We start from the raw sequence: 72089 nt of genomic DNA, 5'->3' as shown, positions 1-72089 counted from the left end.
TTCCCTTCCATTCCATTCCAGATTCCATTGCTTTCCATTCCACGTTTCATTCCACATTCTAGTCCACATTCCTTTCCTCATTCCATTCCATTCTATTCCTTTCCACATTCCATTCCACATTCCATTCATTTCCATTCCACATCCCATTCCATTCAATTCCATTCCATTCCACATTCCATTCCATATTCCATTCCACATTCCATTCTATTCCTTTCCATTCAATTCCATTCCACATTCTATTCAATTCCATTCCACGTACCATTCCAATTTCCATTCCGCGTTCCATTTCACTTTCCATTCCATATTCCATTCCATTGCATTCCACGTTCTATTCCATTCCATTCCACATTCCATTCCCTTCCATTCCACATTCCACTCCACGTTCCATTCCAACTTGAACTCCACCATCCATTCCACTTTCAATTCCACTTTCCACTCCACGTTCCATTCCACGTTCCACTCCACATTCCATTCCATTCCATTCCACCTTCCTTTCAACCCTCCATTCTATTCCATTCCAAATTCCATTCCATTCCACATTACATTCCACATTCCATTTCACGTTCCATTCCAATTTCCATTCCACGTTCCATTTCACTTTCCATTCCACTTTCCATTTCATTACAATCCACGTTCTATTCCACGTTCCATTTCACTTTCCATTTCATTGCATTCCGCGTTCTATTCCCCGTTCCATTCCATGTTCCATTCATTTCCTTTCGACATTCCCTTCCACATTGCATTCCATTCAATTCCACATTCCTTTCAACATTCCATTCCATTCCATTCCATTCCAATCCACATTGCATTCCATTCCATTCTCCATTACATTTCATTCCATTCCCCATTCCGTTCCATTCCCCATTCCATTCCATTCTATTCCACATTCCCTTCCATTCCTTTTGACATTACATTCCCCATGGAATTCCATTCCATTTCACACTCCATTCCATTCAATTCCTTATTTCATTCCATTCCTTTGCATTGCACATTCCATTCCATTACATTCCCATTCCATTCCATTCCATTCCTTTCTATTCCACATTCCATTCCAGGGCATTGCACATTGCATTCCATTCCATTCCACATCACATTCCACAATCCATTCCACATTGCATTCCACGTTCCATTCCATTCTATTCCACGTTCCTTTCCATTCCATTCCATTCCATGCCACGTTGCATTCCACATTCCATTCCATAGTCTATTCCACATTCCATTCCACATCCATTCCATTCAATTCGTCTTTCCTTTCCACGTTCCTTTCCATTTCATTCCACGTTCAATTCCACAGTCCGTTGCACATTTCATTCCACGTTCCATTCCACATTCCATTCTACTTTCCATTACACGTTCCACTGCATGTTCCATTCCACGTTCCATTGCATTCCATTCCACGTTCCATTCCACATTCTATTCCATTGCATTCAACATTCCATTCCACATTGCATTCCGTTCAATTCCAGATTCCATTCCATTCAATTCCACATTCCATTCCATTCCATTCAATTCCACATTCCATTCCAGTCAATTCCACATTCCATTCCATACCATTGCACGTTCCATTCCACATTACATTCCATTTCATTCTATTTCACATTCCATTCCACATTGCATTCCATTCCATTCCACATTTCATTCCATTCCATTCCACATTGTATTAAAAATCCCATTCCATTCCATTCCACGTTCCATTCCAGATTCCATTCCATTCTATTCCACTTTCCATTCCACATTCCATTCCATTCCACATTCCATTCCATATTCCATTCAATTCTGTTCCACATTCCATTCCTTTCCATTTCAATTTCCATTCCATTCCATTCCATTCCATGACACAATCCATTCCATTGCATTCCACATTCCATTCTCTTCCATTCCATTCCAGATTCCATTGCTTTCCAGTCCATGTTTCATTCCACATTCTATTCCACATTCCTTTCCTCGTTCCATTCCATTCCATTCCATTCCACATTCCATTCCACATTCCATTCAATTATATTCCACATTCCATTCCAGATTTCATTCCATTCAATTCGATTCCATTCCACATTCCATTCCATATTCCATTCCACATTCCATTCTAATCCTTTCCATTCCATTCCATTCCACATTACATTAGATTCCTTTCCACATTCCATTCCAATTTCCATTCCACTTTCCATTTCACATTCCATTCCATTATATTCCACGTGCCATTCAAATTTGCATTCCACTTTCCATTTCACATTCCATACCAAATTCCATTCCATTGCATTCCACGTTCTATTCCACGTCCCATTCACGGTCCATTCCATTCAATTCGACATTACCTTTCACATTACATCCCATTCCATTCCACATTCCTTTCAACATTCCACACCATTCCATTCGATTCCATTCCATTCTATTCCATTCCACATTGCATTCCATTCCATTCCCCATTCCATTCCATTCCTTTCCCCATTCTGTTCATTCCGCCTTCCATTCCATTCCATTCCCCATTCCTTTCCTTTCCTTTCCACATTCCATTGCATTCCATTCCACTCCATTCCATGTTCCATTATATTCCATTCCATTAGATTCCACTTTCCGCGCCGTTCCATTCCACCTTCGTTTCCATTACATTCCACATTCTTTTCCATTCCATTCCATTCCACTTTCCATTCCATTCCATTCCACATTCCATTCCACACCATTCCATTCCATTCTATTTCACTTTCCATTCCACATTCCATTCCATTCCATTCCATTCCGCATTCTATTCCATTCTATTCCAAATTCCATTCCATTCAAATCTATATTCCATTCCATTTCCTTTTAAACTCCATTCCATTGCCTTCCAGTCCATTCCACATTCCATTCCATTCCATTCCACATTCCATTCCTTTCCACATTCCATTCCCTATTCCATTCCACATTCCATTCCACGTTCCATTCAACATTCCATTCAATTCCATTCCACATTCCATTCCATTCCATTCCACATTCCATTCCATTGCATCCCACTTTGCATTACAATACATTCCACATTCTATTCCATTCCATTCCACATTCCGTTCCACATTCCATTGCATTGCATTCCACATTCCATTCAACTCCATTCCACATTGCATTCCATTCCATTCCACATTCCATTCCATTCCACATTCGATTCAACCTTCCATTCCATTCCATTTCTCATTCCATTCCACGTTGCTTACCATTCCTTTCCACATGCCATCCCATTCCATTCCATTCCACCTTCCATTGCATTCCATTTCTCATTACATTCCATGTTGCTTACCATTCCTTTCCACCTTTCATTCCATTACGTTCCACATTTCATTTCACATTCCATTCCATTCCACATTCCATTCCACGTTGCATTCCATTCCTCTCCACATGTCATTACATTGCATTCCACATTCCGTTGCATATCCCATTCCATTCCAGTCCACATTCCATTCCACATTCCATTTCATTCCATTCCACATTCCATTTCATTCCATTCCACATTCCATTTCATTCCATTCCACATTCCATTCCATTCCATTCCATTCCACAATCCATTCAACCTTCCATTCCATTCCATTCTATTCCATTCCACATTCCGTTACACCTTCCATTCCACATTCTATTCCACATTCAATTCCACATTCCATTGCATTACATTCCACATTCCATTGCACTCCATTCCATTCCGCAATCCTTTCTATTCCATTCCACATTCCATTCCATTGGATTCCATTCTGCGTTCCCTTCCACTTCATCAGGAATTCCATTGCATTCCATTCCACATTCTGTTCTACCTTCCATTCCATTGCATTCCATTTCATTCCACATTCCATTAAATTCCATACCACATTCCATTCCGTTCCATTTCAAATTCCATTCCATTCCATGCCACAATTCATTCCATTGCATTCCACATTCCATTCCCTTCCATTCCTTTCCAGATTCCATTGCTTTCCATTACACGTTTCATTCCACATTCTATTCCACATTCCTTTCCTCGTTCCATTCCATTGCTTTCCACATTCCATTCCATATTCCATTCAATTCCATTCCACATTCCTTTCCAGATTCTATTGCATTCAGTTTCATTCCATTTCATATTCCATTCCATATTCAATTCCACATTCCATTCTATTCCTTGACATTCCATTCCATTCCACTTTCCATTCCATTCCATTCAATTCCACATTCCATTCCATTCCTTTCCATGTTCCATTCCACATTCCTCTGCATGTTCCATTCCAAGTTTCACTCAACCTTCCATTCCAAGTTCCATTCCACGTTGCACTCCACGTTCCATTTCACGTTCCACTCCACATTCCATTCCATTCCATTCCACCTTCCATTCCACCCTCCATTCGATTTCATTCCACATTCCATTCAATTCCATTCCACATTATATTCCACATTCCATTCCACATTCCATTCCATTCCATTCCAGCTTCCTTTCCCTTCCTTTCCACATTCCATTCGATTCCATTCTGCATTCCATTCCACTTTCCAGTTCATATTCCATTAAACATTCCACTGCACGTTACATTCCACGTTCCATTCCATATTCCATTCCATTCCATTCCACTTTCCATTCCACATTCCATTCCATTCAATTCCACATTCCATTCCATTCCATTCAATTCCACATTCCATTCCACATTGCATTCCATTCCATTCCACATTTCATTCCATTCCATTCCACATTGCATACCACTTCCCATTCAATTCCGTTCCACGTTCCATTACAGATTCCATTCTATTCCATTCCACTTTCCATTCCACATTCCATTCCATTCCACATTCCATTCCACATTTCATGCCATTCTATTCCACATTCCATTCCATTCCATTTCAAATTCCATTCCATTCCATTACATACCATGCCACAATCAATTCCATTGCATTTCAAATTCCATTCCCTTCCATTCCATTCCTGATTCCATTGTTTTCCATTCCACGTTTGATTCCACATTCTATTCCACATTCCTTTCCTCGTTCTATTCCATTCCATTCCATTCCACATTCCATTCCAGATTCCATTCCATTCAATTCCATTCCATTCCATATTCCATTCCATATTCAATTCCACATTCCATTCTATTCCTCTCCATTCCAATTCATTCCACATTCCATTCCATTCCATTCCAGTTTGCATTCCAATTTCCATTGCACGTTCCATTTCACTTTCCTTTCCACTTTCCCTTCCATTGCATTCCACGTTCTATTCCACTTTCCTTTCCACGTTCCATTGCATTAGATTCGACATTCCCTTCTACATTACATCCCATTCCATTCCACATTCCTTTCACCATTCCATTCCATTCCATTCCATTCCATTCCACACTGCATTCCATTCTATTCCCCATTCCATTCCATTCCATTCCCCATTCCGTTCCATTCCCCATTCCATTCCGTTCCATTCCACATTCTCCTCCTTTCCATTCAACATTACATTCCACATGGAATTCCATTCCATTTCACATTCCATTCCATTCAATTCCTTATTTCATTCCATTCCTTTGCATTGCACTTTCCATTCCATTACATTCCCATTCCATTCCATTGAATTCCTTTCTATTCCACATTCCATTTCACTGCATTGCTCCTTGCATTCCATTCCATTCCACGTCACATTCCACAATCCATTCCAGATTGCGTTCCACGTTCCATTCCATCCTACTCCTCGTTCCTTTCCATTCCATTCCACGTTCTATTCGACGTTCCATTCCATTCCATTCCATGTTACATTCCACATTCCATTCCATATTCTGTTCCACGTTCCATTGCACTTTCCATTCCAGTCAATTTGACTTTCCATTCCATTTTTCTTTCCTTTTCATTCCACGTTCAATTCCACATTCCATTGCACATTTCATTCCACGTTCCATTCCACATTCCATTCTACGTTCCATTACACTTTCCTTTCCACCATCCATTCCAAGTTCCATTGCATTGCATTCCACGTTCCATTCCACATTCCATTCCATTCCATTCCACATTCTGTTCAACATTGCATTCCACATTCTGTTCCATTCCATCCCACCTTCCTTTCCATTCCACATTCCATTCCACATTCCATTCCATTCCATTCTACATACAATTCCATTCCATTCCACATTCCATTCCTCATTCCTTTCCATTCCATTCCACATTCCTTTCCATTCCATTCAACTTTCCATTCCATTCCACTTTCCATTCCATTCCATTCCAGATTCCATTCCACATTCCATTCTACATTCCATTCCATTCCATTCTATTCCATATTTCCATTACCTTACATTCAACATTCCATTCCATTCCATTCCACATTCCATTCCGTTCCATTCCAGTTAACAATCCACGTTCAATTCCACTTTCCATTCCATTCCAATCCACATTCCATTCCACGTTACATTTCATTCCATTCCACATTCCCTTTTATTCCATTTCACATTCCATTCCACATTACATTTCACATTCCATTCCATTCCATTTCATGGCATTCCACATTCCATTCCATTCCAATCCACATTCCATTCCATTACATTCCACATTCCATTCCTTTCCAATACACATTCCATTCCATTCCATTTCACGATCCATTCCATTGCACATTGCATTCCTTTCCATTCCACATTCCATTGCATTCCACAATCCATTCAACATTCCATTCACCCTTCCATTCCTTTCATTTCCACTACACGTACCATTCCGTTACATTCCACAATCCATTCCATTCCATTCCACATTCCATTCCACATTCCATCCCACGTTCCATTCCATTCCAATCCACGTTCCATTCCTCGTTCCTTTAGGCATTTCATTCCACATTCCATGCCATTCATTCCACGTTCCATTCCACATTGCATTCCATTCCATTCCACATTCTGTTCATCATTGCATTCCCCGTTCTGTTACATTCCATCCCAACATCCATTCCATTCCACATTCCTTTCCACATTCCATTCCATTCCATTCTACTTACAATTGCATTCCATTCCACATTCCATTCCACGTTCCATTCTACGTTGCATTCCATTCCATTCTATTCCATATTCCATTACATTACATTCAACATTCCATTCCATTCCATTCCACTTTCAATTCCATTCCATTCCAGTTTACAATCCACGTTCAATTCCACCTTCCATTCCATTCCAATCCACATTGCATTCCATTCCATTCCACGTTACATTTCATTCTATTCCACATGCACTTTTATTCCTATTTCACATTCCATTCCACATTCAATTTCACATTCCATTCCAATCCATTTCATTGCATTCCACATTCCATTCCATTCCGATCCACATTCCGTTCCACTGAGTTCCACATTCCATTCCATTCCAATCCACATTCCATTCCATTCAATTTCATGATTCATTCTATTGCACATTCCATTCCATTCCATTCCACATTCCATTCCATTCCAACCATATTACATTCCATTTTCCATCCCAAGTTCCATTCCATTCGAATCCACGTTCCATTCCACGTTCCATTAGGGGTTCCATTCCACGTTCCGTACCATTCATTCCACGTTGCATTCCATATTCCATTCCATTCCTTTCCACATTCCAATATATTCCATTCCACATTCCATTCCATTTCATTCCACATTCCATTCCGTTACATTATACGTTCCATTCTATTCCATTCCACTTTCCCTTCCACTCCATTTCATGATCCATTTCATTCCATTCCACTTTCCATTCCACATTCCTTTTCACATTCCATTCCTCCTTCCTTTCCATTCTATTCCTTTCCATTCCACTTTGCATTCCATTCCATTCCACTTCCCATTCCATTCAAATCCACAATTAATTCCATTCCATTCCACACTCCATTCCATCCTATTTCATTCCATTCCACATTCCATTATATGCCATTACATTCCATTCCACATTCCATTCCATTCCATTCCATTACATTCCACATTCCTTGCCATACATTTCCACATTCCGTTCCATTCCGTTCCACATTCCACTCCATTCCATTCCACATTCCATTCCATTCCATTCCGCATTCCATTCCATTGCATTCCATTCCATTCCGCATTTCTTAAAATTCCTTCCATTCCTCATTCCATTCCTTTCCATTACACGTTACTTTCCATTTCATTCCAAAGTGGATTCCATTAAATTCCATTCCATTCCATTCCACATTCCATTTCGCATTCCATTCCCTTGCATTTCCCTTTCATTTCCATTCCATTCCAGTTTCAATCCCACGTTGCATTCCACGTTCCATTCCTCATTACATTCCATTCCATTCCACATTCCATACCATTCCATTCCATTCAGCTCCAGATTACATTCCATTCCATTCCACATTCCATTCCATTCCAACTTCGATTCCACTCCATTCCGCTTTCCATTCCACTCCGTTCCACGATCCATTCCATTCAATTCTACATTCCATTCCATTCCATTCCACATTCCATTCCACGTTCCATTCCATGTTCCATACCACTTTCCTTTCAACTTTCCATTCAACATTCAATTCCATTCAATTCCACATTCCATTCCACATTCCATTCCATTCCACATTCCATTCCATTCCGTTCCACATTCCTTTCCATTCCACATTCCATTCCATTCCATTCGACATTGCATTCCATTCCATTTCACATTCCATTCCCTTCTATTCCACTCGACATTCCATTGCATTGCATTCCATTCCATTCCACATTCCATTCCACATCCCATTCCATTCCATTTCTCATTACATTCCACATTCCATTCCACATTTCATTCCACATTCCATTCCATTCCATTCCATTCCACTTTGCATTCCACCTTCCATTCCACATTCCATCCCATTCCATTCCACATTCCATTCTTTCCCTTTAAACATTCCATTCAGTTACATTCCATGTTCCATTCCATTCCGTTCCACATTCTAATCCATTACATTCCTTGTTCAATTCCACATTCCACTCCATTCCATTAAACATTCAATTCTATTCCATTCCACTTTCCATTCTATTTCATTCCACGTTCCATTCCACATTCCATTCCATTCCCCTCCATTCCATTTAACTTTCCATTCCATTCCTTTCCACATTCCGTTCCAAATTTCATTCCACATTCCATTCAATTCCGTTCCACATTACATTCCATTTCAATCGATACTACATTACATTGCATTTAACTTTCCATTCCATTCCATTCCATTCCACATTCTAGTCTATGTTCCATTCCACGTTTCAATCCACGTTCCATTCCACTTTCCATTCCCCTTTCCATTCCACGTTCCATTCTATGTTGAATTCCAGGTTGCGTCCCTCATTCCTTTACTGATTCCATTCCACATTCCATTTCTCATTCCGTTCCCTTGCATTCCACATTCAATTCTTTTCCATTCCATTCCACATACCATTCAACATTCCATTCCATTCCATTAGCCTTTCCATTCCCTTCAATTCAAGACTTCATTAACATTCGATTCCACTTTCCATTCCATTCCACATTCCATTCCCTTCCATTCCACATTCCATTCCATTCGATTTCACATTGCATTCCCTTCCATTCCATATTCCATTCAATTCCATTCCGCCTTCCATTCCATTCCATTTCGCTTTCCATTCCACTCCATTCCACATTGCATTCCACTTTCAATTCCACGTTCCATTCCACATTCCATTCCGTGTTCCATTCCACGTTCCACTGCACCTTCCATTCCATCTTGTATTACACGTTCCATTCCATTCCATTCCACGTTCCATTCCAGTTTCCTTTCCATGTTCCTTTCCAAGTTCCATTCCACATTACATTCCATTCCATTCCACTTTCCATTCCACATTCCAATGCATTCCATTCCACATTCCATTCCATTCCATTCCAATACATTCCATTCCTTTCCACGTTCCGCATTCTTTCCATTCCATGTCGCATTCCACATTCCATTCCACATTCCATTTCATATTCCATTCCATTCCATTCCACATTCCATTCCACATTCGATCCCTTTGCATTCCACATTCCATTCCACATTGTATTCCATTCCATTCCACTTCCCATTCCACATTCCATTCCACATTCCATTCCGCTTTCCATTCCATTCAATTCCGCATTCCATTCCACTTTCCATTCCATTCCATTCCACATTCCATTCCATTCTATTCCATGTTCCATTCCATTCCCATCCACATTCCATTCCATTCCATTCCACATTCCATTCCATAACATTCCATTCCACATTCCATTCCATTCCATTCCACGTTCCATTCGAAGTTCCATTCCACGTAATTTTGCACATTGCATTCCGTATTCCGTTCCATTCCATTTAACATTTCATTCCACATTCCATTCCGTATTGCATTCCATTCCATTCCATTACAAATTAATTCCACATTCCACTCTATTCTGTTCCACATTCCATTCCACATTCAATTCCATTCCTCATTCCTTTCCATTCCATTCCATTCCACATTCCATTCCATTCCGTTACACATTCCATTCCATTCCATTGCACATTACTTTCCATTCCATTCCGTTCCATTCCTCATTCCATTCCATTCCATTCCACATTTCATTCCATAGCATTCCATTCCTCATTCCATTCCATTCCATTCCACGTTACATTCCACTTTCCATTCCATGTACCAATCCACGTTCCATTCCACATTCCATTAAATTCCATTCCACATTCCATTCCACATTCCATTCCATTCCATTCCAGTTTCCATTAAAAATTCCAATCCTTTCCATTCCATTCCACATTCCATTCCATTCCATCTCATTCCACATTCCAATTAATTCCATTCCACATTCCATTCCACATTCCATTCCATTCAATTTCACATTCCACTTCATTCCATTCCATTCCATAATACATTCCATTCCATTACCAATTACATTCCATTCCATTCCACATTGCTTTCCATGCCATTTCAAATTCCATTCCATTCCGTTCCACATTCCAATCCACATTCCATTCCATTCCATTCCTTTCCATAACATTCCATTCCGTGTTCCTTTCCATTGCATTCAACATTTCCTTCCACTTTCCAATCCATTCCATTCCAAATTCAATTCCACATTCCACTCCATTCCTTTCCATTCCACATTCCGCTCCATTCCATTAAACATTCCATTCCACATTCCATTCCATTCCATTCATCCTTCCACTTCATTCCATTCCATTCCACATTCAATTCCATTCCATTCCACTTTCCATTCCATTCAATTCCACATTCCATTCCAATCCATTTCACATTCCATTCCATTCCTTTCCATTAAACATTCCATTCCATTCCATTTCACTTTCAATTCCATTCAATTCCATTCAACATTGCATTCCACATTGCATTGCATTCCATTCCATTCCATTTCTCATTTCTTTCCACTAGATTCCATTCCACTTTCCATTCCATTCCATTACACAGTCCATTCCATTACACTCCATATTTCATTACATTCCATTGTGTTCTATTCCCCACTCCGTCCAATTCGATTCCACATTCCATTCCATGGCATTCCATTCCTCATTCCGTTCCATTAAATTTCCCCTTCAGTTCCTCGTTGCATTGCAAGTACCATTCCACGTTGCATTGCAAGTACCATTCCACGTTGCATTCCACGTTCCATTAAATTCCATTCCACTTTTCATTCCGCATTCCATTCTACATTCTATTCCATTCCATTCCACGTTCCATTACACATTCCATTCCATTCCATTCCATTACAATCCTCATTCCACTCCATTCCATTCCGCATTCCATTCCACATTCCAACCCACATTCCATTCCAGATTCCATACAATTCCATTCAAACTTCCACTTCATTCCATTCCATTCCACCTTCCATTCCATTCCATTCCATACCATTTGTCTCTCCTTTCTATTCCATTCCATTCCACTTTCCATTCGATTCCATTCCACGTTCCATTCCTTTCCATTCCACGTTTCATTGCATGTTTCATTCCACTTTCCATTCCTCTTTCCTTTCCACGTTCCACTGCATTCCAGTCCACAACGCATTCCATTCCATTCCATTCCACATTCCATTGCATTGCATTTCACATTCTATTCCCTTCCAATCAACATTCCATTCCACGTTCCGTTCCATTTTTCCACATACCATTCTATTCCATTCTAGTACACATTCCGTTACATTCCATTAAAGTCCACATTCCATTCCATTCCATTCCAGTCTGCATTCCATTCCTTTCCATTCCATATTCCATTCCATTCCATTCCACATTCAATTCCACGTTCCATTCAACTTTCCATTTCATTCCACGTTCCATTCCACGTACCATTCCATTCTATTCCACGTTCCATTCCATGTTCCATTCCACGTTACATTCCACATTCCATTCCACGTTCCATTACACATTCCATTCCATTCCATTTCACATTCCAGTCCACATTCCATTCCACATTCCATTCCATTACACAATTCATTCCATATTCCAACTCATTCCGCCTTCCATTCCACATTCCATCCCACTTTCTATTCCATATTCCATTCCATTCCATTCTACGTTCCATTCCATGTTCCATTCCATTCCGATACTTTCCACATTCCATTCCATTTCATTCCACATTCCATTCGAGATTACTTACAATTCCATTGCACATTCCTTTCAATTCCATCCCATTCCATTCCATCCCATTCCAGATTCCATTCCTTTAATTCCACATTCTATTCCAACTCATTCCACATCCATTCCATTCCATTCTTTGTTCCTATCCATTCCATTCCACATTCCGTTCCACAATCCAATCCATTCCACTTTGCATTTGTTTCCATTCCATGTTCCATTCCAAATTCCGTTGCATTCCATTCCATTCCACTCAACATTCCATTCATATCCATTCCTCTTTCCATTGCACTGCATTCCACATTTCATTGCACATTCTTTTCCATGCCATTCCATTTTCCATTCCACATTCCATTCCGTTTCATTCCACTCCTCATTCCATTCAATTCCATTCCACATTGCATTCCATTCCATTCCATTCCACATTACATTCTACATTCAATTCCATTCCATTCCGCATTCCATTCTATGTTCCATTACACGTCCCTTCCATGTTCCATTCCACGTTCCATTAAAATCCATTCCAGATTCCTTTCCATTCCATTCCACTTTCTACACAATTTCATTCCACATTCCAATCCTCATTCCATTCCATTACATTCCAAATTCAATTCCACATTCCATTGCATTCCATTGCACATTGAATTCCATTCCATTCCATTCCAAACTCCTTTCCAGTAAATTCCGTTACATTCCACATTCCATTGCACATTCCATTCCATTCCTTTCGCATTCCAGTCCACATTCCATTCCTTTCAACATTCCATTCCATTCTATTCCATATTCCATTCCATTCCATTCAATTCTACATTCCATTCCATTCCATTCCAAATTCCATTCCATCCTATTCCACATTCCCTTCCGCATTCCATTACATTCCATTCCAAATTCAATTCCATTCCATTCCATTCCATTCCACGTTCCATTCCACACTCCATTCCAAGCCATTCCACTTTCCATTCCATTCCATTTCACAGTCTATTCCATTGCATTCCATTCCATTCCATGTTCCATTCCACGTTCCATTCCACTTTCCATTCCATTCCATTCCACGTTCCATTCCACATTCCATTCCACATTTCATTCCATCTCATTCCACATTACTTTCCGCAATCCATTCCACAATCCATTCCACAATCCATTCCATTCCATGTTCCTTTCCACTTTCCATTCCACGTTCCACTCCATTTCACGTTCCATTCCACATTCCATTCCACGTTCCACTAAATTCCACGTTCCATTCCACAATTCATTCCACTTTAAATTCCGCATTCCTTTGCATTCCACTCCACGTGGCATTACGCATTCCATTCCATTCCATTCCGCAATCCATTCCATTTCTTTCCACATTCCATTCCCCATTCGATTCCATTGGATTCCAACTACCATTCCACTTTCCATTCCATTCCATTGCACATACCATTCTATTCTTTTCCATTGAACATTCCATTCCATTCCATACCATGTTCTATTCCACTTTCCATTCCACGTTCCATTCCACATTCCTTTCCACTTTCCATTCCACGTTCCATGTTCTTTTCCATGTTCTGTTCCATTCCTTTCCACGTTTCATTCCACATTCCATTCTATTCCATTTCACATCTCATTCTATTCCACATTCCATTCCACATTCCATTCCATTCCATTCCACATTCCATTCGACGTTCCATTCCACGTTCCATTCCACGTACTATTCCACATTTCATTCCATTGCATTCCACATTTCATTCCATGTTCCATTCCAGTCCATTCCAGTTTCCATTCTGCATCCCATTCCTTTCCATTCCACTTTCCATTCCATTCCATTCCATGTTCCATTATCATTCAATTGCACATTCCATTCCATTCCATTCCTGGTCCCATTCCTTTCCATTCCAGGTTGCATTCCATTCCATTCCACGTTCCATTCCATTTCATTCCACGTTACATTCCACATTCTATTCCACTCCACGTTCCATTCCATTCCATTCCGCATTCCATTTCATTCCATTGAATTCCATTCCACGTTCCATTCCATTCCATTCCACATTCCGTTCCCTGCCATTCCACTTTCCATTCCACATTATTTTCCACATTCCATTCCATGTTCCATACCACTTTCTATTCGACGTTCCATTCCACGTTCTATTCCACGTTCCATTCCAGTCCATTCCACACTCCATTCCATGTTCCGTTCCATTCCATTCCACATTCCATTCCACTATTCATTCCATTCCATTATACATTCCATTCCATTCCATTCCATCGCACATTCCATTCCATTCCATTCCACGTTGCATTCCATTCCATTCCACGTTGCATTCCATTCCATTCCACGTTCCAGTCCGTTCCATTCCACATTCCATTCGTTTCCACTCCTCATTCCATTGCACATTGCATTCCATTCCATTCCATTCCACATTCCACTCACTGGATTTCGCATTCTACTCAACATTCCATCCCACATTCCATTCCATGTTCCGTTCCATTGCATTGCAACTTCCACTTCATTTCATTCCATTCAACATCCCATTGCACTCCATTCGACATTTCATTCCATTCCATTCCACATTCCATTACATGCCATTTCAAATTCCATTCCATTCCACTACACATTCCATTCCATTTCTTTCCTTTCCATAACATTCCATTCCACATTCCATTCCATTCCATTCAACGTTCCATTCCACTTTCCATTCCACGTTATATTACACTTTCCTTTCCACGTTCCATTCAATTCCGTTCCATATTCCATTTCACATTGGATTCCATTCCATTCCACATTCATTCCACCTTCCATTCCATTCCATTCCATTTCACATTCCACTCCATTCCATTCCACATTCCATTTCATATTCCATTCCATTCCATTCCACATTCCACTTCATTCCATACCATTCCACATTCTATTCCATTCCGTTCCACTTTCCATTCCATTCCATTCCACATTCCTTTCCATTCCATTTCACTTTACATTCCATTACTTTCCATTTTATATTCCATTCCATTCCATTCCATTCCATTCCATTCCACATTCCATTCCTTTCAATTGCGTTCCACATTCCATTGCATTCCATGACAGAATCCATTTGATTCTATTACACTTTCCGTTCCATTCTATTCCACTTTCCATTCCATTCCATTTCACATTCCATTCCATTCCATTCCGCATTCCATTCCACATTCCATTCCATTCCTTTCCACATTCCATTCCATAACACTCCATTCCACATCCATTCCATTCCAGTTCACGTACCAATCCACGTTCCATTCCACGTTCCATCCCTTTCCATTCCACATTCCATTCCACATTCCATTGCAATCCACATTCCATTGCATCCCATTTCATTCCACATTACATTCCACATTCCATTGCTTTCCATTCCATTCCATTCCACATTTCATTCCATTCCACATTCCATTCGCCAATCCATTCCATTCCATTCCACATTCATCTCCAATTTCCATTCCATTCCATTACACATTCCATTCCATTCCACCTTATACTTCATTCCATTCCGTTCCATATTCCATTTCATTCCATTCCTCATTCCATTCCATTCCATTCCACATTCCATTCCATTCCATTTCACATTCCATTACATTAAATTCCACATTCCATTCCACATTCAATTCCATTCCATTCCATTCCACATTCCAATCCATTCCATTCTACATTCCATTCCATTCCATTCCACATTCCATTCCATTCCACTCCACATTCAATTCCATTCCATTCCACATTCCGTTCCATATTCCTTTCCATTTCATTCCACCTCCATTCCATTACACATTCCATTACACATTTCATTCCTTATCACATTCCATTCAATATCACAATGCTTTCCGCATTCCATTCCATTCCATTTCACATTCCATTCCATTCCATTGCACATTCCATACCATTACATTCCACATTCCATTCCACTCTATTCCATATTCTTTTCCACATACCATTCAATTCCTTTCCACATTCCGTTCCACATTCCATTCCATTCCATTCCATATCCATTCTATTCCATTCCATTTCACATTCCATTACATTCTATTCCAATTTTCATTCCAGTTTGTTGCACATTCCATTCCATTCCATTCCATGTTCCTTTCCATTGCATTCAAAATTCCATTCTGCATTCCATTCCCTTCCATTCCACATTCCTTTCCATTCCATTCCACATTCAATTCAATTCCAATACACATTCCATTCCATTCCATTCCACATTTTATTCCATTCCATTTCAAATTCCATTCCATTCCATTTGAAATTAAATTCCACATTTCATTCCATTGCATTCGATTCCATTCCATTCCACGTTCCAATCCAAGAGATTGTATTGCATATTCCATTCCATTTCATTCCACATTCCATTCCAATCCATTAAACATTCAATTCCATTCTTATCCACGTTAAATTGCATAGCATTTCAAATTCTATTCCATTCCATTCCGTTCCATTCCACCTTCCATTCCATTTCCAATTCCATTCCATTCCATTCCTTTCCATTCCACATTCCATTCCATTCTGCTCCACATTCCATTCCATAACATTCCATTCCACATTCATTTTCATTCAATTGCAAGTTCCATTGCACGTTCCATTCCACGTACCATTCTACATTCCATTCCATGTTCCATTTCATTCCATTCCACAATCCATTAAACATTCTGCTCCACATTCCCTTCCACATTGCACTGCATTCCATTCCTCATTCCATTCAATTCCATTCCATTTCACATTACCCTGCATTCCATTGCACATTCCATTCCACATTCTGTTCCACATTCCATTCCACATTCCATTCCATTCCGTTGCACATTCCTCTTCACTCCATTCCATAACACATTCCATTCTATTCCATTCCACATTCCGTTCCATAACAATCCATTCCAATCCATTTCATTCCATTCCATTCCATTCCATATTCCATTCCATTCCAATTCATTATATTCCATTCCATTCCATTCTCCATTCCATTTCATATTCCATTCAATTCCAGTACACATTCCATTCAATTCCAATCCATTCCATTCCATTCCACATTCCATTCCGCATTCCATTCCATGCCATTCCATTCCTTTCCAAATTCCATTCCATATTCCATTCCATTCCATTCCACATTCCATTCCATTACATTACATATTCCTTTCCATTATATTCCATTCCATTCTGCATTCCATTCCACATTCCATTCAATTCCATTCCACAATCAGTTCCATTGCATTTCATTCCATTAAATTCCACTTTCCATTCCACATTGCATTCTTTTCCATTCCACATTCCATTTCATTCCATTCCACATTCCATTCCACATTCCATTCCATTCCACTTCACGTTCGATTGCACATTCCATTTTATTCCATTCCACTTTCCATTCCAAATTCCATTCCACTCCATTCCACATTTAATTCCATATTATATTCCACATTCCATTGCATTCCATTCCACATTTCATTGCATTCCATTCCATTCCAGTCCATTAGACAATTCATTCCAAATTCAATTCCATTCCATTCCATATTCCTTTCCACATTCCTTTGCACATTCCATTCCATTCCATCCCACTTTCCTTTCCATTGCATTCCATTCCACTTTCCCGTCCATTCCAATCCACTTTCCATTCCACATTCTATTCCACATTCCATTCCAGGTTTTATTCCACATTCCATTGTCTTCCATTCTACATTCCTTTCCACATAGAATTCCATTCAATTTCACCTTGCATTCCATTCCACATGCAACTCCATAAAATTCCACCTTCCGTTCCATTCCATTCCACGTACCATTCAATTCCATTCCACGTTCCATTCCATTCCATTCCATTCCACATTCCAATCTATAATAATCCATATTCCCTTCTATTCCATTTCGATTTCCATTCAACATACCATTCCTTTCTATTCCACATTTCTTTCTATTCTATTCCTTTCCACATTCCATTACTTTCCATTCCATGTTCCATTTCTTTCCATTCCACATTCCATTCCATTACATTCCACTTTCCATTCCACATTCTATTCCATTCAAAATTCCATCGCATTCCACATTTAATTGCATTCTATTCCACATTCCATTCCACTTTCATTTCCCTTCCATTCCACATTCCTTTCCACATTCCAATCCACATTCCATTCCAATCCATTCCACATTCCATTCCATTCTGTTCCATTCCACATTCCATTAAGTTCCATACCACATTCCATTACATTGCATTCCGAATTCCATTCCTCTTTCCATTCCATTCCGTTTCATATAGAATATAGAATGTAATTTGGAATGGAATGTGCAATGGAATGGAATTGTATCTGGAATGGAAAGTGGAATGGAATGGAATGCAATGTGGATTGGAATGTGGAATGGAATGGAATGGAATGGAATGGAATGGAATGTGGATTGATATGGAATGGAATGTCAAATGGAATGTGGAATGGAATGGAATGGAATAGAATTGAATACAGAATTGAATGGAATGGAATGGGTTTTGCAACGGAATGAGGAATGGAATTGAATGGGATGGAGTTGAATTTGGAATGGAAAGTGGAATGGAATGGATAGTGGAATGGAATGGAATTGAATGTTGAATGGAAAGGAATGGAATGTGGAATTGAATGGAATTAAAGTGGAATTAAATGGAATGGAAAGGAATGTGGAAGGCAACAAAATGGAATGTGGACTGGAAAGTAATGGAATGTGGAATGGAACGTGGATTGGAATGTGGAATGCAACATTGAATGGAACGTGGAAAGGAATATGGAATGGAATGTGGAATGGAATGTGGAATGGAATGGAATGTAACGTGAAATGGAATTAAATGGAATTTGGGATGTTATGGAATGCAATCTGGAATGGAATGGAATGGAGTGTGGATTGGAATGGAGTGTAATGTGCAATGGAATGGAATGGAATGGAATAGAATGGAATGGAATGGAATGGAGTGTGGATTGGAATTGAATGGAATGGAATCTGGACTGGAACGGATATTAACATAATGTGGATTGGAATGGAATAGATTGTGTAATCGTTTGAGGTATAGAATTGAATGGAATGGAATGCAGAATGGATTGGGATGGAAAGGAATGGAATGTGGAATGGGAATGTATGGAATGTGTAATGGAATGTAGAATGGAATGAGATGGAATGTGGAATGGAAAGTGGAATGGAAAGTGGAATGGAATGTGGAATAGAGTGGAATGGAATGTAGGTTGGAAAGCGGAATGGAATCGAATGGAATGTGGAATGGAATGTAGGATTGAAAGCGGAATGGAATCGAATGGAATGTGGAATGGAATGTGCAGTTGAATGGAATGGAATGTGGAATTTCATTGTGGACTGGAATGGAATGGAATGGAATGAGGACTTGAATGGAATGGAATGGAATATGCAATGGAACGAAATGTGGAATGAAATGTGGAATAGAATGGAATGTAATGTGGAATGGAAAGGGATGGTATGTGGACTGGAATGGAATGCGGAATGGAATGGAATAGAAAGTGGAATGGAATGGATGGAGTGTGGAATGGAATGTGGAAAGGAATTGAATGGAATTTGTAATGGAATGTGGAATGGATTGGAAGGGAAGTTGGAGTTGAATGTGGAATTAAATGCAATGGAATGGAATGGAAAGGATTGAGTAATGCAATGGAATTGAAATGAATGGAATGTGGAATTGAATGGAATGCAGTGTTGCCTGGAATTGAATGGAGTGTGGAATGGAAACATATGGAGTGCGGAATACAATGGAATTTAAGGCCAAATGCAATGGAATTGAATGTGAAATGGAATATGGAATCTGGAATGGAATATGAAATGGAATGTGGAATGGAATGGAAATGAATGTGAAATTGAATCTGGAAAGGAATGCAAAGGAATGGTATGGTAATTGGAATGAAATAGAACGGAATGTGGAATGGAATGGAATGGAATGAGGAATGGAATGGAATGGAATGGAATGGAATGTGGAAATCAATGGAATGGAAGGAGGAATGAAATGCTGATTGGAACGTAATGGAATGTGGAAGGGAATGGAAAGGAATGGAATGGAAAGTGGAATGCAATGGAATGGAATGAGGAATGAAATGCGGATTGGATTGTAATGGAATGTGGAATGTAATGGATTGGAATTTGGAGTGGGATGGGATGGAAAGGAATGTGGAATGCAATGTGAAATTTAATGGAAAAGAATGTGCAATTAAATGGAAAGGAATGTTGAATTGAATAGAATGGAACGTGGAATGGAATGGAATGGAATGTGGAATGTAATGGAAATGAAACTGGAATGCAATGGAATGGAATGTGGAATGGAATTTGGAATGCAAAGTGGAATGGAATGTGGAATGGAATGGAATGGAATGTGGAAAGGAATGGAAAGGAATGTGGAATGGAATGGATTGGAGTGGAATGAGGAACTGAATGGAATGGTAATTGGAATGGAATGAAATGGAAAGTGTAATGGAATGGAATGAGGAATGGAATGGATTGGAGAGGAATGAGGAATGGAACAGAATGGAAAGTGGAATGGAATGGAATGGAAAGTGTAATTGAAAGGAATGGAGTGGAATGTGGAATGGAATAGAATGGAATGAGGAATGGATTGTGGAATGGCATGCGGAAAGGAATGGAGTGGACTGTAGAATGGAATGTGGAATGGAATGGAGTGGAGGATGGAAGGAATGGAATGGAATGTGAAATGCAATGGAATGGAATGTGGAATGGAATGGAATGTGAAATGGAATGGAGTGGAATGAGGAATACAGTGGAATGGAATGGAATATGAAATGGAATGGAAAGGAACATGGAATACAGTGGAATGGAATGGAATGTGAAATGAAATGGAATGGAATGTGGAATACAGTGGAATGGAATGTGGAACGGAATTAAAAGGAATGTGTAATGGAATGGATTGGAGTGATATGAGGAACTGAATGGAATGGTAATTGGAATTGAATGGAATGGAAAGTGTAAGGGAATGGAATGGAATGTGGAATGGAATGGATTGGAGAGGAGTGAGGAACAGAACAGAATGGAAAGTGGAATGTAATGGAATGGAATGTGGAATGGAATGTGGAATGGAATGTGGAATGCAATGGAGTGGAGTGTGGAATGGAATAGAATGGAATGTGGGATGGAAAGTGGAATGGAATGGAATGTGTAATGGAATGGAGTGCAACGTGGAATAGAGTGGAATGAAAAGGAATACAAAATGGAATGGAAAGGAACGTGGAATAGAGTGGAATGGAATGGAATGTGAAATGAAATGGAATGGAACGCGGAATACAGTGGAATGGATTGTGTAATGGAATGGAAAGAAATGTGGAATGGAACTTGGAAAGGAATGGAATGGAACGTGGAATGGAATGGTACGGAGTGCGGAATGGAATGGAATGGAATGGAATGGAATGGAATGGAATGTAGAATGGAACGTAGTGGAATGTGAATTGGAATGTTGAATGGAATGGAAACGGATGTGGAATGGAACGTGGAATGGAATGGAATGGAATTTGGAATGGAATGGAATAGAATGTGGAATGGAATCTAATGGAATGTGGAAGGAATGGAATGGAATGTAACTGAGTGTAGAATGGAATCTAATGGAATGTGGAATGGAACGTGGAATGGAATGGAATGGAATGTGGAATGTGGAATGGAATGGAATGGAATGTCGAATGGAATGGAATGGAATATGAAATGGAATGGAATGGAGTGGAATGTAGAATGGAATAGAATGGAATGAGGAATGGAATGTGGAATAGAATGTGGAATAGACTGGAGTGGAATGTGGAATGGAATGTGTTATGGAATGGGGTGGAGTGTCGAATGCAATGGAATGGAATGTGGAATGAAATGGAATGGAATGTGGAATGGATTGTGGAATGGAATGTAATGAGAAATGGATTGGAATGGAACCTGGAAAGCAATGGAATGGAACGTGGAATGGAATGGAATGGAACGTGGAATGGAATGGAATGGAACATGGAATGGAATGGAACGGAATGTGAATTGGAATGCAATGGAAATTGGAATGGAATGGAATGGAATGGAATGTAGAATGGAACTTAATGGAATGTGGGATACAATGGAATTCAAAGTCGAATGGAAAATGGAATGGTACGTAAGGGAAAGTGGAATGGAAAGGAATTGAAAGTGTAACGGAATCTAATGGAAAGTGCAATGCAATGTAATGGAATGCAAAGTATAATGGAATGGAATGGAATGTGGAATGGAACGTGGAATGGAAAGGAATGGAATGTGGAATGGAATGGAATGCGGAATGGAATGCAACTTTGAATGGAATGTGGAATGGAATGGAAATGAATGGAATGTGGAATGTAGTGGAATGGAATGTGAAATGGAATGGAATGGAACGTGAAACGGAATGGAATGTGGAATTGAATGAAATGGGAAGTGGAATGGAATGTGATGGAACGTGGAATGGAATTGAATGGAATGTGGAATTTAATGTGGAATGGAATATGGAATGCAACTGAATCGAATGTGGAATGGAATGGAATGTGGAATGGAATGTGGTATGGAATGGAATGGAATGGAATATGGAATGCAACAGAATGGATTGTAGAATGGAATGAAATAGAATTCAATGTGGAAATGAATGGAATGGAATGGAATGGAATGTGGAATGCAATGGAATGGAATGGAAAGGAATGTGGAATGCAATGGAAAGGAATGGAATGGAATGGAATGGAATGGAAGGCGATGCGGAATGGAAAGTGGAATGTAATGGAAAGGAATGTGGAATGGAATGGAATGGAATGGAACGTGAAATGGAACATGGAATGGAATGGAGTGGAATGTGGAATGGGATGGAATGGAGTGGAATGTGGAATGGAATGGAATGGAATGTCGAATGGAATGGAAAGTAATGTGAAATGGAATGGAATTGAGTGGAATGTGCAATAGAATAGAATGGAATGAAGAATGAAATGTGGAATGGAACGTGCAATGGACTGGAGTGGAATGTGGAATGGAACGTGTAATGGAATTGAGTGGAGTATGGAACGCAAAGGAATGGAATGTGGAATGGAATGGAATGGGACGTGGAATGAAATGTGGAATGGAATGTAGTGTGAAATGGAATGGAATGGAACGTGGAATGCAATGGAATTGAACGTGGAACCAAATGGAACGGAATGTGGATTTGAATGGAATGGAAACTGGAATGGAATGGAATGAAGTGGAAGGTGGAATGGAATGGAATGGAATTTGGAATGGAATGCAATTGATTGTGGAATGGAATGGAGTGGGGTATGCAATGAAACGGAACAGAAAATGGACTGGAATGGAATGGAATGTGTAATAGAATGTGGAATGATATGGAATGGAATGTGGAAAGGAATGTTGAATGGAATGGAATGGAACATGGAATGGAACGTGGAATGGAATGGGGAGTGGAATGTGGAATGGAATGTGGAATGGAATGGAATGGAACATGGAATGGAATGAAATGGAATGTGGAATGAAATGTGAAATGGAATGGAATGGAATGGAATGTGGAATGGAATGAAATGGAGTGTGCACTGGAATGGAACGGAATGTGGAATGGAATGTGAAATGGAATAGAATGTAGAATTGAATGGAATTGAATGTGGAATGGAATGTGAAATGGAATAGAATGTAGAATTTAATGGAATGCAATGTGGAATGGAATGGAAACGAATGGAATGGCATGCGACATGGAATGTGAAACGGAATGTGGAATGTAATTGAGGGGAATGTGGAATGTAATGGAATGAATGTCGAATGAAATGTGAAATGGAATGGAATGGAATGTGGAATGGAATGTGGTGTGGAATGGAATGGAATGTGGAATGGAATGGAATGGAATGAAATCGAATGGAAAATGGAATGGAATGGAATGGAATGTGGAATAGAGTGGAATGCAATGGAGTATGGAATTTAATGGAAATGAAAGAAATGGAAAGGATTGGAAGGGAATGTAAAGTAATACGGAACAGAATGTGGAATGGAATGGAAAGGAATGTGGAATGGAATGGAATGGGATGGAATATGGAAAGGAATGTGGAATGGAATGGAAAGGAATGTGAAGAGGAATGGAATTCAATGTGGAATGGAATGGAATGGAATGTGAAATGAAATTTAAAGGAATATGGAATGTAATGTGGAATGAAATGGAATGGAACGTGGAATGGAATGTGGAATGGAATGGAATAGAATGTGGAATGGAATGGAATGGAATGTGGAATGGAAAGGAATGGAATGGAATGGAATTTGAAACGGAATTGAATGGAATGGAATGGAATGTGGAAAGTAATGGAGTGGATTGCGGAATGGAATGGAAAGAAAGGGAATGTGGAATGGAAAGGAACGGAATGGACAGGAATGGAATTGAACGCTGAATGGAATGTAATGGAATGGAATTGAATGGAATGTGGAATGGAATTGAATTGAATGTGGAATGCAATTCAATGGAATGTGGAATGGAATGTGGAATGGAATGGAATGGAATGCTGAATGGATTGTGGAATATAATGGAATGGAATGTGAAACGGAAAGGAATGGAATATGGAATCCAATGTGAAATGGAAAGGAATGGAATGTGGGATGGAATGGAATGCTATGTGGAACAGAATGTGGAATGGAATGGAAAAGAATGTGAAATGGAATGGAATGAAATGCGGAATGGAATGGAATGGAATGAGGAATGGAACGGAATGGATTTGGAAAGAAATAGATGGAATGGAATGCGGAATGGAATGGATAGGATATTAGTGGAATGGAATGTTGTATGGAATGGAATGGAATGTACAATGGAATGGAATGATATTTGGAATGGAATGGAATGGAATGTGGATTAGAATGTTGTGGAAAGGAACGGAATGTGGAATGGAATGGAAGGGAAAGTGGAATGAAAAGTGGAAGGGAAAGGAATGGTATATGGAATGGAATGGAATGGAATCTGGAATGGAATGGAATGAAGTGGAAGGTGGAATGGAATGGAATGGAATGTGGAATGGAATTCGGAAAGGAATATGGAATGCAATATTTAATGGAATGTGGAATGGAATGCAGTGGAATGTGGAATGGAATAGAATGGAATTGAATGTGTAATGGAATGTGGAATGGATTGGAATGGAAGATGGAATGGAGTGGAATGGCATGTGGAATGGAATGGATTGTAACGTGGAATGGAATGTGGAAAGATATGGAATGGAATGTGGAATGGAACGTGGAATGGAATGGAATAGAATGTGGAATAGAACGTGGAATGGAACACGGAATGGAAAGCGGAAAGCAAATTGGAATGGAAAGGGGAATGGAACGTGGAATGGAATGTGGAATGGAATGTGGAAAGGAATGGAATGTGGAACGGAATGAAATGGAATGTGGAATGGACTGTGGAATGGAATGGAATGGAATGCGGAATGGAATGGAATGGAATTGAATATGGAATGGAACGCGGAATGGAATGGAATGAAATGTTGAATGCAATGAGGTATGGAATGGAATGGAACGTGGAATGGAACATGGAATGGAACTTGGAATGGAATGTGGAATGGAATGGAATGAAATGTGGAATTGAGTGTAATCGAATTGAATGTGGAATGCAATGGAATGGAATGTGGAATGGAATCGGATGGAATTGAACGGAATTTGAAATGGAATGGAAAAGAACGCGGAATGGAAATGAATGGAATATGGAATGGAATGGAATGAAGTGGAAAGTGCAATGGCATGGAACAGAATGTGGAATGGAATGGAATGGAATGTGGAATGTGGAATGGAAAGGAATGGAATGTGGAATGGAATGTGGAAAGGAATATGTTATTGAATGGAGTGGAATGTGGAATGGAATGTGGAATGGAATGGAGTGCAGTGTGCAATGGAACTGAATGGAACGTGGAATGGAATGGAATTGAATGTGTAATGGAATGTGGAATGATATAGAATGGAATGTGGAAAGGAATGTGGAATGGAATGGAATGCAACATGGAATGGAACATAGAATGGAATGTGGAATGGTATGTGGAACGGAATGCAATGGAACATGGAATGGAATGGAGTGGAATGTGAAATGAAATGCGGAATTGAATGAAATGGAATCAAATGTGGAATGGAATGTTTAGTGGAATGGAATGGAATGTGGAATGGAATGGAATGGATTGTGGAAAGGAATGTAATGGAATGTAAAGAAATGGAATGGAAGGTGGAATGGAATGGAATGTAATGTGGAATTTAATGTGGAATGAAATGAGAAATGAAAAGGAATGGAATGGAATGTGAAATGGAATGGAATGGAATGGAATGGAATGTGGAATGGAATGGAATAGAATGTGGAATGGAACGCGGATTGGAACGTGGAATCGAATGGAATGGAACATGGATTGGAAAGTGGAATGGAATGTGGAATGCAACGGGGAATGGAGTGGAATGCAAAGTGGAATGAAATGGAATGGAAGGTGGAATGGAATGGAAAGGAATGTGGAATTTAATGGAATGAAATGGAATGGAATGCAATGTGGAATGCAATGGAATGGAAGGTATAATGGAATGGATTTGAGTTTCGAATGGAATGTGGAAAGGAATGGAATGGAATATGAAATGGGATGTGGAATGGAATCTGGAATTGAATGTGGAAAGGAATGGAATGGAACGTGGGATGGAACTTGGAATGGATCATGGAACGGAATGTGAAATGTAAAGTGGAATGCAATGGAATGGAACATAGAATGGAATGGAATGGAATGTGAAATGAAATCTGGAATGAAATGGAATGGAATAGAACGTGGAATGGAATGTGTAGTGGAGTGCAATGGAATGTGGAAAGGAATGGAATGGAATGTGGAAAGGAATGGAAGGGAATCTGGATTGGAATGGAATGTGGAATGGAATGTGAAATGGAATGGAACGGAATGGAACGTCAAATGGAATAGAATGGAATGGAATGTGAAATGGAATGGAATAGAATGTGGAATGGAAAGTGGAATGGAACGTGGAATCGAATGGAATGGAATGTGAGGTGGAAAGTGGAATGGAACTTGGAATGGAAAGTGGAATGGAATGGAACGCAATGTGGAATGGAATGCAATGGAAGGTGGAAAGGAATGAAATGGAATGTGGAATGGAATGGAATGGAATTGAATGGAATGGAATAGAATGGAATGGAATGGAGTGGAAGGTAGAAAGGAATGGAATCTGGAATGGAATGTGGAGTGGAATGGAATGGAATGTGGAATACAATGTGGAACGGAAAAAAATGGAACGTGGAAGAAATGTGGAATGGAATGGGGAACGGTAAGTGGAATGGAATGTGGAATGGAATGGAATGGAATTTAATTTGGAATGGAATGGAATGGAATGTGGAATGGAATGGAATGAGTTGCAATGTTGAATGGCATGAAATAGAAAGTGGAAGGGAATGCGGAAGGGAATGTGGAATGGAATGGGGAACGGTATGTGGAATGGAATGTGGAATGGAATGGAATGGAATTTAATATGGAATGGAATGGAATGGAATGCGGAATGGAATGGAATGAGTTGCAATGTTGAATGGCATGAAATAGAAAGTGGAAGGGAATGCGGAAGGGAATGTGGAATGGAATGTAGAATGGAAAGAAGTGGACTAAGGAGTGGAATGTCAAATGTAATGTGGAATGGAATGGAGTGGAATGTGGAATGGAATTGTATGAAGTAGAATGTGGAAAGGAATGGAATATTGAATGGAATGTCGTATGGAATGAAATTGAATGTGTAATGGAATGTGCAATGGAATGGAAGGCAATGTGGAATGGAATGGATGGAAAGTGGAATGGGATGTGGAATCGAAAGTGGAATGGAACGTGGAATGGAATGGCTTGGAACGTAGAATAGAATGGAATGGAATGAGGAATGGAATGCAACGGAATGTGGAATGGAAAGGAATGGAATGAAATTGAATTTCAAATGGAATGGAATGGAATGTGGAAAGGAATGGAATGGAATTTTGAATGGAATGGAATGGAATGGTGTTTGCAATGGAATGCAATGGAAAGTGAGATGGAATGCAATGGAATGTGGAATGGAATGGAATGGAAAGGAATAGAATGTGGAATGGAATATATAGGAAATTGGAATGGAGTGTGGAATGGAATGGAATGGAATGTGGAATGGAAAGGATTGGAAAGTGCAAAGGAATGGAATGGAATATGCAATGGAATACAATTGAATGCAATGTGGAATGTAATGGAAAGCAAAGGAATGTGGAAAGAATGTAAAGGAATAGATTGGAATAGAAAGGAATGTGGAATGGAATTTAATAGAATGTGGAATGGAATGTGGAATTAAATGGAATGGAATGTGGAATGGAATGGGTAAAGGAATGGAATGGAATGTAGAATGGAATGTGGAATGGAATGGAATGGAATGTGGAATGGAATGGAATGGGATGTGAAATGGAAGGGAAATGAAAGTGGAATGGAATGGAAAGGAATGTGGAATGGAAATGAATGTAATGTGTAATGGAATGGAAAGGATTGCAATGTGGAATGGATTGCAATGGAATGTGGAATGGAATGAAATGGAATGAGTAATGGAATTTATTGGAAAGAAATGGAAGAGGGTTTGCAATGGAATGTAATGGAATGTGAAATGGAATGCAATGGAATGCGGAATGGAATGGAATGGAAAGTGGAATGGAATGGAATGGAGTGAATGTGGAAAGGAATGGAATGGAAAGCAGAATGGAAGGTCGAAAGGAATGAAATGGAATGTGGAATCCAATGTATAATAGAACGGAATGGAATGTGGAAGTGAATGGAATGGAATGTGGAATGAGGAATGGAAAGGAATGGAATGTGGAATGGAATGTGGAATGGAATGTGGAATGGAATGGAGTGGAATGTGGAAAGGAAAGTGGAATGGAATTGAGTGGAGTGTGCAATGGAACGGAACGGAAAGAGGAATGGAATGGAATGGACTGTGGAATCGAATGGAGAGTAATATGGAATGGAATGTGGAATGCAATGTTATGGAAAGTGGAATGAAATGGAATGTAATGTGGAAGGGAATGCATAATGGAATGGAAAGGAATGTGGAATGTAATGTGGAATGGAATGGAATTAAATGGAATGGAATGTCAAATGGAATAGAATGAAATGTGGAATGGAAGGGAATGGAATGGAATGTGGTATGGAATCTGGAATGGAATGCAATGGAATGTGCAAAGGAATGTGGAATGGAATGGAATGGATCATGGTACGCACGGAATGGAATGTGAAAATAATGGAATTAATTAATTCCACGGAACGGAATGTGGAATTAATTGAATGGAAAGAAATGGCCACCAAATGGAATGGAATAAGGAATCGAATGACATATGTGGAATTCCATATTCCATTCCACTGGAATGGGCACGGTCCACGCATCCTAATTCCAGTGGAATGGAATGTGGAATGGAATGTGGAATGGAAAGTAATGGAACGTGGAGTGGAATGTTGAATGTGATGGAATGGAAGTCCATGTGCACTTCATTCCATACCATTCCTTTCTATTCCACATTCCATTCCATTCCATTGTACATTCCATCCCACATTCCATTCCACACGCCATTCCAAGTTCCACTCCTTTCCATTCCACATTCAATTCCATTCAATTCCACATTCCATTCCATTCCATTCCACATTCCTTTCCATTCCATTCCATTCCACATTCCATTCCTTTCCATTCCATTCCACATTCCATTCCATTCCATTCCACATTCCATTCCATCCAATTCCACATTCCATTCCATTCCATTCCACATTCATTTCCATTCCCTTCCATCCCATTCCATTCCACATTCCATTCCATTGCATTCGTCATTCCATTCCACATTTCATTCCATTCCATTCCACGTTCCATTCCATTCCATTCCACTTTCCATTCCTTTCCATTAAACATTCCATTCCACGTTCCTTTCCATTCCATTCCACTTTCCATTCCTTTCCATTAAACATTCCATTCCACATTCCAAAACACATTCCATTCCGCATTCCATTCCTTTCCATTCTACATTCCATTCCATTCCATTACTCATTCCATTCCACGTTCCATTCCACATTCCATTCCATTCCACATTCCATTCTCTTCCATCCACATTCCATCCCATTGCATTCCACATTCTATTACATTCAACATTCCATTCCACATTCCGTTCCCCTTTCCATTCATCCCATTACATTCCATATTATATTCCACTCCATTCCACAATGTATTATTCATTCCATTCCACATTCCGTTCCACATTCCATTCCACATTCCATTCCACACTGCATTCCATGTTCCATTCCATTCCATTCCATTCCACATTCAATTCTGTACTATTTCAAATTCCATTCCATTCCATTCCACATTCCATTCTATTCCACTGAATTCCATTTCATTCCACATTCCATTCCATTCCATTCCATTCCACATTCTATTCCATTCCATTCCTAATTCCATTCCATTCCATTTCACTTTCCATTCCATCCAGTTCCACATTCCATTCCATTCCATTCCACATTCATTTCCATTCCCTTCCATTCAATTCCATTCCACATTCCATTCCATTCTATTCCTCATTCCATTCCATTCCATTCCACGTTACATTCCATTCCATTGCACGTTCAATTCCATTCCATTCCACATTCCATTCCACATTCGATTGCACATTCCATTCCGCATTCCATTCCTTTCCATTCCACATTTCATTCCATTACATTTCTCATTCCATTCCACGTTCCATTCCACTTTCCATTGCACGTTTCATTTCTTTCCATGCCACATTCCATTCCACATTCCTTTCCATACCATTCAACATTCCAGACTTTTCCTTTCCATTCCATTCCACATTCTATTCCATTCCATTCCATTCCACATTCCATTCCATTCCATTCCACAGTCCATTCCATTCCATTCCATTCCATTCCACATTCCTTTCCACATTCTATTCCTTTCCATTCCATTGCATTGCACGTTATATTCCATGCAATTCTACGTTCCATTTCATTAAATTCCGCATTCACCTCTATTCCATTCCACATTGAATTGAATTGCATTCCACATTCCTGTCCATTCAATTACATTCCACGTTCCATACCATTCCAAATTCCAAAGCATTCCATTCCACATTCCATTCCACATTCCATTCCATCCCATTCCTCATTCCATTCCATCCCATTCCATTACACATTCCATTGCATTCTATTCCACATTCCATTCCACATTCCGTTCCACATTCCATTCCATTCCATTTTTAATTCCATTTCATTAAATTCCACATTCCATTCCACTTTCCATTCCATTCCATTCCACTCCATAACATTCTGTCCCACATATCATTCCATTCCATTCCAAATTCCATTCCACTTTCCATTCCACATTCCATTCCATTACATTCCATATTCCATTCCAGGCAATTTCACATTCCCTTCCATTCCATTGCACATTCCATTCCGCATTCTAGTCCATTCCGTTCCATTGCGTTTCACATTCCATTCCATTCCCTTCCATTCCACATTCCATTCCATTCCACTGCAACTTTCACTTCAATCCATTCCATTGCATATTCCGTTCCATTAGACATTCCTTTCCATTCCACATTACATTTCATTTCATTCCACATTTCATTCCATTCCATTCCATTCCATTCCATTCCACATTCCATTCCATTTCACATTCCATTCCACATTTCATTCAATTCCATTGCATTCCATTCCATTCCATATTCCATTCATTCCATTCCATTCCACATTCCAGTCCAAGTTCCATTCCATTGCGTTCCACCTTCCACTTCATTCCATTCCATTCCACATTCCACTCCATTCAATTCCACATTCCATTCCACTTTCCATTCCATTCCATTCCACATTCCTTTCCATTCCATTTCACATTCCTTTCCATTCCTTTCCACATTCCATTCCAAATTTCATTCCATTCCATTCCATTCCATTCCACATTCAATTATATTCCGTTCAATTCCACATTCTATTCCATTCCATTTCATTCCAGATTCCATTCCGTTAGATTCCATTTCACATTCCATTCCATTCCATTTCACCTTCCATTCCATTCCATTCCACACACCATTCCATATTCCATTCCATTCAATTCCATTCCAAGCCACTCCATTCCATTCCATTCCACCTTCCACTTCATTCCGTGCAATTCCAAATTCTATTCCATTCCGTTCCACTTTCCAATTCATTCCATTCCATTCCATATTCTATTCCATTCCATTCCATTCCACATTACATTCCACTCCATTTCACATACAATTCCATTCCATTCCACATTCCATTCCACATTCCATTCGATTCCATTCCACGTTCCATTACATTTCATTAAATTCCACATTCCTTTGCATTCCATTACAGATTCCATTCCATTCCATTGCACATTCCATTCCATTCCATTCCAGATTCCATTACATTCCATTTCACATTCGATTCCATTCCATTCCACATTTCATTTCACATTCCATTGCATTCCTTTCCACATTACGTTCCATAACATTCCTTTCCACATTCCATTCCATTCCATTTCATGTAGCATTCAACGTTCCATTCCACTTCATGTACCATTCCATGTTCCATTCCACGTTGCATTCCATTCCATTCCTTATTCCATTCCCCAATCCATTCCACGTTCCATTCCATTTCATTCCACGTCCCATTCCACATTGCATTCCATTCCACATTCTTTTCCATTCCATTACATTCCACATTCCATTCAACATTCCATTCTTTACCATTCAACTTTCCATTCCACATTCCATTCCATTCCACTCTCCATTCCACTCCACATTCTATTCCACATTGCATTCCATTCCATTCCACATTCCATTCCTTTCAATTTCACATCCCATTAAATTCCATTCCACATTCCTTTCCATATTCCATTCCACATTCCATTCCATTCCATATTCCATTCCATTCCATTCCACATCCATTCCATTCCATTCCATATCACATTCCATTCCACATTACATTCCATACCACATTCCATTCTATTACATTTCACATTCCATTCTGCATTCCTTTACATTCCACTTCCTTTCCTTTCCATTTCATTCCACATTCCGTTGCATTCCATTACACATTCCATTCCATTACACACCACATTCCATTCCATTCCATTCCATTCCGTTCCATTCCACATTCCATTCCGCATTCCTTTACATTCCACTTCCATTCCTTCCCATTTCATTCCACATTCCGTTACATTCCATTAGACATTCCATTCCATTCCAGACCACATTCCATTCCATTCCATTTCAAATTCCTTTCCACTAGATTTCAAATTAAATTCCACATTCCATTCCATTCCAATCCATTCCAATGCACATTCCATTCCATTACATCCCATTCCATATTCCATGCCATTCCATTTGACATTCCATTCCATTCTTTTCCACGTTATATCCCATTAAATTACAAATCCCATTCCAATCCATTCCGTTCCATTCTACATTCCATTCCATTTCAAATTCAATTCCATTCCATTCCATTCCGTTCCACATTCCATTCCATACCATTCCACATTCCATTCCATAGCATTGCATTCCACATTCCATTCCATTCCATTCCAAGTTCCATTTCACTTTCCATTTCATATATCATTGCACATTCCATTCCACGTTCCGTTTCATTCCATTCCACATTCCATTCGACATTCCACTCAACATTCCATTCCACATTCTACTCAATTCCATTCAACATTACACTCCACATTCCATTTCATTCCATTCCATTGCAAATTCCATTCCACATTCCGTTCAATTCCATTCCATTCCACAATCCTCTGCTTTCCATTCCACCTTCCATTCCACATTGCATTCCACATTCAATTCCATCCCATTCCACCATCTGCTTCATTCCATTCCAATTCACATTCCATTATATTCCATTCCACATTCCATTCCATTCCATTCCACATTCCACTCCATGCCATTTCAAATTGCATTCCATTACATTCCATATTCCATTGCACATTCCATTCCATTCTATTCCATTCCATAACGTTCCATTCCACCTTCCTATCCATTCCTTTCCTCGTTCCATTCCACGTTCCATTCCACATTCCATTCCATGTTCCATTCCATTACATTCCACATTCCATTCCAGATTCTATTCCATTCCATTCCATTCCACTTTTCTTTCCACTTTCCATTCCACGTTCCATTCCACATTCCATTCCATTCCATTCCACCTGCCACTTCATTCCATTCCATTCCTCATTCCATTCCATTCCATTCGGCATTCCATTCAATTCCATTTCTAATTCCATTCCATTCCATTCCATTCCATTCCATTCCATTTCACATTCCATTCTATTTCATTCCTCATTCCATTCCATAACATTCCATTCCACATTCCATTCCATTCCATTCCACATTCCATTCCATTCCATTCCACATTCCATTCCATTCCTTTTGACATCACTTTCCTTTACACGTTCCAGTCCACGTTCCATTCCAGGTACCATTTCACTTTCCATTCCACGTTTCTTTCCATTCCATTCCATAATCCATTCCACATTCCATCCCACATGGGAATCCATTTGATTCCGCATTCCATTCCACTTTCCATTCCACATTCCATTCCATTCCATTCCACATTCCATTGCTCATTCTGTTCCATTCCTTTCCATTCCACATTCCACTGCTTTCCATTCTACATTCCATTCAACATTTCTTTCCACATTCCATTGCACATTCCATTCCATTCCATTCGACATTCCATTCCATTCCATTCCACTTTCCATTACATGCCATGTCAAATGCCTTTCCCTTCGATTACACATTGCATTCCACATTCCATTCCATTCCATTCCTTTCCATAACATTTCTTTCCACATTCCATTCCATTCCATTCCACGTTCCATTCCACGTTCCATTCCACTTTCCATTCCACATTCCATTCCAAATTCCATTCCATTCAATTTCAAATACCATTCCATTCCATTCCACATTCCATTCCACATTCCATTCCACATTCCATTCCATTCCACCTTCCACTTCATTCTGTACCATTCCAAATTCTATTCCATTCCGTTCCACATTCCACTTCATTCCATTCCATTCCATATTCTATTCCATTCCATTCCACATTCCGTTGCATTCCATTCCACATTCCATTCCACTCCATTTCACAAACCATTCCATTCCATTCCACATTCCATTCCACCCCATTTCACATAGCATTCCATTCCAGTCCACATTCCATTCCATTCCATTCCACGTTCCATTTCATTCCGTTAAATTCCACATTCCATTGCATTCCATTACAGATTCCATTACATTCCATTTCACATTCCATTCCATTCCTTTCCACATTACGTTCCATAACATTCCTTTCCACATTCCATTCCATTCCACTTCATGTACCATTCCACGTTCCATTCCATTCCATTCCACGTCCCATACCACATTGCATTCCATTCCACATTCGTTTCCATTCCATTTCATTCCACATTCCATTCCACATTCCATTTCTTTGTATTCCATTCCACATTCCCCTGCATTCCATTACACATTCCATTCCTCATTGCATTCCGTTCCATTCCTCCTTCCACTTCATTCCGTTCCATTCCACATTACATTCCACATTACATTCCGTTCCATTACACATTCCTCTCCATTCCATTCCATTCCAAATTCCATTTCACATTACATTCCACATTACAATCCGTTCCATTTCACATTCCACTCCATTCCATTCCACTCCATATTCCATTCCATTCCATTCCACATTCCATTCCACTCCATTTCAATTTCGATTTCATTCCATTCCATTCCATTCCACATTCCGTTGCATTCCATTGCACATTCCACTCCAATCCATTCCATTCCACATTTTATACCATTCCATTCGACATTCAATTTCATTCCATTCCACATTCCATTCCACATTCCATTCCTTTCCATTCAACTTTCCTTTCCACATTCCATTCCATACCACATTGCATTCCATTCCATTCCATTCCATTCCACACTCCATTTCACATTCCATTCCACGTTCCCTTCCACGTTACATTCCACCTTCCTTTCCACATTCCATTCCACATTTCATTCCACATTCCTTTCCATAACACTCCATATTCCATTCCACATTCCATTGCGTTCCATTCCACATTCCATTCCATTCTATTCCAACCTCCACTCCATTCCATTCTCATTCCATTCCACATTCCACTCCATTGAATTCCACAATACAGTCCACATTCCATTCCACATTCCTTTCCATTCCATTCGATATTCCATCCAATTCCATTCCATTTCATTCCACATTCCATTCCATTCCGTACCACTTTCATTTCCATTCCATTCCATTTCACATTCAACTCTATTCCATTGCATTCCACATTCCATTCCATTCCATAACACATTCCATTCCATTCCATTCCGCATTGCATTTCACATTACATTCCTTTCCATTCCATTCCATTCCATGTTCCATTCCATTCCATTCTATTCCAAAATCCATTCCATTCCATTAAACATTCCATTACATTACTTTCCAAATTCCATTCTATTCCATTTCAAATTCCGTTCCATTCCATTCCATTCCACATTCGATTCCATTCCATTCCTCATTCAATTCCATAACATTTCACTACAAATTCCATTCACTTCTATTCCACTTTCCATTCCATGTTCTAATCCACGTAACTTTCCAAGTTGCATTCCACGTTCCATTCCGATCCGTTCCACATTCCACTCCACATTGCATTCCACATTCCATTCCATTCCATTCCACATTCCAATTCACATTCCATTCCAGTCGATTCCATTCCATATTCCACTGCATTCCATTCCTCATTCCATTCCACATACCATTCCACATTCCATTCCTTTCCATTGCGCCTGCCTCTTCATTCCATTCCATTCCACATTCCATTCCATTCCATTCCACATTAGATTGCATTCCATTCCACATTACATTACAATCCATTTCACATTCCATTCCATGCCAATTCAAATACAATTACTTTCCATTCCACATTCCATTCCACATTGCACTCCATTACATTCCATTTAATAACATTCCATTCCACTTTCCATTCCATTCCAAGTTCCATTCCATGTTCCAGTTCGCGTTCCATTCCATTCCATTCCAGTCCACTATCTATTCCATTCCGTTAAACATTCCATTCCATTCCATTCCACATTCCATTCCGAATGCCATTCAATTGCATTCCACATTCCATTCCATTCCACATTCCAAAGCATTCCATTCCACCTTCCATTCCTCATTCCATTCCATTCCATTCCACATTCCATTCCCCATTCCATTCCATTCCATTCCACTCCATAGCATTCTGTTCCACATTCCATTCCATTCTTTTCCAAATTCCATTCCACTTTCCATTCCGCATTCCATTCCATTACATTACATATTCCATTCCAGGCAATTTCACGTTCTGTTCCATTGCATTCCACATTCCTTTCTGCATTCTCTTCCATTCCGTTCCATTGCATTTCACATTCCATTCCATTCCCTTCCATTCCACATTCCATTCCATTCCATTGCAACTTTCACTTCAATCCATTCCATTGCATATTCCATTCCATTAGACATTCCATTCCATTCCACATTACATTTCATTTCATTCCACATTCCATTCCATTCCATTCCATTCCACTTTCCATTCCATTTCACATTCCATTCCACATTTCATTCAATTCCATTGCATTCCATTCCATTCCATATTCCATTCCATTCCATTCCATTCCACATTCCAGTCGAAGTTCCGTTCCATGGCGTTCCACCTTCCACTTCATTCCATTCCATTCCACATTCCACTCCATTCCATTCCACATTCCATTCCATTCCATTCCGCATTCCTTTCCATTTCATTTCACATTCCTTTCCAATCTTTTCCACATTCCATTCCAAATTTCATTCCATTCCATTCCATTCCATTCCACTCCACATTCAATTATATTCCATTCAATTCCACATTCCATTCCTTTCCATTTCATTCCAGATTCCATTCCTTTAGATTCCATTTCACATTCCATTCCATTTTATTTCACCTTCCATTCCATTCCATTCCACATTCCATTCCATATTCCATTGCATTCAATTCCATTCCAACCCACTCCATTCCATTCCTTTCCACATTGTATCCATTACATTCCATTCCACATTCCATTCCATTCCAAATTCCATTCCATTCTATTCCACTTTCCATTCCGTTCCCTTCCACATTCCATTCCACTTTCCCTTACATTCCATTCCACATTCCATTCCTTTCCACTACATTTCATTCCACATTCTATTCCGTTGCATTCCACTACATTTCATTCCACATTCCCTTCCATTCCACATTCCATTCCTTTCCATACCACATTCCTATCCATTCCTTTCCATTCCGTTCCATTCCACATTCCATTAAATTCCATTCATTTCCAGAATCCATTCCATTCAATTCCACATTCCATTCCATTCCAAATTCCATTCCATTCCATTCCATTTCACATTCCACCCCATTTCATTCCACATTCCATTCCATATTCCATTCCATTCGATTGCACACTACATTCCTTTCCATTTCACATTATATTCGTCATTCCATTACATTCCACTTCATATTCCATTCCATATTCCATACCACATTACATTCCTCATTCCATTCCTTTCTATTCAACATTCCATTCCACATTCCATTCCATCCGTTTCCATTCCATTTCTCATTCCATTCCATTCCATTCCATTCCATTCCTCTTTCCATTACTTTCCATTACACATTCCATTCCATTCCATTACACACTCCATTCCATTCCATTCCATTACACATTCCATTCCATTACATTACTCATTTCATTGCATTACATTACACATTTCATTCCATTCCATTCCATGCCATTCCATATTCCATTCCATTCCATTGCACATTCCATTCCACACCATTCCATTCCTCATTCCATTCCATTCCACTTTCCATTCCACGTTCCATTCTAAGCATCTTTCCACTTTCCATTCCATGTTCCAATAAATTCCATTCCACATTGCATGCCACATTTCATTCCACATTCGATTGCATTCCATTCCACTCCGCCTTCAATTCCACGTTCCATTCCACATTCCATTCCATTCCATTCCAACTTCCACTTCGTTCCATTAAATTCCACATTCCATTCCATTCCATTCAACACTTCATTCCATTCCATTCCACATTCCTTTCCATTCTATTTCACCGTCCTTTCCATTCCATTCAACATTCCATTCCACGTTCCATTCCTTTCCATTCCATTCCATTCCACATTCCGTTCCATTCCATTCCTCATTCTATTCCATGACATTCCATTTCACATTCCATTCGATTCCATTCCACATTACATTCCACATTCCATTCCACTCCATTCCACATTCCATTCCACATTGCTTTCCACGTTCCATTCCATTCTATTACACATTCCATTCCACATTCCATTCCATTCCATTCCGCATTCCTTTCCATTCCATTTCACATTCCTTTCCAATCTTTTCCACATTCCATTCCAAATTTCATTCCATTCCATTCCATTCCATTCCACTCCACATTCAATTATATTCCATTCAATTCCACATTCCATTCCTTTCCATTTCATTCCAGATTCCATTCCTTTAGATTCCATTTCACATTCCATTCCATTTTATTTCACCTTCCATTCCATTCCATTCCACATTCCATTCCATATTCCATTGCATTCAATTCCATTCCAACCCACTCCATTCCATTCCTTTCCACATTGTATCCATTACATTCCATTCCACATTCCATTCCATTCCAAATTCCATTCCATTCTATTCCACTTTCCATTCCGTTCCCTTCCACATTCCATTCCACATTCCCTTACATTCCATTCCACATTCCATTCCTTTCCACTACATTTCATTCCACATTCTATTCCGTTGCATTCCACTACATTTCATTCCACATTCCCTTCCATTCCACATTCCATTCCTTTCCATACCACATTCCTATCCATTCCTTTCCATTCCGTTCCATTCCACATTCCATTAAATTCCATTCATTTCCAGAATCCATTCCATTCAATTCCACATTCCATTCCATTCCAAATTCCATTCCATTCCATTCCATTTCACATTCCACCCCATTTCATTCCACATTCCATTCCATATTCCATTCCATTCGATTGCACACTACATTCCTTTCCATTTCACATTATATTCGTCATTCCATTACATTCCACTTCATATTCCATTCCATATTCCATACCACATTACATTCCTCATTCCATTCCTTTCTATTCAACATTCCATTCCACATTCCATTCCATCCGTTTCCATTCCATTTCTCATTCCATTCCATTCCATTCCATTCCATTCCTCTTTCCATTACTTTCCATTACACATTCCATTCCATTCCATTACACACTCCATTCCATTCCATTCCATTACACATTCCATTCCATTACATTACTCATTTCATTGCATTACATTACACATTTCATTCCATTCCATTCCATGCCATTCCATATTCCATTCCATTCCATTGCACATTCCATTCCACACCATTCCATTCCTCATTCCATTCCATTCCACTTTCCATTCCACGTTCCATTCTAAGCATCTTTCCACTTTCCATTCCATGTTCCAATAAATTCCATTCCACATTGCATGCCACATTTCATTCCACATTCGATTGCATTCCATTCCACTCCGCCTTCAATTCCACGTTCCATTCCACATTCCATTCCATTCCATTCCAACTTCCACTTCGTTCCATTAAATTCCACATTCCATTCCATTCCATTCAACACTTCATTCCATTCCATTCCACATTCCTTTCCATTCTATTTCACCGTCCTTTCCATTCCATTCAACATTCCATTCCACGTTCCATTCCTTTCCATTCCATTCCATTCCACATTCCGTTCCATTCCATTCCTCATTCTATTCCATGACATTCCATTTCACATTCCATTCGATTCCATTCCACATTACATTCCACATTCCATTCCACTCCATTCCACATTCCATTCCACATTGCTTTCCACGTTCCATTCCATTCTATTACACATTCCATTCCACATTCCATTCCATTCCATTCCTCATTCCATTCCGTGACATTCCATTGCACATTCCATTCCATTCCATTCCACATTCAATTCCATTCGATTCCACATTCCATTCCATTCCATTCCACGTTCCATGCCATTCCAATCCAGTTTCCCATCCATTCAATTCCACGTTCCATTCCGCATTCCATTATATTCCACATTCCAATCTATTCCATTCCACATTCCATTCTATTCCATTCCATGTTCCATTCCACATTGCTTTCCATTCCATTCCACAATCCATAACTTTCCCTTCCACTTTCCATTCCATTCCATTCCACGTTCCATTCCATATTCCATTCCATTTCAAATTCCATTGCATTCCACTTTCCTTTCCATTCAATTCCAGATTCAATTTCATATTCCATTCCATTCCATTTCGTATTAAATTCCACATTCCGTTCCACATTCCATTCCACATTCCATTCCATTCCATTCCACATTCAATTCCGTTCCATTCCACATTCAACTGCATTCCATTCCACATTCCATTACAGTCCATTCCACATTCCATTCAATTCCTTTCCATTCCACATTCCATTCCACTCCTTTCCACCTTCCATTCCATTCCATTCCACATTTCATTCCACTTTCCATTCCATTCCATTTCACATTCCATTCCATAATCCATTCCATTCCACATTCCAATCCAGTCCGTTTCATTTTGCATTCCACTCCGTTCCTTTCCACCTTCCATTCTATTTCATTCCACATTCCATTTCACATTCCATTCCATTCCATTTCTCATTCCATTCCACATTCCATTCCATTATATTCCACATTCCATTCCATTCCAGTCAATTCCCTTCCTTTCCATTCTATTACATTCCCCATACAATTGCATTCCATTCCCTTTCACATTCCTTTATATTCCATTCCAGATTCCATTCCTCTTTCCATTCTATTCCATTCCACATTCCATTCCATAGCATTCCACATTCCATTCCAATTTCCATTGCATTCCATTACGCATTCCATGCCATTCAATTGCACATTCCTTTCCATTCCATTCCAGGTTCCATTAAATTCCATTCCACGTTCCATTCCATTCCATTCCACTTTCCATTCAATTTCATTCCACGTTCAATTCCACATTCCATTACATTCCATTCCACGTTCCTTTCGATTCCATTCCACATTCCATTCCGTTCCATTCAATTCCATTCCACGTTCTATTCCATTCCATTCCACATTAAATTCACTTCCTTTCCACGTTCCATTCCACATTCTTTTCCACATTACATTCCATGTTCCATAACACTTTCCATTCGACGTTCCATTCCACGTTCCATTCCATGTTCCTTTCCACTTTCCATTCCATTGCATTCCACATTCCATTTATGTTCCATTCCAGTCCATTCCACATTCCTTTCCACGTTCCATTCCATTCCATTCCACATTCCATTTCAACTCCCATTCCATCCCATTCCACATTCCTTTCCATTCCATTCCACTTTCCATTCCTTTCCATTCCACATTCCATTCCATTCCATTCCTCGTTGCATTCCACGTTACATTACCCGTGCCATTCCGAGTTCCATTCCACATTCCATTTGATTCCATTCCACGTTCCATTCCGCTTTCTATAACCCGTTCCATTCCATGTACCATTCCACATTCCATTCGATTCCATTCCGCATTCCTTTCCATTCCATTCCACATGGCATTACATTCCCTTCCACATTCCACTCCATTCCATTCCAGTCCATATTCCATTCCATTCCATTCCACTCCATTCCACATTCCATTAAATTCCATTCCATATTCCATTCCATTCTATTCCTCATTCCATTCGATTCCATACCACTTTCCATTCAATTCAATTCCACTTTCCATTCGATTCCATTTTCAATTCCATTCCATTCCACAATCCATTCCACATTCCTTTCCATTCCATTGCAAATTCCATTCCATTCAATTCCACATTCCATTCCAATCCATTCCACTTTCCATTACCTTCCATTCCACTTTCCATTCAACTCTGTTTCACGTTCCATTCCATGGTGCATTCTATTCCATTCCACATTCCATTCCTTTCCATTCCACATTCCCTTCAACATTGCATTCCATTCCACTCCACATTCCTTTCCATTCTATTCCAAGTTCCATTCGATTCCACTCATCATTGCATTCCACATTACATTTAATTCCATTCCAGGTTACATTCGATTCCATTCCACTTTCCATTCCACATTCCTTTCCATTCCATTCCACTTTCATTTCCATATTCCATTCCACTCCCTTCCATTCCACATTCCATTCCATTCCATTACATTCCATTCCATTCTTTTCCATGTTCCATTCGATTCCATTCCACTTTCCATTCCACATTCCTTTCCATTCCATTCCATTCCAGGTTGCATTACACTTTCTATTCCACGTTCCATTCCACATTCCATTCCACATTTAATTCCAAATTCCATTCCATTCCATTCCACCTTCCTTTCTCTTCCATTCCACATTCCATTCCATTCCATTCCACATTCCATTCCATTTTCAATTGCATTCAATTCTACATTCCATTCCATTCCATTCAAGTCCACTTTCTGTTCCATTCTATTCCATTCCACATTCCATTCCATACAATTCCAGTCAACATTTCGTTCCATTCCCTTCCACATTCCATGCCATTCCATTCAACATTCCATTCCACTTTCCATTCCTCTTTCCACTCCATGCCAATCCACATTGCCTTCCATTCCTTTCCATATTCCCTTCCATTCAATTCCACAATCCATTCCAGGTTCCATTCCACGTTCCATTCCATTCCATTCCACCTTTAAATCCAAGTTCCATTCCACGTTCCATTCCACGTTCCATTCCATTCGAATCCATGTTCCATTCCTCGTTCCATTCCAAGTTCCATTCCATGATCCATTCCACATTCCATTCCACTTTCCATTCCATGTTCCATTCCATTCAATACCACATTCCATTCCATTCCATTCCAGATTCCATTCCATTCATTTCCACATTTCATTCCAGTTTCCATTCCACGTTCCATTCCATTCCATTGCCAGTTTCATTCCAAGTTCCATTCCACGTTCCATTCCACCTTCCATTCCACATTCCATTCCATTCGAATCCATGTTCCATTCCTCGTTCCAATCCATGTTCAATTCCACGTTCCATTCCACATTCCATCCCACGTTCCATTCCATTTTCCATTCCACTTTCCATTCCAGTTTCCATACCACGTTCCATTCCATACCAATCCACATTCCATTCAATCCCATTCCAGATTCCATTCTATTCCATTCCACAATCCATTCCAAGTTGTATGCCATTTTGCAGTCCATTCCATTCCATTGCAATCCACATTCCAGTCCATTCTATTCCATTGCACATTCCATTCCATTCCACACTCCATTCCATTGCATTCCAGATTCCATCCCATTCCATTCCACATTCCATTCCACTTTCCATTCCATTCCATTCCACATTTCATTTCATTCAATTACAAATTCTATTCCATTCCATTCCATTCAAGTCCACATTCCATTCCATACAATTCCATTATACTTTGCATTCCATTCGATTCCAGTCCACATTCTATTCCATTCGAATCCATTCCACATTCCTCTCCATTCCAGTCCACATTCCATTCCATTCCATTCCAGTCTACATTCCATTCCATTCCACCCCACATTCCATTTCATTCCAATACACATTCCATTCCATTCCATTCCAATTTCCATTGCACGTTGAATTCCATGTTCCATTCCATTTCATTCCACGTTTCATTCCACTTTCTATTCCACGTTCCATTCCACTTTCCATTCCACTTTAGATTCCATTCCAATCCACTTTCCCTTCCTCGTTCCATTCCACGTTTCATTCCCAGTTCCATTCCAGAATCAATTACACATTTCATTCCATAGCATTCCACATTCCATTCCACAATCCATTCCATTCCATTCGACATTCCCTTACATTCCTTTCAATTCCACATTCCATTCCATTCCATTCCACATTCCATTCCATTCCATATCATATTCCATTCTACATTCCATTCCATTCCATTCCATTCTATTCCACATTACTTTCCACATTCCATTCCACATTCCATTCCACATTCCTTTCCAAACTCCATTCCATTCCTTTCCACATTCCATTCCATTCAATTCCATTTCACCTTGTATTCCATTCCATTCCACATGCCATTGAATTCCATTCCATTCCACTCAAAATCCCATTTCATTCCTTTTCACTTTCCTTTCCATTCTATTACCCATTGCATTCCATTCCATTCCACGTTCCATTCCACCTTTCATTACTACTTCCATTCCACATTCAATTCCGCTTTCCACTCCAAGTTCCGTTCCATTCCATTCCGCGTTCCATTCCACGTATCATCCAAATATCCATTCCACATTCCATTCCACGTTCCATTCAACGTTCCATTCCAGATTCCATTCCACATTCCATTTCATTCCATTCCACATTCCATTCCACTTTCCATTCCACGTTCCATTCCACATTCCATTCCATTCCTTTTCACATTCCATTCCACAGTCCATCCCATTCCATTCCACTTTCCTTTCCACTATATTCCAGGTTCCACTCCATTCTATTCCACATTCCGTTCGGTTCTATTCCAAATTCCATGACTCATTACATCCCATTCTTTCCAACTTCCATTCCATTCCAATCAACATTCCATTCCCCTCCATTCCACGTTCCATTCCATTCCATTCCACGTACCATTCCATTCCATTCCACTTTCCATTTCACACTCCATTCCATTCTATTCCACATTCCATTCCACTATTTTCCATTCCGCATTCCATTCCACATTCCATTCCAATCCATTCCACATCCAATAAGCAATCCATTCCACATTACATTCCATTCCATTCCATTCCATATTCCATTCCATTCCATTGCATTCTATATTCCTTTCCATTCCGTTCCACTTTCAATTGCACATTCCACTCCATGCCATTCCACATTCCATTCTGTTCCATTTGACATTCAATTCCATTCAATTCCAGTTCACATTCCCTTCCATTCCGTTCCACATTCCATTCCATTCCATTCCTTTCCACATTCCTTTCCATTCCATTCCACATTCCATTCAATTCCACATTGCATTCCATTGCATTCCATATTTCATTTTATTCCATTCCAAATTAGATTCCATTCCGATCCACATTCCTTTCCATTCCATTCCACATTCCATTCCACATTCCATTACACATTCCATTACACATTCCATTCCATTCCATATTCCATTCCACATTCTTTTCCATTATTTTCCATTCCACATTCCATTGCATTCCATTCCACTTTCCATTCCACATTCCACTCCATTCCATTCCACATTTCATTTCATTCCATTCCTTTCCATTTCATGTTCCATTGCACATGCCACTCCATTCCATTCGGCATTCCATTCCGTTCTATTCCACATTCCATTTCATTCCATTCCACGTTCCTTACCACATTCCATTACATTCCATTCTACATTCAATTCCATTCCATTCCATTCCTTCCACATTCCATTAGATTCCATTCCACATTCCATTCCATTGCATTCTAAATTCCATTCCATTCCATTACACATTCCATTCCACATCCGTATCCATTCCATTCAACATTCCATTCCGCATTCCATTACGTTCCATTCTACATTCCATTCCATTCCACATTCCATTCGATTCCATTCTGCATTCCGTACCATTCCATTCCACGTTCGATTCCATTCCATTCCAAGTTCCATTCCACATTTCTTTCCATTCCATTTCACTTTCCTTACCATTCCATTCCACGTTCGAATCCTTTCCATTCCAAGTTTCATTCCACATTTCTTTCCATTCCATTCCACATTCCATTGCACTTTGCATTCCGCATGCCATTCCATTCTGTTCCACTCCATTTCCTTCCATTCCACGTTACATTCCATTTCATTCCACATTCCATTCATTCCATTTCAATTTCCATTTCATTCCTTTCCATTCCATTCCACATTCCATTCCATTCCATTCCACTTACAATTCCATCAGTTTCCATTCCGTATTCCATTCCTTTCCATTTCACATTCTATTCCATTACCTTCCAAATTCCATTGAATTCCAATCCACCTTCCATTCCATTCCATTCCACATTCCGTTCCATTCCATTCCACATTCCATTCCAAATTCCCTTCCATTCCATTTCACATGCCACTTCTTTCCATTCCATTCCATATTCTATTCCTTCCATTCCTTTGCAAAATGCATTCCATTCCATCCCACTCCAAATTCCATTCCATTCCATTCCACATTCCATTAAATTCCATTCCACATTCCATTCCAAATTCCCTTCCATTCCATTCCACATTCCATTCCTTTCTTTTCCATTGCATTCCACATTCCATTCCACATTCCCTTCCATTCCATTCCACATTCCATTCCTTTCCATACCATTCCATTCCATTCCACATTCCATTCAATTAAATTCCATTCCGTTCCTTTCCATTAAATTCCACGTTTCATTCAACATTCCATTCCTTTCCATTCCATATTCCATTCCACATTCCATTGCATTCATTTCCACATTCCATTCCATTCCATTCCATTCCACATTCCATTCCACTGTCATTTCCATGTTCCATTCCACTTTCCTTTCCCCTTTACATTCCACTTTCCTTTCCACTTTCCATTCCAATTTCCATTCCACATTCCATTCCACGATGCATTCCATTCCATTCCATATTACATTTCACATGCCACTCCATTCCATTCCATATTGCATTCCTCATGCTATTCCATTCCATTCCACATTCCTTTCCATTCCATTCCACATTCCTTTCCATTCCATTCCATTCCATTGAACAATCCATTCCATTCCTATTCCCATTCCATTCCACGTTCCATTCCATTCCACATTCCATTCCATTCCACATTCCATTCCATTCCTTTCCATTCCATATTTCTTTCCCTTATATTCCACTTTCCATTCCACATTCCATTCCATTCCTTTCCATTCCATATTTCTTTCCCTTACATTCCACTTTCCATTCCGCATTCCCTTCCATTCCATTCTACATTCCATACCAAATTCTATTCCATGCCATTCCTCATTCCATTCCACAGTCCATTCCATTCCATTACACATTGCATTACATTCCCTTCCACATTCCATTACCTTCCAATACGCATTTCATTCCATATTCCATTCCACATTCCACATTCGATTGCACATTACATTCCATTCCATTTCACCTTAAATTCCATTCTATTCCGCATTCCATATGTTTCCATTCCACTCTCCAATCAATTCCTGGCAACATTCAATTCCATTGCATTCCATTCAATTCAATTCCATTCCATTCCACATTCCATTCATTTCAATTCCATTCCATTACATATTCCTTTCCATTCCATTACATTGATTTCAGTTCCACATTCAACTCCACATTCCCTTCCATTCCATTCCACATTCCATTCCATATTCCATTCCATTCCCTTCCACATTCCATTCCACAATCCATTCCATATTCCATTCCCTTCCACATTCCATTCCACAATCCATTCCTTTCCATTCCACATTCCATTCCATTCCATTCGGCATTCCATTCCAGTCCACACACCATCCCATTCCACCTTACATTCTATTTTATTCCACATTCCATTCCAAATTCCGTTCCATTGCATATACCATTCCATTCCATTCAAGTCCTCATTCCGTTCCATTCCATTCCAGTCCACAATCAAATTCCACATTTCATTCCATTCAATTGCACAATCCATTCCACCTTCCATTCGATTCCATTCCGCTTTCCATCTTTCAGTCCATTCCATTCTATTGCACATTCCATTCCACTTTCCATTCCACTATCCATTCCACATACCTTTTCATTCCATTCTACATTCCATTACACATTCCATATATTCCCATTCAACATTCCATTCCTTTCCATCCCAATCCATTACACATTCCATTCCATTCCATTCCATTCCACAATCCATTTCACAATCGATTCCATTCCAGTCCACATTATGTTAATTTCCATTCCTGTCCACATTCCATTCCATTGCATTCCAATCCACACTCCATTCCGTTCCATTCCATTCCATTACACATTACACTCCATTCCATTCCATTCCAGATTACATTCCATAACATTCTGAATGCAATTTCATTCCATTTCACATTATATTCCATTCCATTCCACATTTCATTCCACATTCCATTCCACTGTCCATTCCCCGTTCCATTCCACATTGAATTGAACATTCCATTCCACGTTCCATTCCACATTCCATTAAATTCCAGTCCACATTCCATTACATTGCCTTCCACATTCCATTACATTGCATTCCAATCCACTTCAATTCCATACCATTCCACATTCCACTCCTTTCCATTCCACATTCCATAACATTCCATTCCATTTTCCATTTTTTCCATTCCACTTTCCATTCCATATTCAACTCCATTCCATTCCATTCCATTCCTCATTCCTTTCCAAATTCCATTCCGTTCCATTCCATTCAATATTCAATTCTATTCCATTCCATTCCATTCCACATGGCATGCCATTCCATTCCACTTTGCACTCCACATTCAGTTCCATTCCATTGCACATTCCTTTCAAAATTCCATTCTATATTCTATGTGAAATGGAATGGAATGGAAAGAGGAATGTAATGTGGAATGCAATGGAATGGAATGTGGTATGGAATGGAACGGAATGTTGAATGGAACACAATGGAATGGAATGAGGAATGGATTGGAATGCAATGTGAAATGGAATGCAATGGAATGTTGATTGGAATGGAATTGAACGTTGAATGGAATGTGGAATAGGATGCAATTGAACGTGAATGGAATGTGGAATGGAATGTTAAATGGAATGTGGAATGGAATAGAATGTAATGTGGAATGGAATGTGGAATGGAATGGAATAGAAAGTGGAATGCAATGGAATTTGGATTGGAATGGAATGTGGAATGGAAAGTGGAATGTAATGGAATGTAACGCAGAATGGAATTAAATGGAACATGGAAAGGAATGTAATGGAATATGCAAAGGAATGGAATGGAATGCAATCTGGAATGTTACGGAATGGAATGTGGAATGGAAAGTTGAATGGAATAGAATGCAATATAGAATGGAATAGATTGGAATGTGGAATTGAATGGAATGCTGAATAGAACGTGGAATGGAATGGAATGGAACGTGGAATGGAATGGAATGGAACATGGAATGGAATGGAATGCAAGGTGGAATTGAATGGAATTGAATGTGGAATGGAATGTGGAATGGAAGACAATGGAATGTGGAATAAAACCTGGAATGGAACGTGGAATGGAAAGTGGAATGCAAAGTGGATTGGAATGGAAGTGAAAGTGGAATGGAAGGGAATGGAAAGGAAAGTGGGATGGAATGGAATGGAATGGAATGTGCAAAGGAATATGGAATGGAATGTGGAATGGAATGGAATTGAATGTGGAATGGATTGTCTAATGGAGTGGAATGGAATGGAATGCAATGAAATGTGGAATGGAATGCAATGGAATGTGGAATATAATATGGAATTGAATGTGGAATGGAGAGGTATGGAATGTGGAATGGAATGTGGAATGGAATAATATGGAATCTGCAACCGAAAGTGAAGTGGAATGGAATGGAATGTGGAATTGAATGCAATGGAATGTGGAATGGAAAGGAATGCAATGTGGAATGGAATGTGGAATTTAATGGAAAGAAATGCAATGGAATTGAATGTGGAATAGAATTGAATGGAATGTGGAATGGAATGCAGAATGGAATGATATACAATGGAACGGAATGTGGAATGTAATGGAATGGAATGCGGAATGGAATGCAATGGAATGTGGAATGGAATTTTGAAAGGAATGGAATGGCATCGAATGGAATGCGGAATGGAATGTGGAATGAATGGAATGGATTGGAATGGAATGGAATGTGTAATGGAATTGAATGGAATTTGGAATGGAATGCAGAATGGAATGGAATGGCATATAATTGTTTGGAATGGAATGGAATGTGGAATGGAATGTAAGGGAATGTGGAATGGAATGGAATGGAATGTAGAATGGAATGGAATTGAATGTAGAATGGAATGGGACGGAAATGAATGTGGAATGGAAGGTGGAATTTAATCTAATGGAATGTTAAATGGAATGGAATGGAATTGGGAATGGAATGGAATGGAATGAGGAATGTAATGAAATGGAATATGGAACGGAATGGAATGAAGTATCAGGTAGAATGGAATGGAGTGTGTAATGGAATGGAATTGAATTTGGAATGGAATGTGGAATGGAATGGAATGGATTGGCGAATGGAATGTGGAATGGAATGGAATGGATTGGCGAATGGAATGTGGAATGGAATGAATTGTAGAACGGAATGGAATGGAAAGGAATGGAATGTGGAAAGTAATATGGAATGAAATGGGATACAATGGAAACCAGAATAGAATGGAATGCGGAGTGGTATATATAATGGAAAGGAATGGAATGTGGAATGGAATGTGGAATGGAACTTGCAATGGTACGTGGAATGGAATGGAATGGATGTGGAATGAAGTGTTATGAAATGGAAGGTGGAAAGGAATGGAACGGAATGTGGAATGGAATGTGGAATGGAATGGAATGGAATGTGAAATGGAATGGAACGGATGGAATGTGAAATGGAATGGAATGGAATGTGGAATGGAATGGAAAGGAAAGTGGAACGGAATGGCATAGAACGAGGAATGGCATGAAATGAAGTGGAATGTGGAATGGAATGGAATGGAATGTGGAATGGAATGTGGAATGGAATGTGGAATGGAATGTGGAATGGAATGGAATGGAATGGTAGGTGCAATGAATGTGAAATGTAATGGAATCGAATGTGAAATGAAATGCAGAACGGAATTAGATGGAACGTGGAAAGAAAAGTGTAATGGAACATGGAATGGAAAGTGGAATGGAACATTGAATGGAATGGAATGGAATGTGGAATGGAATGTTATGGAAAGGAAAGAAATTTAATGGAATGAGAAATGGAATGGAAATGAATTTTAAATGGCATGAAATTGAATGTGGAATGGAATGGAATGAAATGTCTAATGGAGTTCAATGGAATGTGGAATGGAATGGAATACAGTGTGGAACGGATTGGGATGGAATGTGGAATGGAACGTGGAATGGAATGGAAATGATAATGGAACGGAATGGAATCTAATTTGGAATGGAATAAAATGAAATATGGAATGCAATGGAATGCAATGTGGAATGGAATGGAATGTGGAATGGAATGTGGAATGGAATGGAATGGAATGGAATGTGGAATGGAATGTGGATCGGAATGAAATGTGGAAAGGAATGGAATGGAATGGAATGTGGAATGGAATGGAATGGAATGGAATGGAATGTGGAATGGAATGTGGATCGGAATGAAATGTGGAAAGGAATGGAATTTAAATGGAATGTAGAATGGAATGGAGTGGAATGAAGAACGCAATGGTATGGAATGGAATGTTGACTGGAATGGAATGGAATGTAAATTGGAATCAAATATGGAATGGAATGGAATGGAATGGAAGGTGGAATGGAACATGGAATGGAAAGTGGAATGTAACGTGGAATGGAAAGTGGAATGGTCCGTGGAATGGAATGTAGAATGCAACGTGGAACGGAACATAGAATGGAAATTGGAATGGAACGTGGAATGGAACGTGGAATGGAACGTGGAAAGGAATGCAGTGGATCGTGGAGTGCAAACTGGAATGGAACGGGTTATAAAACGTGGAATGGAATGGAATGCAATGTGGAATGGAATGGAATGGAAGGTGGAATGGAATAGAATTGAATGTGGAATGGAATGGAATGGAAAATGGAATGTAATGGAAAGGAATGTGGAATGGAATAGAATGGAATTTCGAATTGAATAAGGAATGTAATGTAATGGAACTTGGAATGGCATGTTGAATGGAATGACTAATGGAAAGGAATGGAAAGTGGAATGGAATGTGGAATGAAATGTGGAGTGGAATGAGGAATGGAATGGAATGAAATGGAATGTGGAAAGGAATGTAATGGAACGAAATGGAAATTGAATTTGAATTGAAAGGAATGTGGAATGGAAACAAAGGGAATGTGGAATGGAATGGAATGCAGTGGAATGTGGAACCAAAGGGAATGAAATGTGGAATGGAATGTGGAAAGGAATGAGGTGGAATGTGGAATGGTATGGAATGCAGATTAATGTGGAAATAAATGAAATGGAACATGGAATGGAATGTGGAATGGAATGGAATGTGGAATGGAATTTGGATTGGAATGGAAAGGAAAGTGGAATGGAAGGTGGAATGGAATGGAATGGAAAGTGGAATGCAATGTGGAATGGAATGGAATGTGGAAAGGAATGGAATGGAATGTGGAATGGAATGGATTAGAGTGGAATGAGGAACGGAACGGAATGGAATGTGGAATGAAATGGAATGGAAAGTGTAATGGAATGGAATGGAGTGGAATGTGGAATGGAATTGAATGGAATGAGGAATGGATAGTGGAATGGCATGTGGAAAGGAATCGAGTGGAATGTGGAAAGGAATGTGAAATGGAATGGAGTGGAGTCTGGAATGGAATGGAATGGAATGTGGAATGGAATGGAATGGAATGTGGAATGGAAAGTGGAATGGAATGGAGAGTGAAATGGAATGGAGTGGAATGTGGAATACAGTGGAATGGAAAGGAATATGAAATGGAATGGAAATGAACGTGGAATACAGTGGAATGGAATGGAATGTGAAATGAAATGGAATGGAACGTGGAATACAGTGGAATTGAATGTGGAATGGAATGGAAAGAAATGTGGAATGGAACTTGGAATGGAATGGAATAGAACGTGGAATGGAATGGTATGGAATGCGGAATGGAATGGCATGGAATGTGGAATGGAATGGAATGTGGAATGGAATGGAATGGAATGTAGAATGGAATGGAATGGAATGTAGAATGGAACATAATGGAATGTGGAATGGAATGTTGAATGGACTGGAAACGGATGTGGATTGGAACGTGGAATGGAATGGAATGGATCGTGGAATCGAATGGAATGGAATGGAATGTGGAAGGAACGGAATGGAATGGAATTGAATGTAGAATGGAATGTAAAGGAACGTGGAATGGAACGTGGAATGGAATGAAATGGAATGTGGAAAGGAACGGAAAGGAATGCCGAATGGAATGGAGTGGCATGGGCAATGGAACGTGAAATGGAACAGAATGGAATATGGAATGGAATGAAATGAAATGCGGAAAGGAATGGAGTGGAATGTGGAATGGAAAGTGGAATGGAATGCAATGGAATGTGGAATGGAGTGGAATGGAATGGAATCTGGAATGGAATGGAATGGAGTGGCGAGTGGAATGGAATGCAATCGAATGTGGAATGGAATGCAGAATGGAAAGTGGAATGAAAAGCGGAATGGAATTAGGAATGGAATGAAATGGAATGTGGAATGTAGTGGAATTGAACGTGAATTGGAATGCTTTAGAATGGAATGGAAACTGGAATGCAATGGGGTTTGTAATGGAATTCAATGGAATTTGCAATGCAATGGAATGGAATATGGAATGGAATGGAAAGGAAGGTAGAATGGAAAGTTGAATAGAATGGAACAGAATTTGGAAAGGAATGGAAAGGATTGCGAAATGGAATGGAATGGAATGGAATGTTTAATGGAATGGAATGGAAAAAAATTAAATGGAATGTGGAATGGAATGATTGGAATGTTTAATGGAATGGAATGGAACATGGATTGGAATGGAATAGAATCTGGAATGGAACGGAAACGAATGGAATGTGGAACGCAATGTGGAAGGGAAAGGAATAGAATGTGGAATAGAAAGTGGAATGGCATGTGGAATGGAATGGAACAGAATGTGGAATGCAAAGAAATGGAATGTGGAATGGAATGGAATGAAATATGGAATGGAATGGAATGTGCAATGGAATGAAATGGAATGGAATGTGGAAAAGAACGTAATGGAATGGAATGGAATGGAATGGAAAGGAATGTGGAATGGAATGGAATGGAATGTGGAATGCAAGGGAATGGAAAGGAATGGAATGTGGAATTGAATGTGGAATGGAAAAGAAAGGAACGTGGAATGGAATGTGGAATGGAAAGTGGAATGCAATGGAATGGAAAGTGTAATGCAAAGGAATGCAATGTGGAATGGAATCGAATGGAATATGGAACGGAATAGAATGGAATGGAAGATGCAATGGAATGGAATGGAATGGAATGCGGAAAGAATGTAATGGAATGGAATGGAATGCAAAGTGGAATGTTATGGAATGGAAAGTGGAATGGAATGTGAAATGGAATGGATTGGAATGGAATGTGAAATGGAATTGAATGGAATGGAATTGAATGTGAAATACAATGGAATAGAATGTGGAATGGATCCTGAACTGGAGGATGGAATGGAATGGAATGGAATTGATCGTAGATTGGATAGTGGAAAGGTACATCGAATGGAACATGGAATGGAATGGAATGCAATGTGGAATGCAATGGAATGGAAGGTGGAATGGAATGAAATGGAATGTGGAATGGAATGGAATAGTACGTGAAATGCAATAGAATGGAATGGATTGGAATGGAATGGATGGGAATGCAGAATGGAAAGTGGAATGTAATGGAAAAGAATGGGGAATGGTATGGAATGGAATGGAATGTGGTATGGAATGGATTGGCATGTGGAATGGAATATGGAATGGAATGGCATGTGAAAAGTAATGGAATGGAATGTGGAATGGAATGTGGAATGGAAAGGATAGGAACGTGGAATGGAACATGGAATGGAATGTGGAATGGAATGGAATGGAACATGGAGTGGAAAGTGGAATGGAACATGGAATGGAAAGTGGAATGGAATGGAATTCAATGTGTAATTGAATGAAATGGAAGGTGGAATGGAATGGAATGGAATGTGGAATGGCATGGAACGGAATGTGGATTGGAATGTGTAATGGAATGTTGAATGGAATGAAGTGGAATGTGGACTGGAATGTGGAATGGAATGTGGAATGGAATAGAGTGGAATGTGGAATGGAATGGAATGGAGTGGAATGTGAAATGGAATGGAATGTGGAATGGAATGAAATGGAATGTGGAATTTAATGTGGAATGGAATGGATAGGAATTTGGAATGGATTGTAAAGCGGAAATGAATGTGGATTCGAATGTGGAATGGAATGCGGAATGGAATAGAATAGAACGTGGAATGGAATGGAAAGGAATGTGGAATGGAATGCAAAGGAATGTGGAATGGAATGGAATGGAATGAAATGGAAATTTAAATGGAATGGAATGGAATGTGGAATAGAATGGAATGGAATGCAGAATGGAATTTAATGGAATGGAATATGGAATGGAATGGAATGGAATGTGGAATGGAATGTGGAATGGCTTGTGGAACGGAATGTGGAAAGAATGAAGTGGAATGTGGAATGGAATGTGGAATGGAATGGACTGGAATGTGGAATGGTATGGAATGAAGAGGAAAGTGGAACGAAAGGGAATGAAATGTGAAATGGAATGTGGAATATAACAGAATGGTATGGAATGGAATGTGGAATGGAATGTGGAATGAATGGAATGGAAAGTGGAAAGAAATGTGGAATGGAATGGAATGGAATGTCGAATGGAATGGTATGGAGTGTAAGGTGGAATGAAATGAAGAATGGAATGTGGAATGGAATGTGGAGTGTAATGGAATGGAATGGAATGGAATGTGGAATGGAATGGAATGGTATTGAATGAAATATGGAATGGAATGGAAAGGAATGCAATGGAATGTGTAATGGAGTAACAAGGTAATGTAATGTGGAAAGCACCATGGAATGGAAAGGAATGGAACGTGGAAAGGAATGTGGAATGGAATGTGGAATGGAATGTGGAATGGTATGTGTAATGGAATATGGATTGTAATGGAATGGAATTTAAAGTGGAATTGAATGGAATGGAATGTGAACTGGAATGGAAAAAAGTGCAATGTGGAGTGGCATGGAGTGGAACGTGGAATGGAATGTGGAAGGGAATGTGGAATGGATTGCGCAATGGAATGAGGTGGAATGTGGATTCCATTCCACATCCCTTTCCATTCCATTCCACATTCCATTCCGTTCTATTCCACATTCCATTCCACATTCCATTCCATTCAACTCCACATTCAATTCCAATGCATTTCACATTGCATTAAATTCCATTGCACATTGAATTCCACATTCCATTCCATATTCCATTGCATTCCATTCCACATTCCATTCCATTCCACTTTCCATTCCATTCCTTTCCTCATTCCATTCCATTCCACCTTCCATTCCACGATGCATTCTATCCCACACCACTTTCCATACCACATTCCATTCCTCATTCCATTCCATTCCATTCCACATTGCCTTCCACATTCCATTCCATTACACATTCCATTCCACATTCCATTCCATTCCATTCCACATTGCGTTCCACGTTCCATTCCATTCCATTCCACCTTCCATTACACGTTCCATTCCCTGATCCATTCCATTCCTTTCCACGTTCCATTCCATGTTCCCCTATACATTTCATTCCACATTCCATTATCTTTCCATTGCACATTCCATTATATTCCATTCCGCTTTGCATTCGACATTGCATTCTCTTCCTGTCAACATTCCATTACACATTCCATTGCGTTTCCTTTAAAAATTCCATTCCATTCCATTCCACATTCCATTCTACATACCATTCCATTCTATTCCCTTCAACATTCCATTACGAATTCCATTGCATTCCCTTTAACAATTCCATTCCATTCCATTCCACTTTCCATTCTATGTTCCATTACTTTCCATTCCATTCCACATTCCATTCCATTCCACGTTCCATTCCGCATTCCATTCCAATTTGAATTCCACATTCCATTCCACATTCCACTCCATTCCATTCCGTTCCAATCCACATTCCATTCCAGATTCCATTCCATTGCATTCCACATTCCATTGCACTTTCCATTCCACATTCCATTCCACATTCCTTACCATTCCATTCCGGATTCCATTCCATTCCATTCCACATTTTATTCCACACTCCGTTCCTTTGCTTTCCACATTCCATTCCACATTCCATTGCATTCCATTCCTTATGCTATTCCTTTCCGTTCCATATTCCATTCCTTTCCAGTCCACATTAGATTCCACATTCCATTCCACGTCCCATTCCACATTCCATTCCACGTTTCATTCCACATTCCATTCCATTCCATTCCACGTTCCATTCCACGTTCCATTCCACATTCCATTCCACTTTCCATTCTACTTTCCATTCTATTCCATTCCACGTTCAATTCCACTTTTCATTCCTCATTCCATTCCATGTTCCATTCCACAATCCATTCCATTTCATTCCACATTCCATTCCATTCCACATTCCGATCCATTCCGTTCTGCATTCCTTTCCAAATTCCATTTCATTCCATTCCACATTCCATTCCATTCCATTCCTCGTTCCTTTCCGCATACCATTCCACATTCCATTATATACGAATCCACATTCCATTTCTCATTCCATTTCATTCCACATTCCATTCTGCATTCTGTTCCCTTCCATTCCACATTCAGTTACACATTCCATTCCACATTCCATTAATTTCCACTCCACATTCCATTCCACATTACATTCCATTACATTCCACCTTCCATTACATTCTAGGTTCCATTCCATGTTCCATTCCACTTTCCATTCCATTCCATTCCACATTCCATTCCCTTCCATTCCATATTCGATTCCACATTCCATTTCGTTGCATACCACATTCCATTCCACATTCAATTCCAGATTCCATTGCATTCCACTCCATTGCATTCCACAATCCATTCCATTCCACATTCCATTCAACATTCCACTCCAGATTCCATTGAACATTCCATTCCATTCCACATCCCATTCCAGATTCCATTCTGCATTCCATTCCATTCAATTCCGCATTCCACATTCCATTCCCTTCCTCTCCACAATACATTACATTCCACTTTACATTCCACATTCCATTCGACATTCCATTCCATTCCAATCCATATTCCATTCCACATTCCATTCCACATTCCTATCAATTCCATTCCACGTTCCATTCCATTCCACATTCCATTCCTCATTCCCTTCCGTTCCATTCCACATTCCATTCCATTCCACCTTCCATTCCACATTACATTCCACATTCCAATCCATTCCATTTCAATCCGTTCCATTCCATTCCACATTCCATTCCATTCCATTCCTTTCCTTTCCACATTACCTTCCATTCCATTCCACTTTCCATTCACTTCTATTCCACATTCCTTTCCACATTCCATTCCAGGTTAAATTCCACGTTCCATTCCGTGTTCCATTCCATTCCATTCCACATTCCGTTCCACATTCCATTCCATTTCATGCCAGATTCCATTCCATTCCATTACACATTACATGCTAATCCATAAAATTACATATTCCATTCCATTCCTTTGCAGATTCCATTCCATTCCATTCCACATTACATTGCATTCCACATTCAATTGCATTCCCCATTCCATTTCATTCCATTCCACATTCCATTCGATTCCATTCTATTCCACATTCCATTTCATTCCATTCAGTATTCCATTGCAATCCATTCCATTCCACATCCCGATCCACATTACATTCCACATTTCATTGCATTCTATTCCACTTTCCATTCCATTCTAATCCACTTTCCAATCCTTTCAATTTCACATAACTTTCCATTCCATTGCATTCCCTTCCATTCCACCTTTCATTTAATTCCATTCCACATTCCATTCCACGATTCATTCCACGTTCCATTCCACGTTCCTTTCCACTTTCCATTCTTCATTCTGTTCCACATTCCACTCCACATTACATTCCATTCCATTTCACATTCCACTCCATTCCATTCCACATTCTATTTCACATTCCATTCCATTCCATTCCATATTCCATTTCCTTCCTTTCCACATTCCATTTCTCACTCCATTCCATTCCATTCCTCATTCTATTCCCTTCCATTCCACATTCCATTCCATTCCTCATTCCATTCCTTTCCATTCCACATTCCATCAGATTCCATTTTATTGTACTTTCCATTCCCATCCATTCCACATACCATTCCAATCCATTCCACATTCCATTAGATTCCTTTCCATTCCACATTCCATTCCATTCCATTCCATATTCCTTTCCACATTCCATTCCATTCCACATTTCTTTCCAAATTCCTTTCCACATTCCATTCCTTTACGTTCGACATTCCATTCCATTTTAATCCACATTCATTTCCATTCCGTTTCACTTTGCATTCCATTAAATTCCACATTCCCTTCCACATTCCATTTCATTCCATTCCACATTCCATTCCATTCCATTCCACATTCTTTTCTATAACATTAAACATTCCTTTCTATTTTCATTTCACATTCCATTCCATTCCATTCCATTCCACATTCGGATCCATTCCTTTCCGTTCAACATTCCATTCCACATTCTGTTCTATTCCATTCCACATTTCATACCACATTCCAATCCATTGCTTTCCACATTCCATTCCATTCCACATTCCATTCGATTCCATTCCATTCCACGTTCCTTCCCATTCCATTCAATTCCATTCCACATTCCATTCCAACCCATTGCTTTCCACATTCCATTCCATTCCACATTCTATTCCATTCCATTCCATTCCACATTCCGTCCCATTCCATTCCATTCCATTACATATTGCATTCCATTCCTTTGCATTCCACATTCCATTCCATTCCCTTCCACTTTCCATTCCACATTCCATGCCAATCCTTTCCACATTGCATTGCACATTGCATTCCATTCCATTCCACTTTCCATTCCAAGTTCCATTCCATTCCATTCCATTCCATTCCACATTCCATTCCAAGTTCCATTCCATTCCATTCCACCTTGCATTCCACATTCCATTCAATTCCATTGCACATTCCATTCCGTTCCATTCCACTTTGAATTCCAATTCATTCCACGTTGCATTGCATTCCTTTCCATCTTCCATTCCACCTTCCATTCCGTGTTCCATTCCACGATCCATTCCACTTTCCATTATACGTTCCATTCCATTGCGTTTCATATTCCATTCCACATACGGTTGCGTTCCAGGCCACAATCCTTTCCACATTCCATTCCATTCCATTCCACATTCTGTTCCATTCCGTTCCACATTCCATTCAATTCCATTTCAGAATCCTTTCCTTTCCATACCATTCCATTCCACATTACATTCCACATTCCAATCCATTCCATTCCGCATTCCATTGCACATTGCATTTTACATTCCATTCCACGTACTATTCCACGTTCCAATCTATGTTCAATTCCATTCCATTCCACATTCCATTCCATTCCATTCCACATTCCATTCCATTCCTTTCTAAATTCCACTCCATATTCCATTCTATTCGATTTCACATTCCTTTCCATTATATTCCACATTCCATTCCAGATTCCATTCCATTCCATTCCGCATTCCATTCCACATTCCATTCCGCATTCCATTCAATTAAATTCTACTCAACATTCCATTCCATTCCATTCCACATTGAATGCCATTTCATTCCAAATTCCATTCTACATTCCATGCCATTCCATTCCATTCCACATTTCATTCCAGTGCATTCCAGTTTCAGTTCCATTACATTCCACATTCCATTCCATTCCATTCCAAGTTCTGTTCCACTCCATTCCAAGTTCCATTACTTTCCATTTCACGTTCCATTCCATTTAATTCCATGATCCATTCCATTCGTTTCCACATTCCATTCCATTCCATTCCACATCGATTCCACACTCCATTTCATTCTATTACACATTACATTCTAAGTTTCATTCCAGATTCCATTCCATTACATTATATTCCACTGCATTTCACATTCTATTCCATTCAATATTTCATTCCACTTTCCATTCCACATTCCATTCCACATTCCGTTCCATTACATTCAACATTCCATTCTACTTTCCTTTCCTCTTTCCACTCCATTCCATTCCACATTACATCACATTCCACATTCCATTCCACATTCCTTTCCATTCCATTCCACATTCCGTTCCACATTCCATTCCACATTGCATTCCACATTCCATTCAATTTCATTCCACATTCCATTCCACATTCCATTTATCGTTCCCTTCCATTCCGTTCCGCATTCCATTTAATTCCACATTGCATTCCGCATTCCATACAATTCCATTCTATTCCATTCCACATTCAATTCCATTCCATTCCATGTTCCATTCCACATTACTTTCCACTTTCCATTCCATTCCACTACATTCCCTACCATTCCTTTCCACATTCCATTCCTTTCCATTCCAATTTACCTTCCATTCCATTCCACTTTCCATTCCCTTTCATTCCATTCCACGTTCCGTTCCACGTTCCATTCCACTTTGCATTACACAATCCATTCAATTCCATTTCACATTCCATTCCATTCCATTCCATTCCACATTCCATTTCATTGCTTTCCAGACTGCAATCCATTAAATTCCACATTACGTTCCATTACACATTCAATACCATTCCCGTTTCCATTCCACTGCATTCCACATTCCATTCGATTCCATTCCAATTCACTTTCCATTCCGTTCCATTCCGCATTCCATTGCATTCAATTCCATTCCTTTCCATATTCCCTTCCACATTCTGTTCCACATTCCATTCCACAATTCCTTCCATTCCATTCCACATACCATTCCATTGTAATACACACTGCATTCCATTCCATTTCACATTCCATTCCATTCCATTGCATTCCCTTCCATTCCATTGCATTCCCATCCTTTCCACATTCAATTTAATTTCATATCACATTCCATTCCACTTTCCATTCCACGTTCCATTCCACGTTCCATTACACTTTACATTCCTCATTCCATTTCACATTCCACTCCACATTCCATTCCATTCCATTCCACATTCCATTCCCTTCCATTCAGCATTCCATTTCGTTCATTCCACATTCCATTCCTCATTCCATTAAATTCCATTCCACTTTCCATTCCCTTCCTTTCCACATTCCATTCCACACTCCATCTATTCCATTCCACTTTCCATTCCCTTCCATTCCAGATTACATTCCATTCCACAATCCATTCCATTCCAATCCATTCCACATTCCATCGCATTCCTTTCCACATTCCATTCCATTCCATTCAACGTTACATTATATTCCACACTCAATTCCATTTCCCATTCCATTCCATTCCATTACGCATTACATTCCATTCCACTTTCAATTCCATTCCCCATTCCATTCCATTCCATTCCACATTCAACTAGATTCCATTCCATTCCACTTTCCATTCCAATCAATTCCACATTCCATTCCATTCCATTCCACATTACTTTTCACATTCCATTCCATTCTAATCCACATTCCTTTCCATTCTTTTTCACATTCCATTCCATTGCATTCAATTCCATTCCATTCCATTCCAGTCCGCATTCCATTCCATTCCATTCCACTTTCCATTCCATTTCTTTCCATGCCATTCCACATTACCTTCCATTCCATTCCACTTTCCATTCCCTTCCATTCCACATTCCATTCCACATTTCATTCCACGTACCATGCCACATTCCATTCTATGTTGCATTCCACTTTCTATTCGATTCCATTCCACATTCCATTCCTCGTTCCATTCCGTTGCATTCCACATTCCATTCAATTCCATTTCACATTCCATTAAATTTCATTCCATTCCACATTCCATTCCATTGCTTTCCTGATTCCATTCCATTCCATTCCACGTTACATTCCATTCAACATTCAATTCCATTCCCCATTGCATTCAATTCCACTATACATTTCATTCTATTCCATTCCATTCCACCTTCCAATTCATTCCATTCCACATTCCATTCCATTACATTCCATTGCATTACACATTCCGTTCCATTGCATTGCATTCCATTCCACATACCCTTCCTCATTCCATTACACATTTCCATGCATACCATTCCACATTCCATTGCATTCTAATCCACATTCCATTCCTTTCCATTTCACATACTGTTCCATTCAATTGCGCTCCCTTCCATTCCACATTCCAATTCATTCCATGCCACATTACTTTCCATTCCATTTCACATTCCATTGCATTCCATTCTACATTCAATTCCATTCCATTCCACATTCCATTCCATTCCATTTCAAATTCCATTCTATTCCATTCCATTCCACATTCCATTAAACATTCCATTCCATTCCATTCCTCATTACATTCCACATTCCATTCCATTCCGTTCCACATTCCATTCCATTCCATTCCACATTCCATTCCATTCCATTCCATATTCCATTACATTCCATTTCAAATTCCATTCTATTCCATTCCATTCCACATTCCATTAAATATTCCATTCCATTCCACATTCCATTAAACATTCCATTCCATTCCATTCCTCATTACATTCCACATTCCATTCCATTCCTTTCCACATTCCATTCCCTTCCTTTCCACATTCCATTGCACACTCCACTGCATTCAATTCCACATTACATTCCCTTCCATTCCACATTCAATTTCATTACTCATTCCATTCCGTTCCATTCCATTCCACATTCCTTTGCATTCCTTTCCACATTCCATTCCATTCCATTCCACACTACATTCCATTCCACCTTCAGTTCCATTCCCCATTCCATTCCATTCCATTCCACTTTCCTTTCCATTCTAATCCACATTCCTTTACATTCCATTTCACATTTCATTCCATTGCATTCCATTCTATTCCATTACGCATTCCATTCCATTCCACTTCACATTCCATTACACGTTCCTTTCCACATTCCATTCAACGTTCCATTCCACTTTCCATTCCTCATTCCAATCCACTTTGCATTCCACATTCCATTTCATTCCATACCACATTCCATTCCATTCCACTTTCCATTCCACATTGCATTCCATCCATTCCACATCCCATTCCCTTCCATTCCACATTCCTTTCCACATTCCATTCCACTTTCCATTACACGTTCCATTCGATGTTCCACTCCATTTTCCATTCCACGTTCCATTCCTCATTACATTTTACGTTCCATTCCATTCCATTCCTCGTTCCATTCCACATTGCATTCCATTCTATTCCACCTTCCATTGCAAATTCCATTCTAATCCACGTTCCATTCCACTTTCCTTTTGACGTTCCATTACACGTTCCAATCCATTACATTCCACATTCCGTTCCACTTTACATTCCATTCTTTTTCACATTCCATTATAAATTCCATTCCATTCCATTCGACATTCCTTTCCTTTCCATTCCACATTCCATTCCACATTCCATTCCACTTTCAATTCCACGTTCCACTTCACGTTCCATTGCACGTTCCATTCCACATTCTGTTCCCCTTTCCATTCCGTTCCATTCCAATTTCCATTCCACATTCCATTCCATTACATTCTACGTTCCATTCCACATTCCACTCCATTTCATTCCACATTCCATTCCATTTCATTTAACATTCCATTCCATTCGATTCCACATTCCATTCCATTCCATTTTACATTCCCTTCCATTCCATTCCACATTCCATTCCACATTTCATTCCATTCCATTCCATTCCACATTCCAATCCACATTCCATTCCATTCCTTTCCATATTACTTTCCACATTCCGTTCCATTCCATTCTGCTTTCCATTCCACATTCCAATCCAATCCATTCCATTCCAACCTATTCCACATTCCATTCCACATTCCATTCCACATTGCATTCCATTCCATTACTTTACATTCTAAATTCCATTCCACATTCCATTCCATTCCATTCCAATCCATTCCATTCCACTTTCCATTCCACATTCCATTTCACATTCCATTCCAGTGCATTACACATTCCATGACGTTCAATTCCGCATTCAATTCCACATTTCATTTCCTTCGACCTTCCGCTACACATTCCATTCCATTCCATTCCATTCCACGTTCCATTCCACATTCCATTCCATTGCATTACACATTCCATTCCATTCAATTCCACATTCCATTCCTCATTCCATTCCATTCCACATTCCATTTCATCAAATTCCACTTTCCATTCCACATTCCATTCCATTCCATTCCACATTACATTCCACATTCAAATCCATTCCATTTTGCATTAGATTCCGTTCCATTCCATTCAACATTCCATTCTAATTCCCATTCCACTCCATCCCACGTCCCGTTCCATTCCACGTTGCATTCCAAATTCCCTTCCACATTCCATTCCATTCCACATTCCATTCCATTCCATTCCATTCTGCGTTCCATTCCAGATTCCATTCCACATTCCATTCCATTCCATTCCACTTTCCATTCCACTTTCCATCAAACATTCCATTGCAGATTCCATTCCACATTCCATTCCATTCCACATTCCATTCTATTCCATTCCTTTGCATTCCACTTAGCATTCCATTCCATTCCATTCCACATGCCATTCCATTCCATTCCACATTCCATTCCATTACACATTCTATTTCACATTCCATTCCATTCTATTTCGCTTTCCATTCCATTCCTCTCCACTTTGTATTCCACATTCAATTTCATTCCATTCCACATTCCATTCCATATCATTCCACATGAAATTCTATTTCCCTTTCATTTTTCTTTCAATACCGTTCCACATTCTATTGCTTTCCATTCCACATTCCATTCCATTCCATTCCACGCTGCATTCCATTCCATTCCACATTCCATTCCATTCCATTGCATTGCATTCCACATTCCATTCCATTCGATTCCATATGACATTCCCTTCCATTCCATATTGCATTCCATATTCAATTCCATTCCATTCAACTTTCCATTCCGCATTGCATTGCACATTCCATTCCATTTCACGTTCCATTCCACATTCCATTCAACATTCCATTCCATTCCATTCCACTTTCCGTTCCATTCCATTCAGTTCCATTGCATTTCACCGTCCATTCTTTTCCATTACATTCCACATTCCATCCCATTCCATTCCACATTCCATTCCATTCCATTCCACTTTCCATTCCATTCCCTTCTCATTGGATTCCACATTCCATTCCTTTCCATTCAACTTTCCATTCCACATTCCATTGCGTTCCATTGCTTTGCATTCCACATTCCATTCCATTCCACATTCCATTCCATTACATGCCACATTCCGTTCAATTCCATTCCACATTCCATTCCATTCCATTCCACGTTCCATTCCACTTTCGATTCTATTCCATTCAACATTCCATTCCCATCCATTCCACATTCCATTCCACATTCAATTCCATTCCATTGCACGTTCCATTCCACATTGCTTTCCTCATTCCACTCCATTCCATTCCGTTGCATTACATTCCACCTTCCATTACACATTCCATTCCACATTTCAATCCTTTGCAAGCCATTCCATTCCACGTTCCATTTCACATTCCACTCCTCATTCCATTCCATTCCATTCCACATTCCATTCAATTCCATTCCACTCCACATTCCATTCCATTCCATTCCACAATCAATGCCTTTCCATTCCGAATTCCATTGCACATTCCCTGCCATTGCATTCCATTTCACACATCCTTCAATTGCATTCCAGTTTCAATTCCATTACATTCCACTCCATGTTCCATTCAACTACATTCCAAGTTCCATTCCATTCCACTTCACATTCCATTCCATTCCATTCCATTTTCCATTCCATTCCATTCCACATTCCATTCCATTCCACATTCCATTCCATTCCATTCCACTTTCCATTCCATTCAATTCCACATTCTATTCCACATTCTATTTCATTCTATTCAAACTTCCATTCTACATTCCATTCCAGATTCCATTCCTTTCCATTCCATTGCATTCCACATTCCATTCCATTCCATATTCCATTCCACATTCCATTTCAGATTCCATTCCACATTCCATTCCATTCCATTCCACATTCCATACCATTCCATTCCACCTTCCATTCCATACTGCATTTCATTGCATTCCACATTCCATTCCGTTCCATTCTACATTCCTTTCTATTTCCATTTCAAATTCCATTCCATTCCATTCCATTCCACAGTCCATTCCAATCCGTTCCAATACATTCCACGTTCCATCCCACTGTCCATTCAATTCCATTCCACATTGCATTCCCTTCCATTCCACATTCCATTCCAATCCATTCCATTCCATTCCTCATTCCATTTCATTCCACATTCCATTCCACCTTCCATTCAAATCCATTCCACATTGCATTCCACTTTCCATTCCATTTCATTCCACTTTGCATTCCTTTCCATTCCACTCTCCGTTGCATTCAATTCCGTTCCACATTCCATTCCATTCCATTCCAGTTTGCATTCCATTTCATTCCACATTCCATTCGATTCCATTCCACATTCCACTCCATTCCATTCCAGATTGCATTGCACGTTCCATTCTATTCCAATCCACATTCCATTAAATTCCATTCCACATTGCATTCCAGATTACATTCCATTACGTTACTTATTCCATTCCATTCCATTCCACATTGCATTCCACATTCCATTCCATTCCATTCCTTGTTCCATTCCATTCCATTCCTCATTCCATTCCACATTCCATTCCATTCCATTACACATTGCATTCCTCATCCCATTCCATATTCCATTCCATAGCATTGCATTCCATTCTACCTTTCTTTTCATAGTTCGTTCCATTCAATTCCACATTTCATTCCATTCCATTCCACGTTCCATTAAACTACATTCCACATTCCATTCCATTCCACAATCCGTTCCATTCCATTCCATTCCCTTCCAGATTAAATTCCACTCCACATTCCATTCCATTCCATTCCACATTCCTTTCCATACCATTCCACATTCAATTCCACATTCCTTTCCTTTCCATTGCAAGTTCCATTACACATTCCATTGCACAAACCATTCTATTCCATTCCATTCCATTCCTCTTCCCATTCCCCATTGTATTTCACATTCGTTTGCATTCCATTCAACATTTCATTCCATAGCATTCCACCTGCTATTCCCCGTTCCATTCCACTCCATTCCACGTTTGATGCCATTCCAAGTTCCATTCCACGTTCCATTCACGTTCCATTCCACGTTCTATTCCTCATTCCAATCCAAGTTCCATTCCATTCCAGTCCACATTCCATTCCACTTTCCACTCCATTCCATTCCACATTCCATTCCATTCCATTCCAAATTCCATTCCACTTTCCATTCCTCTCCATTCTACGTACCGTTTCATTCCACTTTCCATTCCATTCCCTTCCATTCCATTCCACTTTCCATTCCATTTCATTCATCGTTCTATTCCATTACATTACACGTTCTGTTTCGTTCCATGTTCCATTCCATTCGATTCCACGTTCCATTCCACTTTCCACTCCACGTTCCATTCCATGTTCCATTCCACTTTCTATTCCATTCCTTTCCACTTGCCATTCTTCATTCCATTCCACATTCCATTTCCTTCCATTACACATTCGATTCCTCATTCCATTCCAATTCATTCAACATTCCATTCAACATTCCATTCCATTCCACATTCCATTCCACGTTCCATTCCAATCCATTCCATTCCAATCTATTCCACATTCCATTCCACATTGCATTCCATTCCATTACATTACATTCTACATTCCATTCCACATTCCATTCCATTCCATTCCAATCCGTTCCATTCCACGTTCCATTCCACATTCCATTTCACATTCCAATCCAGTGCATTACATATTCCATGACATTCCATTCCACATTCAATTCCACATTCCATTACCTTCGACATTCCGTAACACATTCCATTCCATTCCATTCCATTCCACGTTCCATTCCACATTCCATTAGATTGCATTCCACCTTCGATTCCATTCAATTCCACATTCCATTCCACATTCCATTCCATTCCTCATTCCATTCCACATTCCATTTCATCACATTACACATTCCATTCCACATTCAATTCCATTCCATTCCACATTCAATTCCACGTTCCATTCCATTCCATTTTGCATTAGATTCCATTCCATAGCATTCCACATTCCATTCAACTCCATCCCACGTCCCATTCCTTTCCACGTTCCATTCCAAATTCCCTTCCACGTCCCATTCCATTCCACATTCCATTCCATTCCATTCCATTCCACTCCATTCTACGTTCCATTCCAGATTTCATTCCACATTCCATTCCATTCCACATTCCATTCCACTTTCCATTCCCCATTCCATTCCACATTCCATTCCACATTCCATTCCCTTCTACATTCCATTCCATTCCATTCCATTGCATTCCACTTAGCATTCCATTCCATTGCATCCCACATGCCATTCCTTTCCATTACACATTCTATTTAACATTCCATTCCATTCTATTCCACTTTCCATTCCATTCCTCTCCACTTTGCATTCCACATTCAATTTCATTCCATTCCACATTCCATTCCATATCATTCCACTATAAATTCTATTTACTTTCAATTTTCATTCAATACTGTTCCACATTATATTGGATTCCTTTCCAAATTCCATTCCATTCCATTCCACACTGCATTCCATTCCATTCCACTTTCCATTCCATTCCATTACATTGCATTCCACATTCCATTCCATTCCATTCCATATGACATTCAATTCCATTCCACATTGCATTCCACATTCGATTCCATTCCATTCAACATTCAATTCCACATTGCATTGCACATTCCATTCCATTTCACATTCCATTCCACATTCCATTCACCATTCCATTCCATTCCATTCCACTTTCCATTCCATTCCTTTCCCTTCTCATTGCATTCCACATTCCATTCCATTCCATTCCACATTCTACTCCTCTTTACATTCCATTCAATTCCACATTCGATTCCATTCCATTCCATTCCACTATCCGTTCTAATCCATTTCATTCCACTCCACATTCCATTCCATTCCATTCCAAATTCCATTCCATTCTATTAAACATTCCATTCTATTTCCATTTCACATTACATTACATTCCACTTTCCACTCCAGTGCTTTCCATTCCATTCCACATTCCATCCCACTTTCCATTCTATTCTATTTCACATTCCATTCCAATCCAATCCACTTTCCATTCCACATTCCATTCCATTCCATTCCACATTCCTTTCCATTCCATTCCAATTTTGTTCCATTCTACATTCCATTCCATTCCAGTCCGCATTCCATTCCATTCCACATTCCATTCTATTCCATTCCACTCTCCGTTCCATTCCATTTCATTTAATTCCACATTCCATTCCATTCCAAAATACATTCCATTGCATTCCACATTCCATTCCATTCCACTGCACTCCATATTCCATTCCATTCCATATTCCATTCCGTTCCTTTCCATTTCTCATTCCATTCCATTCCATTCCATATTCCATTCCACATTTCATTCCATTCCATTCCATATTGCATTGCATATTCCATTCCATTCCATTCCACAGTCCATTCAATTCCATTGCACATTGCATTCCACATTCCATTCTATTCCTTTAAACTTTCAATTCCATTCCATTCAACATTCCGTTCCATTCCTTTTCATATCCC

This window comes from Pongo pygmaeus, chromosome 22, assembly GCF_028885625.2.
Source record: "Pongo pygmaeus isolate AG05252 chromosome 22, NHGRI_mPonPyg2-v2.0_pri, whole genome shotgun sequence".
NCBI lineage: Eukaryota > Metazoa > Chordata > Mammalia > Primates > Hominidae > Pongo > Pongo pygmaeus.
The sequence above is the reverse complement of the archived record's forward strand: the minus strand, read 5'-3'. Positions refer to the sequence as shown.